Source organism: Phalacrocorax aristotelis, unplaced genomic scaffold (genome assembly GCF_949628215.1).
Source record: "Phalacrocorax aristotelis unplaced genomic scaffold, bGulAri2.1 scaffold_204, whole genome shotgun sequence".
NCBI lineage: Eukaryota > Metazoa > Chordata > Aves > Suliformes > Phalacrocoracidae > Phalacrocorax > Phalacrocorax aristotelis.
The window spans coordinates 5384-75478 of NW_027441137.1; the positions used below are offsets into that span (position 1 = coordinate 5384).

At 52.9% G+C, this 70095-nt stretch overlaps 2 protein-coding genes across 2 annotated transcripts; both read left to right on the top strand.

The window, feature by feature from the left end:
• Window positions 1-38335: 38335 nt before the first annotated feature.
• On the top strand, window positions 38336-49665 carry LOC142050934 (E3 ubiquitin-protein ligase RBBP6-like). The gene is made up of 12 exons (XM_075080146.1): window positions 38336-38501; window positions 39766-39865; window positions 40616-40652; window positions 42295-42339; window positions 44171-44259; window positions 44382-44478; window positions 44969-45108; window positions 46027-46199; window positions 46950-47053; window positions 47501-47677; window positions 47933-47940; window positions 48514-49665. The coding sequence occupies exons 1-12, from the start codon at window positions 38336-38338 to the stop codon at window positions 49634-49636; spliced, it is 2259 nt and encodes a 752-aa protein (XP_074936247.1). The 3' UTR covers window positions 49637-49665.
• An 11820-nt stretch (window positions 49666-61485) lies between these two features.
• On the top strand, window positions 61486-64184 carry LOC142050935 (olfactory receptor 14C36-like). Its single transcript, XM_075080147.1, has 3 exons — window positions 61486-61802; window positions 63023-63036; window positions 63544-64184. Exons 1-3 carry the CDS (start codon window positions 61486-61488, stop codon window positions 64182-64184), a joined length of 972 nt encoding a protein of 323 aa, XP_074936248.1.
• Window positions 64185-70095: the final 5911 nt, after the last annotated feature.

Genomic DNA, 70095 nt, shown 5'->3' on the forward strand with positions numbered 1-70095 from the left:
GGTGATTTACCCAGCCCCAGCAGCCAGCTAGCTGTCCCACTGTTCTACGGGGAGACCTTCGGGCAGCGCCCTGGGCAGCACATGGTTAACTCTATCATTGAACCCACTTGCGGTGAGGGGTACTCCCACCAAGCACATGCAAATGGATTCTGGGGAGTCGCTGTGCTGAGGCAAAGGGAACCTTATCCAGTCACATTTGCCAATGTCACCCGTGCGTTTTGCTCACGGGGCAAACGTGTTTGCACAAACCTGTCAAAACAAAAACAGACAAAACCAAGGTTAACATGCCCCAACCCGCCCATTTTTTCTTTTTTTTTTTTTCATTCTCTGGGTCGTATCTGTTGCAGAGCAGCACTGCCAGATCGGGGGCTATGGGGAGCGCAGGGACAGGGTGAAGGAATGGGTGGCACAGCCAGCACAGATGTGCTCGCCTGTGAAAAGGCATCTTGTGGGGAGATGGGATGCGCTGGGAGAAGAGCAGGGCACTGTGTGTCTCCCTGTTAGTCATGGAAAGAGAAATCTGTTGCTGTAGGTGCGAGGTTGGGGCAGGCTGCCCTGTCCCTGGGGTAGCAGGAGCTGCCTGAGGAGCCCCTGGGCCAATTTACTGCTGTCGTCCTGGGGAGCAAGTTTGGCACGAGAGGCTGTAGGCTGCCTGGGCTGGGGAATCTCCTCAGCGTGCCAGCTGGATGAAGATTTGTAGCCCCAATCTACTGGGCCACTTCTCCTGTGGTTTTGACCCAATGCTGGAACTCTCCTGCAGTGAAACCATGACACTCGTGCTCCCTGCTTTCATAACCTGGTTTTTAGATCCAGTCTTCCCCTTCCTGTTCACACTGGCGTCCCTTGTGTGCACCAGAGCTGCCACCCTGGCCCAGCTCTCCTGCCCAGCTGGGCACGCAGGAGGCCTCCTCCACCTGCTCCTCTCACCTCACTAGTGCCACTCTTTTCTACAGCCTCCCTCATCCTTGTCAGAGCGATGCCAGAACAACTCCCCTGAGACAGTTTGACGAATCCCTTTTCCAACACCATCCGTGCCCCTGCTCAATCCTCTCGTCTACAGCTTGTGGAGCAGAAAGGATGGGAGCAGGAAGGCACTGAGGAAAACACTCAGGGAAAAGCCGCGAGCTGCAGAGAGAGCCCACTCGTGTGGGGGGCCTGCAGGAAGAAATCACTTCTGGTTCCCTTCTGAACTTGCCCTGAGCACCTGGACAGGCATGTGCTGTGTCCTGGGCACTCCTCTGGAAGTGTGGAATATTGAGAAGGCTTTTGGTGTCAGGGGTATAGAGAAGCCTGGCCATTGTCATTGTGAGACCTCTCTGAAACACCTCAGAAAGGCCAGAGCTGAGCGAGAGGTTCCTGGGGACTTGGAAAAGGCAGATGTGAAACCAGTCTTCCAAAAGGGCAGGAAGGAGGACTGGGAGAATTAGGCACTGGTCAGCCTCACTAGGGAAGGTCGTATGGCAAGCCTGCCTGCAACCATCTCCAGGCATCTGAAGGACACGAAAGGGATTGCAGAACACATGTGGGAGCGAAAAGAAGGGGATGTTGTGTAGCTGGCCTTTAGCAAGGCCCTTGATGGGGTGTCCCATAGTCTCCTAATAGCCAGCTTGTTGACTGCTGCACTGAAGAAGTGGAATATGTGGTGGGTGGGAAGATGGCTGAACGATGAGGCTCAAATATATTCTGTGGTACAAAGTCCTCCTGGCAGCCACTTACCAGTGGCCTCCCTCGGTGACCAGCCCTTGACCACGTGGAACATTTTATATTATCGCTCTGTATGATGGGACAAGAAGCACTTTCAACTCCTTTGTGGATGATGATGCCAAGTTCCGGGGAGCCCTTGAGCAATCTCATGTGGTTAACTCTGCCTATAGCAGGAGAGTTGGGCCAGGTGACTCTGGTGAGTTCAACGTGGCTGGACATCAGGGTGGTGCCCACCAAGCCGCTCTCTCGCTGCCCCTCCTCAGCAGGGCAAAGGGAGAAAATAAGGTGAAAAACTCATGGCTCAATGTACAGGCAGCTTAAAGGGGGAGGGGAGGGGTGGGAAGGAAAAGCAAAAAGCAAAGACCACACGCAGAAGCAAAGCAAAACCAAGGGAGATTTCCCATCAGCAGAAAATGTCCAGCCACCTCCTGGCAAGCCAGGATTCAGCACACATAGCAGTTGCTTTGCAAGACAAAGGTCTTAATAATGAATATCATCCCCTCCCCCTCAACTCCTTCCTCTCAGCTTTTATCACTGCGCATGATGTCACGTGGTATGGATTATCCCTTTGGTCAGTTCCCGTAAGCTGTCCCATCTATGTCCCCTCCCAACCGCTTGCCCACCCCGAGCCTACCCACTTTGGGCGGGGTTAGAGAGGCAGCGTTCATGTGGTGCAGGCTCTGCTCAGTAACTGCCAAAACATGGGTGCGTGATCAACACCGCTCTAGCCATGAGTACGAAGCACAGCAGTAAATGGGCTGCTGTGGGGGAAGCGAACAGCACCCAGCCAGACCCAGCACAATGGTGTTCAGGGGTCTCTTCCAAGCCCAGTTATTCTATGACTCAATGACTCTTTTGTCGTTGGAGAGCTCTTTGAAGACAGAACAGACAGAGGAAGAAGAAAGAACGGAGAGGCAGAAGTAGAGCTATAAAAAGCACCACATAAATAGAGCAGTTCCTCTGCAGAATGTTTTCCCTCTCAAACTGTTGGTAGGACATCTCTCTGATAAATTGGATGAAACAAGCGTACTTTAACTGCTCAGGTACTGGGCCACAAGGATGGGGATGGTTGGGTATGGTACCACGTGGTCAGTTGTGCCTTGCAAACTCCTAACACAGTAGGAAGCTGATGGCAGTGAAGGGCGCTGCGAGGTCACTTCTGCCTCTGGAGGTGACATGCCAAGAGCAGGACCGTGGCTGGGAACGGGACGGTGAGGTCACATCTTTCTGAAAGAGCTGATGGGCCAGCCCTTGACTCATGGCTGGGATACGGGCTTTTAAGCCGACACCTGCCAGCGTCTCCGAGAGGCCGGCAGGAGGCACCTGGCTGGCACAGTGACTGTGAGATCCCCTCTGCCGAAGGAGCCGGGCTCACGCCAGGAAGGGGGGGGCTTCTATTGCGGTTGACATGACTCTGCTGCCCGGGGGCCTGATGGGGCAGCAGCAGGCACGCAGCTTGGCCGTGTCTATGCGAGAAGCTGAAAGGCTGCGGCCTTGGGGGATGACGGTGAGGTTGCTTCTGTGTGCTCAGGTGAAAGGCCACAGGAAGGCTGACGCGCTGGGACGCCTGCTTGAAGGGTTATTCCCCAGGTGGTGGAGCTTTCCTTGGAGGGAGGAAACAGCTGGAGAGAGAAGCACTGCCACGCAGTGCAGCTTGGGAGGTGGAGAGTTGCCACGAGGAGGAAGAAATGTCCCTCAGAGGCTTGCGCTGTGGTACATGAAGTCCTCCCGAAGGAGGATGAGATCAGCCCGTCTCTTTCTGTTTCAAGGGACGGAGCGTGAGGATGGGCAGACGTCAGTGACCGTATGGCAATGGCAGGTGAGAGCAAGGTGGGGAAGCGAGGTGGGTGTCTCCAGCTTGCAGGGAAAAAGAAGCAGCTGTGGGACAGCATAGGACAACCTACGGCAGAGTAGGCAAAGAGCTCTGGCAAGGCTGGAAGTCGCCAAGAGAACCCAAGCTTTATCCCCGTGGCTCTGGCAATCGTCTCTGCCTATGAGGAGACGTGTTGTCCTGAGGCACTGGGGCCTCCTGTCCCCTTGCACACCCCAGTAAGGCTGGGCACTGTCACTCACCATCACACACCCCACGGCCCCCTGCCCCAGGAAGGGCCCTGAGCGCTGTGTGAGGGACAGGATCTGCCTTCCCCGGGCTGGGGCTCAGGGCTTGGCCCTTCTGCTTCATGAATCAAACGCAGGCTTTTCTTAGCATCTGAGCTGCCGGCACATTACCTTGGCCTCCCTGCAATCACAGCTTCCAATTATTTGCCCTAACGAGTCCCTGGGGAGCCTTTCTCAGTAATGGCCCTCCTCAGTGGGACACACTAATGCTTCAAGGTACGTCAGTTTTCTTCTTCTGACTTTGATTTATGGAAAGGTTTGTTCAATCCCCTCTCAGTACGTGAGGTTCAAGGAACCGGTGCCAAATACACCATGGGTCTCATGAAAATAAAGCAAGCCCTAATGAGCTCTGTCTCCTCCTCTAATTTTCTTCTAGTCGTGTAGAGTTAATTAGAGAAGTTTCCTACTACACTTATGGAGAAAAGATTCAAAGAGCTCCTAATAAATATGAGGTTTTATTTTCAAGGGTGCATTTGATTGTTTTTCATTTTAAAGAAGAGGTGATGGCAGCATTCTCCAATAGGTATTGATCCAGGGTCTCTCCTAAGGTGATCTGGACTGGTCGGAGAAGGTGTCCCTTGAGGTCTGACACAGTATGGACAACCTCCCACCGCACCTCCCCAGAGCCATCACGTCTCTCATCCCTTGCATCCCTCTTCCTTACATCAGAGGAGACTTCTCCTCTGCAGTCTGCAGCTGGACGTTACAGCTCCTTTGTACCAGCTCCCACCTGCTTTCCCTTGAGAACTGGCTGCACACACACAAAGAGGGATTTTTCTTTTTTTTTTGAACAAACAAAATAAAACCGATAAGGTTCACCATTAAAATAAAACACTCTCCTCCACTGTATGCCAAGTACAAGCTGCCACCAATGAGGTTCACCTTCTACAAGGCATAATCATGCAGGAAATCTTTTAAACAGAAAGGAGCTGATAAAGTAAACAGAATTAAAGATTTGACTAAAGACAGATTTAGACAGACTACGGAGAGATAGTCAGGCTTTTATCTCCCTGGTACTGAAAGCAGCAACTGGACTGTTGAGAGGTGCTCTTGTGGTTTAGCCCTGTCAGCACTAAATACCACACAGCCACTCGCTCACTCCCCCCACCCCTGTGAGATGGGGGAGAGAATCAGAAGGGCCAAAGTAAGAAAACTTGTGGGTTGAGATAAGAACAGTTTAATAATTACAATAAAACAGTAATAACAATAATAATAATAGTAGCAATAGCATGAAAATGAAAATAACGACACAGAGAGAAAGAGAGAGAAAGAGAGAGATGAACCCTCGGGAGGAGGAAAAAACAAAAAGCCAAACAACAGGTGATGCAACCGCTCACCACCTGCCAACCAGCGCCATTGGTCTCCGAGCCGCGATTGCCCCTTCCCTCCCCCGGCCAGCTCCCCCAGTTAATATACTCGGCATGACGTCACATGATATGGAATATCCCTTTAGCCAGTTTGAATCCGCTCTCTTGGCTGTGCCCCCTCCCCTCCCGGCTTCTTGTGCACCCGGCAGAGCCTGGGAAGCTAGACAAGCCCTTGTACAGGCTGTGGTTCCCTGGGTTGCCCTTCCTCAAAGATGAGTGCAACACTTGTTCACAAGAGACCTCTGCCAATCCAATGACCTTTCAAAAAGGGACTAATGTTGATCTTCCCCTGTAATTTCATTACCTCTATTCTGCCTGTTGCACCATGGACTTAATTTCTCTAATTCTTCATATATTTTCCCCTGTCCAGGACACAATGACCACCTCTAATGCCACCTTTTCAGCAGGCTGTCTACACAAAGGCTCTTTCCATTATTCTCCAGTTTTCTCCTTCCCTTGCTCTTTGTTCATTCAGAGTCGCCTCACCTACGCTGCTGCTGTGAGGTTCAGGGAGCAAATATTACCTGTCTTCCAACAGTCTAGTTGTCTCCTTAGATGACTCTTTAATTATATTTATGTCTACCTTTTTGTACCTATCACTCTAAAACGTTCCTCGTAAGACTATCCCTCGTAGAAACGTAACCTCATTGGACGCAGCTTCTACTTAGCGTATGGTCGCAGAGTGTTTTTTCTTGTTTACGAAACTTTACGATGTTTTCCTGGATGCTGTGCCTGCATACAGCCAGTTCTCTAAGGAAGACGGGTTGGGAGTTGGTGCAAAGGAGCTGTGGCATACAGCTGCAAACTTCAGAGGAGAAGCGTGATGTACGGAAAAGCGACGCAAGTCACAGGTAGCTGATGAGAGAAATGCTGGCGCTGGGGAGGTGAGGAGCAAGGTTGTCCGTACAGTGTTGGACCTTAAGGGCCTGCTTTTCCTAACTGTCCAAGCCCCTTGAAGAAACACTCTGGATCAATATCAACGGAATATACATTTCTAAACTGAAAAGTCGTAAATATACCTTTTAAAATAATTTGTATTAGATGCTCTTTGTAATCTTCTGCCCCTACAAAACCTCTCCATTAGCTGCCTAAGTCTTGAGGATTTGAAAAAAATTATAGGATGAGACATGGCTCATCAGTATCTTAATGAGCCCCCCGGTGTATTGGGGCTGAGTCCATGAACCTCAGATACTGTCAGGACACTGAACAAACCTCTCAGGAAGTCAAAGTCAGAAGCAAAACCCAAAGTACCTTGAAGCATTCATTAATGGGCCCCACTAAGGGCTGTTACCGACAAAGCCTCCCTCCCCATGGACTCGTTAGAGAAAGTAATTGGAGGCTGTGGTTATGGTTTGAAAAATGCAAAATGCAGGCGTCCCTGATGGGGAGAAAACCCTTAGCTAGTTTCATGAAGCAGAAAGGCCAAGCCCTGACCAGAGCCCTTGGGAAAGTAGAGCCTGAAAACCTCACAGTGCAGATTCTCCTCCTGAGCCTTGGTGGCAGAGGCAACTGCCATAGCCAAGGGGACAAAGACTTTGGTTGATAGCCAAGGGGCGAAGACCTTGGTTTCGTTGGGCCTTTTAGCCTTGCAAGAGCCCTGAGCCTGCAGCCTGTCCTGCTGTCATGGTTCAGCCTCAGTCGGCAACTAAACACGCAGCCGCTCGCTCACTGCCCCCACCCTGTGGGACGCGGGAGAGAATCGGAAGAGCAAGAGCAAATAACAAAGCTTGTGGGTTGAGGTAAGAACAGTTTAACAATTACAATAAAATAATTAGAATAAGAAGAATGATTATGATAATAATAATAATAATAATAATAATAATAATATAACAGAGAGGATAAGGGAAAAAGGGAAAAAAACAGAAACACAAACGATACAACCGCTCACCACCCGCCAACCAACGCTGCCCGTCCCCGAGCCGCGATTCCTGCTTCCATCCCCTGGCCAGCCCCTCCCAGTTAACACACTGGGCATGACGTCACATGATACGGAATGTCCCTTTGGTCACCACTTTGAATCCGCTCTCTTGGCTGTGCCCCCTCCCCTCCCGGCCGCTTGTGCACCCGGCAGAGCATGGGAAGCTAGACAAGCCCTGGACTAGTACAAGCACTACCCAGCAACAACCAAAACATCGGTGTGTTATCAGCGTTATATTCATACTAAGTCCAAAGCACAGCACCATACAGAGCACTATACCAGCCCTGCCGCACCAGCCCAGGGCTCCTGTGCCCCGGCGATACCACACAGCCATCCCCTGGGGGCAGCTCAAGGTCCCGCGGAGGGGTCTGTGGTGCAAGGAAGGCCTCCCAGGGAGTCCCGAGTGGGCCAGTGCTGGAAGAGATTTTCAGAGTGGGGGAAAGGCTGTAAGTGTAAGAAGGTGTTCTCCATCACGGTCACAAAATAGACGAAGACGAAAACCAGGGAGACCGGAATCTTCATTTCTGGGAGCTTCCAAATCCTGACAGGGCAATCTGGGTGGAAGACGTTTCATTTCCTTTTTCCTCTTTTCTGCACGAGGTCTTCCTCTTTGCCGGGAGGTAGACAAGAGTTGAGGTGACTTTCTGTAAAGCTTGGGTGAATCTTATACATTTAATGTCATCGAGGGGCAGGGGCAGCGCTCTGCAGTGTGCCAAAAGGACAGGGAAGTCCTGGGGGCATGCCGGGGTGTCTGAACATGGGCACACACCGGAGGGTGACAGCGAGGTCCCACGCAGACATGAGGGCAAAGTGGGGCCTGGAGGCACCATGAGAGCACCCACGTGCCCAGGGATGAGCCGGTCCCGTGCCTCCCCAGGGGACGCCCTGCCCCGCCCCCCCGCCCAGGTGGCGGGTCACAGTGGGGCCCTTTGTGACACCCCACTACGCTGCATGTGATAAATGCGGCTGCGGCCCCCAGCCCGCAGTGTCCAGCAGGACAGCGACGGGACAGGGCAGGAGCACGGAGACGGCGAGGAGCCCCCGAGCGCAGCCCACATCTTTCCCTGCCACCCCCGGCAGCCCCGTGGCACCAAGGCATTTTGCCAAAGCCTCCCCCTTCCCCACTCCTACCCCTTTCCTCCGTCCCGCAGGATGGCAGAGAGACCCCCCAGCCACCCCAGGGTGTCCTGGCAGGACAGGGCTCCCCAGGAGAGGAGCTCTCCACCGGAACCCTACGAGGTGTGCACGGTGCAGCCACTGCAGATTGGTGAGTGAGGGGTCCTGTTGGTCTGGGCAGGGCTGGGGCCAGCCAGCGCACCCTGCTCGACACCAGGCTCACGTTTCCCTGGCACGCTGGCAGCGGGGTTCCCATGGGTGGTGGCCATGATGCTGCCTGAATGCAGGGCATGCTCAGGGCTGGGAGCTGGCCCCGGCACAGCCTCCCCCAAGGAGGGAGAGAGCAGAGGGGACCCAGCTCCTGCTCCGGGGCACGGGCAGCGAGGGGCAGCTGGGCTGGCAGGAGGCAGCGATGCTGTGGGACGGGGACCTTTCCCACCCATCTGCAAGCAAGTTCCTCAGCCCACGCACTGGGGGCTTTGTCCACTGTGCTGTGCTCCAGCATGGCAGCCCGTCTGCCGGGCACCCTCCAGCCCTGCCGTGCATGGGACGAACGCGCGAGGGGAGCAGGCACAGGGCTGGACAGAGGACAGAGCTCCTTCTTCTGCTCTCTCCTGCCACCGGACCCCCCCTACAGCCTTCCCTGCTCTCCTCCTCTATTAGATGCCTCATGGTTACCTGTGTACCAAGACAAAAAGGAAACCGTGGACTTCATCCAGGCGTTTGTCAGCAGCACAAAAACGGTACCTGTCACCATTTTGAACGCGGCTGTGCCGGCGTCTGCTGACAGGGGCTCTGCTGCCGGGCTGCCGGAGGCGTGCTGGCTGAGCAGAGGTGCTGCTCCCAGGTTGCCCGCATGGCACTGCACCCGCAGTGGTCCAGTCCCGCTGGCTTTGTGTCCCCCTCTCACGCTCCCCGTCTGTCTCTCTGTTCCCCCGGCTACCAGGAGAAGGGCCAGAAGTTGAAGTTTCTTGAGAGCATCTGCACCCTGTGCAGAACTGCCAGATGCCGTGGCTTGTCAGAGGGACTGGATGTCTTCTGCCACAGCTACGAGCTGGTAGAGAATATCAAGGTGAGGGGACACCTGGCAGCTCTGGGGAAGGGGGCAAGTCTGCCCGGCAATGGCTCCCTGGGCTCCCTGTGAGAAGAGGGTCTTGGGCAGGGCGAGGGTCTGGTGGCACTGGGGGCTGGCAGCTGCCAGGTCCCATCCTGCTTCTGCTCTGCAGGACCTGCTGCAAGAGGAGCCCAGGGACCAACTGCAAACAGAAGTGCAGATGCAAGCCATGCGTGCCATCGCTGAGTTGAGGTACCTGCCCATCCCTCCTGGGGACCTCTGCCCCAGAGGTCCATGTCCACCTGCATGAGGCCGCAAGGCACTGCTCCCAGCACCAGTCTCTGATGGGCCCTGCGCTCTCTCTCTGCAGCTCAGTACAGACTGTGCTGGAAGGCAAAGAGAAAAGCCTTCTAGAAGCCTGCTTTTCAAGTGTCTTCCTGCTTCCTCCAAAAGAGGAAAGGAGCACCCTCCACGACCTTTACTACTATCTTCTGGTAAGGGCTGGGTGAGCTACAGGAGCCCCCAGTCCCTCTGGGCTGCTCCCGGGCCACCCTGTGCTGCGCTATGTCCAGAGTTCCAAGGCAGTGAAGCATCTCAGCTTTGCTCTCCCACCTTTATCCCTTCGCGCCCTTCCCGTGGGCCTGGCCACATCCAGTGGCGCAGGCTGCTCTGCCCACAGCACATTGTCTGCCCCTGGGTCTCTCCTGGGAACCACGAGGCAGCACGGGAGTCCTCCCTTGACTCCAGGAGTTCAGACCAAGCTCCTGGGGGTGAGGGGGACAGCAGGAAACGCTGCCACAACTCTTTGTCCTCATTGCAGACCCTGAGAGCCATGGACCAGATGCTAGAGAGGGTGGTGCTCAGCTTTGCTGCCTCCCGAGTCAGTGAGGAGCTGCAGAACATCTTTCAGGTCTGGCATGTGCAAAGAGGGGGCTTCACAGGGGCTGTTCCTCCCGCTGGGGGGAAGGGACTGTCCACTCTTGAGTGCATGGCCCCCACCCCAGTGCCATGCAGAGACAGCACGCTGCAGGGAGGCTGCCCACCTCCCCAGGGTAACCAGGGGCCGCCCACCAGGCTCTTCCAGAGCACAGTGGCGGCAGAGGGTGGCATTTGCCCTCCTGCCTGGCCACAAGGTTGTCCAGCGGCGTTTGTCCCAAGCCTGCGAGACTCCTAGGGCAGGAACCCCACTGCAGGCTTTGCTCGACATCACAGGAAGCCTCAATGGACTGCACGAGGGCAGAGTCCTGCCCCGGAGGTCAGCAGTGCTGCTTCTGCTGGAGCAGGTGTCTGCTCCCAGGGCACACCAGCAGCTTCTGTCTTCCCAGGTGCTGCTCAACTACACCAAGTCTGAGAGAGCAGCTGCGCGGGAGAGAGCCCTGGGGAGGATTAAGGTGCTGAGCGGTGTGCTGGCCAAACATCGCACACTGAAGGTAAGGAGCCAGGCACCCTCCAGCCAGGCCATGTCCCCCTCCCTGTGCACCAGAGCAGCCTGCAGCTCTCCCCGCGCGGGGCTGCTGCCCACACAGCTGCTCTGGGAGCCACGGCCGGCACGGCCCTGCAAAGCCCTGACGCACCAGGGATCCAGCCCTGGACGCACTCTTGGGTTCAGGGCTTTGGCGCCTGCTGCCTGCCCTCTACCCTTCTGCTGGTCTGCCTCCCTCACCCAGGGCTGGAGCCACTTTGGAAGAGGCATGTACGCCCCTGACAACTATGGAGACATCCAGATCCCAATCCTGGGACAGCTGCTGGGACGTGTCTTGCTTTTCCAATATTCCAAGGAAGAGACAGCTTTCGGTGTTCTTTATTGCCTCCTTCAGTTCATCGAGAAGCAAGAAGGTAAGAGAAGTTGTGGTGGGCTTCATCGCTCCGCAAACACACATGTCCTGATAGGTCTAGTTCTCTCCCTGACCTCCTTTGCCCCTCACAGCTGCTTCCCATAGCACCCGTGCTGTCATTTTGCTGCAGAAGCTGAATGCTCTCCTGAAGTCCAGGATCTGTTCTCTGCTGCTCTCCTTCCACCCTCCTTTCAGAACCTTGAACCGTGCTCTTTTGTGGAGCCCACAGCCAAAGCTACCACTGCCATGTCTTCCCAGTTAGTGAAGAGCAGATCCATCTGTGCATCACCCTGGATGGTCCCTCCAGTGCTTGCAGCAAGAAGCTATTCCTGATGCCCTCCACAAACCTCCCTGACTGCTTGTGTCCTGCCATCTCACAAGCAGATCTCAGGGCCGTTTGGTTAAGCTTGCTGGCAAAGCTATTGTGTCTTATTGACCCTTTCGTGTTTCCCCCGCTGCTTAGGCAGGGCAATGCTCAAGGATGAAGCAGAACAGCTCCTCAGGGGAACTAAGATACCTTTCTCACCTCGATCGGCTGAAGAATTTACCATGGTAATGAGCTCCCCCCTTGCTGGGACCCTTGCCCGTGGCATCAGCAGGGGACTTGTGTAAGCAAAAGGCATCCAGAATCAGTGGGGCTGGTGCGGCCTCACCCTCCCTGGTGAGAGGGTTCCTGCTGTCCCCACGCAGGGACGATGCGAGGGCTGCTCTCCAGCGTCCCAGCAGCAGCTCCAGCCCTCCTGGCCACCAGCGAGCCCCGCTTCTCTGTAGGGACAGCACACTCTGCCCATGAGCCCAGCCCTCCTCCCTCACCCTGAGGACCCTCTCCTCTCATCCTCCCCCGCGCAGTGACTGCAACCCCTGCTGCCAGCTCTCCTGCAGGCACTGCCGCCAGCACTGCCGGGCATCTCTGGCCAGGGCTGCTCGCACTGCCCCGCGAAGCAGCACCCCCAGGGCACTCGGTGTGACACGGCTTCCCTCCCTTCCTTCCTCCCACAGACCTTTGCAAAATACCTCCTACCTTCTGAAAGGACAGATATTGTCCTTGTGGCCATTGAGGAGATGAGAGACGCCAGCATCTTTGACAAGGGGGAGGCAAGAAACATACTGAATGTCATCATGAGAAACCCTGACTTCTGGCTGGCAGATGTAGGTGGCCCATGGCTAGATTGCCCTTGCCCTTCAGCCCTGTCAGGCCTTGCTCCTCCCTCCATCCCTCCCTCCCAAACCCAGGTGTAGGTGTCTCCAGCACCTGAAGCCACCTTAAGCCAGCAGGGAGGGATGGGAAGGGCAGCTGAGGAACTGGCTGTGCTCCAGTGGCAGCACCATCCTCACCTGTGTCCCCTCCAGGTGCCAAAGATCATGAAGTGCCTCCAGGAAAACCTGGAAGGCATCAACAGGGAGTCAGAGCAGCAGAGCATGAAGTCACTGCTTCTCCTGCTGACCAACCGCTACCCTGCACAAGTGGCCATCAGCCTGGTGACATTCTCTCCACCAGGACACAGGTACCGGCCCCAACAGCCATGAGGGCTTGTTCCCTGAGGGGGGAGGGACACGGAGCCCCTCTGGCTGCCAGACCCAAGGAATGCTGCAGGGACACCCCCGAGGAGCAGGGCCCTCCACCCCAGCACGCTTTCCAGCCCTGCTGGCTCCGCCAGGCCTGCAGCAGCCAAAGCTGGCCCAGGCAGCCCCGAGCCCTGCCACCACGCTCCTCCCAGCCCCGCGGGGAGCAGCCCCTCAGCCCTCTCCTGCTGCCCCGGGGCATCCCAAGCAAGGGGCAGGCTCTGCCTCCTGCGGGCCGGGCCCCTCCCAGGCCACGCTGCTGAGGCTGCGGCAGCCCTGCTCACCGAGCGCTCTCGCTTGCAGCACGGGCATGGCCATGTGGGAGGTGATGCATTCCATCCCCCAGGCTTTGGAGACCATCTTAAAGGAGCTCCTCAGCAATCTCCAGGGCATGACATTACACAGCCTGTCCACCTCGGCCACAGAGGATGCCTACAGCTCCACCCTGCTTGTGAGTTACCAGAGAAGGCCTTGATCCCCTCCAGCGAGCCCTGCAGATTCTGCCAGTATCTCACTGCTGTGTTTCCTTCAGCCGAAGGCCTCCAGCGAGTTTCAGTCAGAGGATTTTGGTGACCAGTCCCATGACGATACCTATCAGAGGCACCCAAGCCTGGTGACGGTCTCCCTGTTTCTCGGAGGCCTCATCATGCTGTCACAAGGACCTGACATGGTGAGCAGGACGTCATCGAGGGGAGCCGTGCTGGCAGCCGGGGGCTGGGGCGCTAGGTAGAGTGGTGGCTTGGCCTTGCCTGGGAGTCAGGCGGTGGGGTGAGTGCTCCAAATGCCCTCCCTGCCACAGTGGGGCCTGGTGGCTGCCTGGGGAGCTTTCCAGGCACGCAGGGCTACTGAGCCATCTGCCCCTGCGGGCCTGTGCAAAAAAGGGGAGCTCAGCAGGGGAGAAGGAGTCTTTGCTTTCCTGCCCTACCCCTGCTCTCCCACGTCCCCGGGGGTCAGCGTGCCAGCATACCAGGAGGCTGCCGCAGAGATGCCTGTGCCACCACCTGCCTGCAAGCCAGACGGGAGGCTGCTGCTCAGTGACCAGAGCGTTTTTGCCAGGGTGCTCTTTGACCGTTTCACAAAAAGGGCACTCTGTCTTTCATACAGGCAAGAAAAATGCAGGCCCTCATGCCACACATCATGAAGATGCTCAGTGATGGCAACACGGAAATCAAGATGAAGGCCCTGCTGGTCTTCAGAAACATGATGCCTCACCTGAAGAGGAGGCAGGCCAGCACCTTCGCTCTGGAGTTGGCAGAGAAGCTCCCACCCCTCTTTGACAATGTAAGGCTGATGTGGGAGACTGAGCCCCGCAGAGGGGCACTGGGCAATGAGAGCTGCCCTTCAGCCCAGACCTGCGGGCAGCCCCGCGGGCAGAGCCTTCTGCCCTCCTCGCTCCCCTGGGCTCTCGTGGGATGGCTTCTGGGCATTGCAGGCCAGCACAGCTTCCCCTGAGAGCTTGGTGCCGCCGGGCGGCCCGAGCGCTCTGTGCTAGGGCCCAGCCCAGCCCCTGTGCAAAGCACCTGCAGGCCAAGAGCTGCTCTCAGAGCCCCGAGGGCTCCCCAGCTGCGCCGCCAGGCAGGACCAGAGATTCCTATAGCTCTTGTGTGCAGAGCCTGACCCCAGAGCATCTCCCATCACACCTGCCATGCTCATGCCCTTGGGCTAATGCTCACAGGAAGCTGGGAGTGGCTCTTTCTCAAGTCCCCCTCTCCTACTCCCTAACAGGAGTCCAGCCAGATGAGAGAGCTCTCCATCAGCCTCTTCAGAGACGTGGTGCAGACTGTGGTGGGGAATGACAAGCGGAGGATGAAGAAGGAAGTGCAAGGATGCCTGCTCCTGCTCTTCTTTCACATGCATGATGAGGCAGACACCGTGGCCAGGGTAGAGATTTCAAAGCTGGCCCATGACACAGGGAAGGGTGTGATGAGCCCTTGGGCGCAGGGGCAAGAGTTGCTGGCAGTTGGACTCTGGGGAGCGTGTGTCACCTTGGGATCCAGCTGCCTGAGGCACTGCAGGCAGGGCAGAGCTCCCATCTGTCCCTGCACTCGTCCCACCACTATCTTCCTCGTCCCCCAGTGCCTCTTGCTGCAGAGCTGGAAGGGGAGGTGGGATCCCCTCCCACCCACGCTCCCACCGCTCAGCCCTCCTCCAGCACAGCCCATAGGGAGGGTCCCTGCACACCCAGTGCAAGCAGGGGCAGAGAAGCTGGCACGGACATTTCCAAGGCATGGAGCCTTGCTTGCTCCAGCAGGGCTCAGCAGCAGCCCATGGCCCAAGGCATGAATACGTGCGTCCCTATGGTCTTCCCTGCTGCCCCTGCAGCTGTGGAAGGCCAGGGCTTTGAGCCTCAGTCCCTCTCCCACAGCACTGTGCCCAAGAGACCAAGAGACTGTGCCAAGAGTTTGGGACAGAGCATGTCCCAGCTTCCCAAGGCCAGGATCACCCCAGGAACAAAGCCACAAGGAGACGGATGCCAGCTCTCCTTCCCCAGGCCGTAGTGCCATCTCCCAGCTTCTGCTTTTCTGCAGGCCTCCAGGGAAGCCCTCCTTGCTGGAGCAGAACTCCTCAAGTGGAAACGGCTCAAACACCTGATGCAGACAGACCAGACATGGAGGATTGGAGAGTGTTTGGTGAGGACAAGCCCTGAGCCCCAGGGCCCAGGCCGGATGAGGGCTGCCCGCTGTGTCTGGGCTGTGGGCTCTGCACATGTGCCTCACCTGCCCTGCTGCAGCCCAGAGCCCACAGCCGTGAGCCGCAGCCTTCTTCCCTGTCCTCAAGAACAGAGCGCCCAAGGGCTCTTCTCCACGCCCCTCCCCCCTCCCCGTGCCCTGCAGGAGGGAAGGGTCTCAGCGCCGCTGGGACCCCTCTGCCTGTGGCTCTTGCTCAGCCTCCATCCCACAGGGCTCCTGGCTGGGAGACAGGAATTGCCGGGGTGGGGGGAGGGGGAGCAGGGAGGTGCTAGCAGGAGGGACAGCTCCAGCCCACTGGGGAGGGACTGTGGCATGCCCATACTCTTCTGCTCTCTCCAGCTGGAGCAGAACAGGAGCAAGGCCGAAGGATACTGTCATCAGAGCCTGCCATACCTGAAGAATGCTCAGGCCCCCTTGCGCGAGGCAGCCGTGAGATTCATCGGTGAGCCACAGCCCCCACAGTCCCTCTTTGGGCAGCCTGGCCCCAGTCCCCGCCGCTGCACTGGTGCCAAGGAACAGCCCTGCGGCTGCCCGAGCCCCAGCTGCCCCCACACAGGGCCTTGGCCTCCCTCTCTCACCCCTGCACACGCAGGTGGCCTTGGTGGCCACCTTGCTCAGTCCAACCCCACTGAGCTGCTGCTCTTCCCCGGGCTCAGCCCTGATGAGGGGGAGGAGGGCATGCGGCCCAGCCGGCAGGGCGGGGGGCTGTGCTGCTGGGAGTGTACTGGGGAGCAGGGGGGACTGACAAAGCTCTGTGTCTAGGGCTTGCCGCGCGGCACCTGAGGGACCGAAGCAATAAGCTGGCCGAGATGTGCAGTGGTGAGTAGGGGCAGTGCTGTGTTGGCCGGGGCTGGAGGGGCAGGGGACAGAGCCTGGGCAGGGTGCTGCCATGCCTTGACCCGCTCCAGGGAAACACTTCAGGGCCAGGGGAGCGTGACAGGGGCTTTTGGGCCATTCCTGTGCAGCAGCAGCAACTTTCTTCTGGCCAGGGAAAGCGGCGGGTGGGGCTGCCATGGTCTGGAGGGCATGCCTGAAAGTCTCTGCAGACACAGCCCTTCATCTCGGCTCTGTTTCTGTCACAGCGCTTCAGTCCTTGAAGGAAGACAGCAAACTCTCCGTCTGTTCCCTGGCAACTCAAACCATCTTCATCCTGAGCGCTCCAAGGGTGCAGCCGAGAGCAGGATGCAGCCTGCTAGCGCTCTGCTGCTGGTGCTGCTAAGCCAGGCAGAGACGCAACCTTCCTTAGGAAAATGGCTTTCTTTCAATAAAGCTGGAGCAACAAACCCCAAACCCCTGGTGCCCTTCACATGTGTAACTGACACGCAGCGAGGGTAGGGCACAGGAAGGGTGACGTGCGGAAAACAGACTCCACAGTCTATAAGATTGTAAAGTAGGGATGTTTATTCAGTGCTGGGCAGCACGGGGGATAGTCCCACCAAAGCTGTGCGCGCCCGCGTGATAGTTTGTCTTGGATTGATACAGTAAAGCATTACATATACATAAGATTTCCCAACACGCCTATAGATATGCATGACCTTTCCCCGCTTTGTATTAAAATTAGCCTGAAAGAGTTATTTCCATAAATCTTTCCCAACGGCGCTTGCGCAGTGCCTCCTAGTGGTGGTCGCTAGGGGTCTTGGGGATGAAGGCTGACGATTCCTCGTCACCGCTAGTAACCCCTTGTTTTGATGCAGACTCAGTTACTCTTGTCTCTTGTCCAAACTGCAAAGTCGGTTTTAGCTGGTTCTTGAGACAAGTTTCTGTCCTTATCAAGACCTTGTCCTTCACTGGGGGATTCCGGGCCTCCTTGCTAATCATTTTACACAGCAGCCAGATAAGCGTTCAACAACAGAACAGTTAACTTTTGTTTTTGCATCCTAAAAGCCCCTTCCCCCTTTCAAGGGTGGTCAGCTCCAGCCTCCCTGCAGGTCTCTAGCCACCCCAGCGAGGCCCCAGCATCTGCTGTTGCTGCATCGCCACTTCCCTGCACTCCGGAGGGTTTCCAAGCAGAGAACAGAGGTGCTAAGGGGGCGAGAGGGCAACTGCAGGGGTCTTAGAGGGGCTAGAGGAGAAAGAGCGGTCCTTGGTCACCATGAAGGCCTCAGAAAGAAAAGGGTCCTCAGGGGACCAGAGGGCTCCTAAGAAGGCTGGACGAGCAATAGGAGGCCCTGGCCATAACAAACACCTATGGAGGAGTGCTGAGGGGACTGAAGCGGTACCGTAGAGTCTCGGGGGCCAGGCCCCAGGCTCATGGGGTTTCTTAGGGTGCTAGAGGTCCTCAGAGGTGTCTGGGGTCTTAAGGAAGGCCTCAGGAGGGGTCCTGAGTGGGCTAGCGCAATCCTCACACAGCTGCCGGGCAAAGGGAGGAGTCCCGCGGTTGGACTGTGCCCAAGAGCCCTCCACCGGCCCCAGTGAAGGCCACCTCCCCCAGGCAGCCCCAGCCCTCACCTCAGCGGGGCCGCAGCTGGAGCAGAGACTGCGCCTCCTCACAGTCGCGTGGCTGTCAGGAAGCAGAGTGTGGGGAATGGCAGCTCCCGCCAACGTGCCCTGGGAGCCGACATGGCCGCCCGGCACCCCTGCCCCAGGACTACAGCTCCCAGCATGCCCCGGGCTGCGCCTTCCTGCTGCCTGACCCTGCGCGGGCAACGTACCCCCAGCCCCAGCCAGCCGCCCCCCGCAGGCCCCACGGCCGCCTCCCCGGGTCTGCCCAGCCCCGCTCCTGGAGTGGGGGAGAGAGCGGCAGAGACGACACTAACTTCAAAAAGAAACCTATTCTGTTAGAGTAAGCCTATGGTTAAGAATGAAAAGTGAAAGTAAAGAGCCAGGATATGAGTAGTAGTTAAAGATGTCCCTGCTCGTTGCAGGGGGGTGCACTAGATGCCCTCTCAAGGACCCTTCCAACCCAAACCATTCTGATCCCATGAGTCTATGCTGTGATTTTTTTCCCCTGTCCAAGCAACAAGAACTGTCCGTAATAGGAGTGACTTGGCTTCAAAGAGGGCTTTGCATTTCCATGTTGATATGGCAAGCGAGATGGGAAGGAATGCATTTTCACTGTTGCGTTTATTCCAGGGGCGCACAGTGGCTGATGTCAAAGGCAAACAGAAACCTGTTCGCAGGTGGCATCCCTGCATGGCTTGTGGTGGCACAGAGCTGGGGAGGCTGGTTAGGGAAAACAAAGTGCTCTTTCTGAAGGGAAGTATCACGGGAGTAAATCACAAGCAGCCTTTGGCCATCAGGGTGGTATTTTTGTAGACAGAAGGCACTCCTGCACGGGAGCGAAGCTTTCTGCTTACAGCAATGCTAGAATCCACGGGACTACAAGCGCAGAAGGATGCTGATGGAGTGGGAGCACCCAGCAGCTACAAAAGCTGTACTGCAAGGCTAAAAGCATCGCTCCCACGCTATAGGAGAGGTATGGCACTATAAAGCTCCTGTGCACTATAAAGGGGTACAGAAGAAAGCATTCATTTTCTTTACTGAGGTGCTGGAAAGACTTTCCCATGAATAAATACCCTGTGCCAGGGTGAAGTTAGGAAGCACAAGGGAGATTAAAGGTCAGCTCGCTTTATGGTAGGTAAAGGCACATGAGTGTTTGAAGAGTTGTTAAAAAACTAAAGGTTTACTAAAACCATACCTTTTTGGTTCTTGTGTGAGGGATCAATTAATTACACCTGTGACAAATTATCATTTGAGAGTTCCTCTGTAAATCTAGCTGTACTACCTCAACTTTTTATTCAACACTCTTTTATAGGATCCACTATGACTTGTGCAGTAAGTTGCTCGATAGACTCACAGGTTCTATTTTTGCTAATCAGAAATTAACTGAGTTGTCAAAGTACCCACCGGGAAGGATCTTGGAAATTAATGACACTCTGTGCTAATCCCACCTGGCACTGCTTGTTCTTCTCCCAGTTGCGGGAGGCTTTGAAGAGCTCTTGGCACAGCACGGGCACCGGGCCCCTCTTTGCATCATATCCGACCATCGCTCATGGGCTCTTCCCTGAGCCTGTCCGAGCGTACGCCAGCAGAGTGGCGTTAGAACCTTGCCAGGCGTTTTCCAGCACTCCCTGACCACGATCACGAAGGACCTCTCTCTAAAAACCGATCAAGTGCCTCCTCTTCATAGAGGAACAAGCAAATGCACACACAAGCACTGCCGTCCGGCAGGAGTGCCCTCACTAACAGGTTAAATTAGGAATCGAGATTTGCAAGCACACTTGAAAGGAACACTCAGTTCCAGGATGACAGAAATGTAGATAAAATCTAGCTAATGCTTCAGACCAGGAAAGCGATAAATGCCGGTCACTTGCATTACACGTACAGGAATGTTCATAATGGGAGATAAACGAACCGACCGGCCTACAACCGCATATTAGCGACAACTGCTTCCAGTTGGTCCTTTGACTAAAATCTGTCCTGGCCCACGTAACTGTTGGATCCTGTGGAGGTGAGCATGCCGTTCTCGTCCTTTAGGAAGCTCCTATGAGACCAGTAAGCTAGATCAAAAGTAAAGTTTTTCCTGTGCCCTGGATTCCTAGGGTCGTACGGGCTTGTGCTCTCGCTGTTCACAGAAATCACACACCTACTTCCTGCATCCTTCTCTCTCTGTATTGAATTCACAATTGTAGTATCGAACTACCAGCAATCAGGCATTCACTAATAATTCATTGTTTAGTCTGGATCTAAACCCAGTTCAACAGCAAGGCACACCACACCAACGGCTGCTGTGGGATAAGCCTGCTCTTGAACCATGCCGGGTGATGCACAGCCACAGAGCAAGTAACCTGAACAAACGGGCACATCAGGAACCGTCACTTGCATTTTTCCCCCTACCTCGCGTATTGGTCACCCACACAGCACAGTGCCTTGGAAAATGCTTTTTAGTTGAGGAACAGCTTTCATTCAAAAGGAACCGCAGTACGTTTCTCTCCGGGCATCTCAAAGAGACTTTGAAGCTGCACTTCACGACTGCTTGAGAACGATGGCTTCATCGCCTGTATGTATCTGAGGGCTCGCCTATGCTCTCCTTGGCACATGAGGGACTGAAGAAGTCTCACGTGTTGCCACGACATAGGTTTGATGGCAGCTGGATGAAAGAGCAGGGCCAGGGAATTCTGTAGAAGTTAGAGATCAGGTTTCTTAAGGTATATACGCACCACACACCCCAAAACTAGTCAGAAGCTTCTTCAGTAAGGGTGCATGTGTGTTAAATAAACTTAGATGATGACTAATGAAATACTTGATACAGGACAGGGAAATATAAATTCTTAAGTATTTGCAGAAAAATATTCAGTTAGCCATACAGAACAAAGGGGGTCTTTTAAAAGCAGTGATTCGCACTTTTCTAGGCTAACCGAATCTCTGTAGGCAAACATCCCTTTTTATAAATAAAAGTTATTCTCCCAGACAAACAGGTTATATTAACATCGTGACAGGCAAAGAACCACCTTCACCATCACAAGGAACGTGAATGAGATTGAAAAGTCATGTTTGCAGTCTTCTGCCTCCAACCTGGCTGCTAGGATGGTAGCTTTAATATTTAAAGTACCCAAACCACTGCTTTTGAGAAGCGCTCAACTGCTCTGCTCAAAACAACCGGAACGGATGGCGTTGACAATTCACGTATCAAGAGTTATTAAATTTGACTTCTTCATTGTCTTAATCAATTTCCTGTCAAAGTAATTAAAACAAAATCGCAAGTCATCACTGGTTGCTGAAGATGCTGCTGAAGCAGTATTACACAAAAAGCTTCCCATGATTTATCACCTGTTACCAGCTAAGCCCCTATTTTTAAAAATCATTTTATAGATCACAGCTTTGTACCGCAATGTATGTCTAACCAAACTGTAACATACTTACTTCATAATCGTTCTGGTCTAGAAGCCAAAAACCCTGAGTAAGCTTAACAAGACCCCAAAGGAGCTCCTTTCCAACGTATATAAACCAATGTAAGTTATGGGCTCCTTACAACACAGCTTAGCTCTGAATGATCAAAACCGGGTTTAAACCAGCACATGGATCACTCATTGGCAGTGTCATTTTCTCTTTCTGACAGCTGTTTTTAGGGACATATTCTAATAGGACAGCTCCGGGGTGCAACAGCTTTTAAACCCCTTGCTCTCCAAGCTCCTCTCTCGGGTCAGGCAACAAAGAACAAAAGCAACTCTGTGTATTTTAGCAGCTTAAAAATTAAGTTTCTGCCCAACGACTTTTCTCTTCTCTCTGTTTATTATTCTGTGTGCCTGCATGTCTAACAGAACAAAAGCAAGTCCTCTTAGCTGTGCTGGAAAATGGACGATTTCAGCAAAAAGCAGTACCGCTAAACCGCTGTTAGAAATCCTTTTGCTCTGAAGCAGCACATTTCAGTGCATTGTTCTCAGAAACAGCCATTTGCTACAGGCATGGGTGCTGTAAAAAACGAAAAACTGCGTTTACATTTTGAGAACAACTAAGGGAGCTTTCTACCTTTATCATTGCTTAGTAAACCTGTTTTCTCATATCAGAAAAGACTTTGCAACAAAACATTAAAAAAAATCCTAACAATTCCACAGACCCAAGAAAGAGCCCTGGGGACAGACGCAAAGGACAGTAGTCAGGCCACGTGGGGAGAGCGATGGGGGTCCTATCCTTCCTTCTGGACACAGGAGGATGCCCTGGGCCACGCCAGGACAGGGCGTCTCTCCCCGCCACGCTCAGGGGAAGGCGAGGCCTGAGGAAGGCCCTGGGCGCTGGGCTCAGCACGGGCACTGGGAGCCAGGGCAGGGCCCTGTCTCCTGCCAGGTGCCGGCCTGGCCGATGCCAGCAGCTCCCGTCGCGCGGCTCCTCCCGCCCAGGGCTGTGGCCGGAGCACAGACCGACCCGCATCTTGGGAAAGACTTGCTGATGCAGAGCACACCCAGGGCAGCTCCCCTCGCGGCAGGGCAGCTCCCCGACGCTCCTGCCCCCTGCCCTCCCTCCCTGGCAGGCCCAGCCCCCACGAGCGGCCCGAGGGATGCAGAGCTGCGCACACCGCGATACTGCTGAGAGAACAGCGCCCGGTGCCATGGCCCTTCCCGAAGGCCGTCTCTGCACAGCCCAGTGTCCCGGGGGGCTGAGGAGCGAGCTGCGGGGGCAGCGGGCGCAGGGCAGCTCTGTGAGGAGAGCCCCGGCTGCCTGTGCCCGCCCGGCAACAGCCACACCATTGGCCACGGCTGAGCCAATCAGCGGGGCCGGAGGCGGCCAGTCAGTCCCAGCCGGGCTGGGGCGGGGCCGGAGGGGGCAGAGGCCGAGAGGCCTGAGGAGAAATGGGTGAGGGGGTCCGGGGGCAGCCGGGCTGAGGGGGGTGCCGGGGGAGCTGCAGGAGCAGGGATCTGCGGGTGCGGGTGGGTCTGTGGGGAGGGACCTGGAGACCTCCTCGCCCACGGGCCCTGCCGTGGCCCAGGCCACCAGCCCTGGGCCTGAGTGCTCAGCCCCAGGGACGGCCCCACAGCCAGGGGCAGAGCGGTTCCTGCTGCTGCCCCGAGGGTCGCCAGCCCCAGCCCGCACAGCTGGAGGTCAGTGTTTCATGCCCGCAGGGCAGGGGAAGTTTGAGCAGCCTCCTTGCCAAAAGGTGGCCCCAGGCTTTGGAGCAGGCATGCTCTGGTGGGGACAGGCCAGGTGCCTTGGCTGTGCCCAGGCGTTCAGGTGGGTCTCATGCTCAGGGACAAGCTCCTCTCTGTTGACAGCCTTTCAGACATGGGGATTTCCAGACATGGAAGTTGTTTCTCCCTCCTGCTGAGAGCACGCACCGGGGCTTTGTTGTCAGAGAAGCAAGTGGGGAGCGCTCCTGGTTGGATGCAGCTCCCTCGGCAGATGCTTGAGCTCGTCTCTCGGCCCCAAGGTCTGATACGTGCCTTTCCCCCTGCCCAAGCTCTGCCGCCGGCTTTTGGGAAATGGGGGGACGGAGGGTGGATGGTTTTCGCACAGCTGGCAACTTCCAGTCAACCTGTCAGGGAGGTTTTGTTCCTGGTTCTGGAAATAACAAGTTGTTTGGGTTTTTCTTTTTAATATATTACTTCCAAGGAAACTTCTCCAAGGAAAGCGCAGTGTTTAGCTCCGATTGCTCCTTGTGTAGACTGCATCTGTCCTCAGCCAGGCACACAATAGCTTTCAGGTGAGGAATGGGATTATTCCAGGGTGAAGTGAACAATCGGGATCTCAAGCCTGTTTTGTTTAAGGCAACCAGGGGAGAATGTGTGGTTAGAGCTGTCTGTCTTCCTTCCCCTTTTGACTGCAGTGCTCCCCGCTAGTTCTGTGTAACAGTCACTTCTACCCCTCAGCTCCATCAGGTTTGAATGTCTGTAAATTGATGCTGCGCTTTGCAACTGTTTCTACTTGACTCTTCACAGAGTTGAAAATTCCCTCTTCAGATCTGTCTACTTTCTTCTCCCCCTGTCCTACCCGCAGAACTGTGTTTGGCTGCAGGGGCTGCAGAGTCTGTGTTTCCTTCCCGTGGTGAGGAAAATATGGACATGAAAAAGAAGTGGATAGTGATTCTGAAAAGACTCCTTTCTTTGTGTTTGTTCTCACGTGCAATTGCCTCTTGTGGGTTGTTAAGTGATGTGAGTTACTCTGAGTCTTGGCAATCCCTTGTTGGCAACCCTGTGCTCAGGAGGTGCATCAGAAACTCTGTTTGGGCATTGCTTATGTCAGACAAGTAACCGTAGCCCTTTCTGAAAAATAGCTCATGGGTGAGTCAGTTCCTCGGCCGTAACAGAAGGGTTTCTGTTTGCATCTGCAAGAAGTCAGGAGCAAACCCTGCTGACGGAAGCCCTGAGAAGACAGGGAAGAGGAGAGAGAAGAACAGTTTTGGAGCGTTAGGCTGCTTCATCCCCGATGGTGTCACACCTCCTGGCACATTGACTCTGGGTAAGGGCGCTCTCAGGGTTTTTCTGAGCTTTCCCGTGCATGCCGCCAGAGAGCCGCCGGCCCTGGGGGAAGGGTGGCACCCCCTTCTGTGTGCACCCCAGGATCTTTTCACACTGCATAACCTCCTGCGCAAACAGAAGCGGCCAATAGTCGCCTTCTCTGGGGAGGCTGCTGTGGGCACGAGGAAGATGCTGGGAGCAGGCTTCCTTCAGGTCGTCATGGGGGCAGGTAGGGAGCAGAATGGGAGTGAAGTGCTGCCGCTGCCATATGTGTGCAGGCCTAGGGTGGCTGCAGTGGAGGAAATGGTGTTGTTTCAGCAAGGGGCACTTTCTCTTGTCTTACCCTCAGAGGACGACTGCCACTGTCTGTGTCGTGGTTTAGCGGCAGCTCAGCCCCACACAGTCGCTCGCTCACTCCCCCACCGGTAGATGGGGGAGAGAATCAGAAGGGTAACGCTCGTGGGTTGGGATAAGAACAGTTTAATAATGAAAATTAAAAGAAACAACAGTAGAAATGCAATGTAAAGGAGAACAATGAGAGGCGCAAAGCCCCGGGGGAGGGGGAAAGGAAGGGAGGGGAGAGGGGGAACGAACCGCCGGAACAAACCGCACGCGCCGCAGCCGCTCGCCGCCCGCCGACCCGACGCCGTGCCGCCTGCGCGCTGCCACTGCCCCCCCCCCTCAATATACTGGTCATGGTGTCACATGGTATGGAATGAACCTGCCATTGGCCAGTCGGGGTCAGCCGCCCCCACCATGGCCCTGCCCCTCCCAGCCCCCCCTGCCACGCCACGCGGCAGAGCGCGGGAAGCTGGAAAGGTAGCTGACCCCCACAGTGAGGAGAATTAACCCCTTCTCAGCCAAAACCAGCACATTCTCCACCCCTTATTCCATACCACTTACACCATGCCCAGGTCCCATATGATGCAATACAACCGTACCAACCACCACCCCTCCCCTTCCCATCCTTTAACATAATACACAGACATCATTCCCTTAGTTCATGGATCTTCCCTGTAAAATGTCCATTAAAATGTCCATTGAGTTCACGCAGTCCATGACTCTGGGCTCCATCTGTTGTATCAGTCTTTCCAGGTGGGAGAGATGGTGTGTGGCGTTGGGTTGCTGCATACCGAGTCAGTCATCGTTCCATCACTGCTGCACGGCTTGTTTCATAGTTGATCTTCCATGGGTTGGGAGGCTCGTACTCTGATATCATTGATACAACACAGAGGTGACACACAATATTATATAGCAGTTCACATTGTGCCATTCAGTTCATTGACTGTTTTCACCCAAAATCAAATCCCCTTGAGGCACACATCGGATTTCTCCATCCTCCCGCATCACCCACCAAGTGCACCCAGGTCCTCGAGCAAAAACAATCCCACGAATGGGTTTGCCTTTGCCAGAGGCAGGAAGAACCCAGACTGTTTTGCCCAGCATACTTTTTGTGTGCACTACAGGGACTCTATCCCCTTCCACAGTATGTAGGATTTCTGACTGGGCAGGGCCAGCTCGGTTGGCAGATCCCCTCGTGTTGACTAACCACGTGGCTTTTGCTAAATGTGTATCCCAGTGCTTGAATGTCCCACCCCCCATTGCTCTCAGTGTGGTTTTTAACAGTCCATTGTACCTTTCAATTTTCCCAGAGGCTGGTGCGTGATAGGGGATGTGATACACCCACTCAATGCCGTGCTCTTTGGCCCAGGTGTCTATGAGGCTATTTCGGAAATGAGTCCCATTGTCTGACTCAATCCTCTCTGGGGTGCCATGTCGCCACAGGACTTGTTTCTCAAGACCCAGGATAGTGTTCCGGGCAGTGGCGTGGGGGACAGGATATGTTTCCAGCCAGCCAGTCGTTGTTTCTACCATTGTAAGCACATGGCGCTTGCCTTGGCGGGTCTGTGGGAGTGTGATATAGTCAATTTGCCAGGCCTCCCCATATTTATATTTCAGCCATCGTCCCCCATACCACAGAGGCTTTACCCGCTTCGCTTGCTTGATTGCAGCGCATGTGTCACATTCGTGGATAACCTGTGCAATAATATCCATGGTCAAGTCCACCCCTCGATCACGAGCCCACCTGTATGTTGCATCTCTCCCTTGATGGCCTGAGGTGTCATGGGCCCACCGAGCTAGAAATAGTTCACCCTTATGCTGCCAGTCCAGATCCACCTCAGCCACTTCAATCTTGGCAGCCCGATCTACCTGCTGGTTGTTTCGATGTTCTTCAGTGGCCCGACTCTTGGGGACGTGAGCATCCACATGCCGTACCTTTACAACCAGTTTCTCTACCCGGGCAGCAATATCTTGCCACAATGTGGCAGCCCAGATGGGTTTGCCTCTGCGCTGCCAGTTGCTTTGCTTCCATTGCTGCAGCCAGCCCCACAGGGCATTTGCCACCATCCAGGAGTCAGTATAGAGATAGAGCACTGGCCACTTTTCCCGTTCAGCGATGTCTAAGGCCAGCTGGATGGCCTTTACCTCTGCAAACTGGCTCGATTCACCTTCTCCTTCAGCAGTTTCTGCTGCTTGTCGTGTAGAACTCCATACAGCAGCCTTCCATCTCCGGTGCTTTCCCACAAGGCGACAGGACCCATCAGTGAACAGGGCATATTGCTTCTCATCTTCTGGCAGTTTGTTATACAGTGGGGCTTCTTCAGCACGTGTCACCTCCTCCTCTGGTGATAATCCAAAATCTTTGCCTTCTGGCCAGTCCATAATCACTTCCAAGATTCCTGGGCGACTGGGGTTTCCTACTCGAGCCCGCTGGGTGATCAGTGCAACCCATTTACTCCACGTAGCATCAGTTGCATGGTGTGTAGAGGGGATGTTTCCTTTGAACATCCAGCCCAGCACTGGCAGTCGGGGTGCCAGGAGCAACTGTGCTTCAGTACCAACCACTTCTGAAGCAGCTCGAACCCCTTCATATGCTGCCAATATCTCTTTTTCAGTTGGAGTATAGCGGGCTTCAGACCCTCTGTATCCCCGACTCCAAAACCCTAGGGGTCGACCCCGGGTCTCCCCAGGTGCTTTCTGCCAGAGACTCCAGGTAGGGCCATTCTCCCCGGCTGCAGTGTAGAGCACATTTTTTACATCTTGTCCTGCCCGGACTGGCCCAAGAGCTACTGCATGGACTATTTCTCGTTTAATCTGTTCAAAGGCTTGTCGTTGCTCAGGGCCCCATTTGAAATCATTCTTTTTCCGGGTCACTTGATAGAGAGGGCTCACGATCAGACTGTAATTTGGAATATGCATTCTCCAAAAACCCACAACGCCCAAGAAAGCTTGTGTTTCCTTTTTGCTAGTTGGTGGAGACATGGCTGCTATTTTGTTGATCACATCCATTGGAATCTGACGACGACCGTCTTGCCATTTAATTCCTAAGAACTGGATTTCTCGTGCAGGTCCCTTCACCTTACTTTGTTTTATGGCAAAACCAGCTTTCAGAAGGATTTGGACTATTTTCTCACCTTTCTCAAAAACTTCTTCTGCTGTGCTGCCCCACACAATGATGTCATCAATGTATTGAAGGTGTTCTGGAGCTTCTCCCTGTTCCAGTACAGTCTGAATCAGTCCATGGCAAATGGTAGGACTGTGTTTCCACCCCTGGGGCAGTCGATTCCAGGTGTACTGGACGCCCCTCCATGTGAAAGCAAACTGTGGCCTGCACTCTGCTGCCAGAGGGATTGAGAAGAATGCATTAGCAATATCAATTGTGGCATACCACTTGGCCGCCTTTGACTCCAGTTCGTATTGAAGTTCTAGCATGTCTGGCACAGCAGCACTCAACGGTGGAGTGACTTCATTCAGGCCACGATAGTCTACTGTTAGTCTCCACTCTCCATTAGACTTCCGGACTGGCCATATGGGACTGTTAAAGGGTGAGTGGGTCTTACTGATGACTCCTTGGCTCCTCAGTTGGTGAATGAGTTTATGGATGGGGATCAGAGAGTCTCTGTTGGTGCGATATTGCCGCCGGTGCACTGTTGTGGTGGCGATTGGCACCTGTTGTTCTTTGACCTTCAGCAACCCCACCACAGAAGGGTCCTTTGAGAGACCGGGCAAGGTAGACAGCTGTTCAGTTTCCTCCGTCTCCAAGGCAGCTACACCAAAAGCCCACTTGTAACCTTTTGGGTCCTTGAAATACCCTCTCCTGAGGTAGTCTATACCAAGGATGCACGGAGCCTCTGGGCCAGTCACAATGGGGTGCTTCTGCCACTCATTGCCAGTTAGGCTCACTTCGGCCTCCAATACAGTTAGCTCTTGAGATCCCCCTGTCACTCCAGCAATGCTGATGGGTTCTGCCCCTATATAGTTTGATGGCATTAAGGTGCACTGTGCGCCGGTGTCCACTAAAGCTTTATACTCCTGTGGGTCGGACGTGCCAGGCCATCGGATCCACACAGTCCAGTAAGCCCGGTTATCCCTTTCCTCCACCCGGCTGGAGGCAGGGCCCCTCTAGTCCTGATCATGGCAGTCACAACTCACTTCCTGTAAATGTGAATCAGGAGTCCCTCTATTACACTTAGAAATAAAATCTGCGCTTCTACTCCTCTGTCTGGGGACTTGCTCGCTGGAAACTGGAGCAGCAGCTTTCCTGGAAGAGCCTCCCTGAGTGACTGTTCTTCCTTGCAGTTCATGTACTCGTGCCTGTAGGGTCGAAGTAGGCTTGCCATCCCACCTCATCATGTCCTCTCCGTGGTCACGCAGGTAGAACCATAGGGTGGCCCGTGGTGTGTATCCCCTTCTTTGAGCCAAAGGACGCTTATTCCTAACAGCTGAGACACTGCTCTGTCGAGGTGGGGAGTAGGACAGATCTTCTTTGAGTTGCTGGACCTCTTGGGATAGTTTCTCCACAGCAGAGACAAGCGAGGAAGAGATATTTGTGTCATAATCCCGGAGTCTATCTATCACCTCTGCCACCGTTGGTGTCTCGTCATCTTTCCAGGACATCACTGCCAATGAGTTTGCATGCGAAGATGGTGCGCTCCGTACAAACTTCCGCCACATGGGTCGTGTGCACTCGGCTTCATCTGGATCTTTGGATGACCGTTGATCATCCAGGTCACCATAAATCACCTCAAACACAGCTAATTCCCTGAGATACTGGATGCCTTTCTCCATAGTTGTCCATTTTCCTGGGCGATATGTAACATCTTCTTTAAAGGGATACCTTTCCTTCACTCCAGACAGGAGTCGCCTCCAGAGGCTGAGGGCTTGTGGTTTTTTTCCAATTGCTTTGTCAACGCCCCCTTCCCCAGAAAGGGATCCCAATTGTTTGGCTTCTTTTCCCTCTAGTTCCAGGCTACTGGCCCCATTATCCCAGCATCGGAGCAGCCAGGTGGCAATGTGCTCACCTGAACGACGGCTATAATCTTTTCGCATATCTCGCAACTCGCTTAAGGACAGGGATCGGGTGGTCTCTATTTCATTTATTACTTCTCCCTCCTCTCCCCGCGATGGCCCTGGTTCTTCATCATCCCGTTCTAAACGAGTTGATGTCCGCTTCCAATATTTCGTCTTATGTATGGGGGCAACTGATACTGGTACGGGTTTATTTTCTGAGCTAGCTCCGGTACTTGTTGTGGGGGTTTGAGTGGCTGCAGTGCCTGTTGTCAGGGCTGGATTGTCTACAGTGCCAGTCACTTTGCATTTCAATCCAGAGACATTCTCTTCCCCCTGGGGGCACTGAATACTGTTGAGCAGGGCTCGGTATGCATGGGCCAGACCCCAGCACGTTGCAGTTATCTGTGTCTCTCTGGAGTTCCCAGCGTAACAACATACTTTCTCCAAATATTCTACTAGTTTTTTAGGATTCTGCACTTGCTCGGGGGTGAAACTCCAAAACACTGGGGGTGCCCACTGCCCTAGGTATTTGCCCATGCTATCCCACATGCCCTGCCACTCGTAACTATCAAGCCTCGGGGCAGATTTCTGGGTGATATTCTTAAGTTGCTTAGTCAAAGCCAAAACAACATGCCCAAAAACTAACAATGACTGCACCTTAACCACCCAAGGATGTTCAAGATACAAAAACGTTGTTGTAACAAAGGCACAGACATCATAGAACAAAGTTGCAAAGGTATTATTCTGTATTTCCTCCATATAAAATCTCTCAGAGGAGGAGGTATAATTGCTAATTGCCTCAACAAGGTGGTATCCGAAGTACAGTAACGGTTTCAGCAAAAACCCCAAATACCAGATAAAGCTGAAAACGAGTGTTTGTATAACAAATCTCGTAGGCAAAACATTACTAATCACAGCAGAACACAGCAGACTCAAACAACCAACACCGATTTTTAACACCCACTGCAAAAAGGACAACATGGTGCTGGGACCAGCAGCTGTTGTTATCTCCAACCCTCGAGCCCCACGTTGGGCGCCAAAAAGACTGTCGTGGTTTAGCGGCAGCTCAGCCCCACACAGTCACTCGCTCACTCCCCCACCGGTAGATGGGGGAGAGAATCAGAAGGGTAACGCTCGTGGGTTGGGATAAGAACAGTTTAATAATGAAAATTAAAAGAAACAACAGTAGAAATGCAATGTAAAGGAGAACAACGAGAGGCGCAAAGCCCCGGGGGAGGGGGGAAGGGAGGGGAGAGGGAACGAACCGCCGGAACAAACCGCACGCGCCGCAGCCGCTCGCCGCCCGCCGACCCGACGCCGCGCCGCCTCCGCGCTGCCACTGCCCCCCCTCAATATACTGGTCATGGTGTCACATGGTATGGAATGAACCTGCCATTGGCCAGTCGGGGTCAGCCGCCCCCACCATGGCCCTGCCCCTCCCAGCCCCCCCTGCCACGCCACGCGGCAGAGCGCGGGAAGCTGGAAAGGTAGCTGACCCCCACAGTGAGGAGAATTAACCCCTTCTCAGCCAAAACCAGCACATTCTGGAAAGCTGGAGGGGAAGGAGAGGGCAGGGGTGCGAGAAATGAGATGTCAGCTAGAGCAGGTTGCGGGAGCGAGGGTACCCATTGCCTCATGGTCTCCAAAGAGAGTCGCTGCTCAGTACTGAGGCGTCCTGGATCCTGCTGCAGAGACTGAACTGGCGTCAATCACATTTCCCAGTGTCGATACTCAACATTTCCTCCACCAGCCTCATATATATATATTCCTGTTGTGCTGCCTTCCAGCATATATCTGTGCAGCACTGCTCACCCTGAGCCTCACGTCCCACAGGGTACAGCGGGATGGAGCTGTGAGGAGCACACTCAGGTGTACAAGGGTTTGGCAGTGCAGGTGTTAGCGGATAGTCTAGGCCAAGCCAAAATAAGCCTTCTGGAAACCCAGGGGGCTGGGAAGTTTGCCATGTTAACAGCAAGAGGCCTGCAGAAGGCAGTGGAAGCCCAGTGAGGTTGTTAATGCTTAAACCTCACAAGGTTTTCTTTGTGCTGTGCTTCCCTGCAGAAGAGCAGCAAACCTCATCCCACCTACCTCTGGGGCAAGCCTTGATGCTTTTGTGATCGCTCTGCTGTTTTCTGCATTGGTTGCCAGAGCAAAGTTGCCTTGAGAGACAAGGATCAGGAGGAGGTGGTCATCTTGTTGATTTCCTTGAAACAGGGGAATTTTACAAGCAGTGGAGATCTGGCTGAAGGTCAAAACTGGTGTCTGGAGACGAGGAGAGGGCAATGCAGAGAGAGCAGAACAGGTGAGAGGAGCACAGTGTGCTGGGAGAGCATGTCTGTATTCTCGTTACTGGGAGATGCCAGAGTGGATCGAGAATCTGGTTCCCTGAGACCATATAGCAGCGTGTAGCAGAGTGGCCAGGAGGAGACTGCTGGGGAGGAGCTTGAGAAGGCAGGGGATGTGCAATGCTGCAGTCAGCGCAATGGCAGGAGAGGGGGTCAGAAGACCTTGCGTTTTAAAACCTAAGCCAGACCAGAAGGCTTGTCATGGTACCTGTGTTGTCTTTAACTGCAGTTTCCACACCTGTGAGAGCGCAGCCATTTGGCTGCCAGTTTGTAGTACTGACTGGTTTGCAGCTTAAACCTACCTTGTAAGCACGGAAGAGAAGTGGGCATGGACAGGCAGAGGCTTCAGGCACCGGCAAAGGAGGGATGGGGGCAGTCTGTAATATTTCTTTCAGGATCAAAAGCTGAAGGACGTTTCCATTCAAAGAGCCGAGCCTGTTGGGAGCTCCAGTCTCCAGAGTTCCAAAACCTGTGTATCGAACAGTGACCAGCCCTGATGTTTCTTTCTGCTACTCTCTGGCAGTTTCTGTGGGCTTTCTCTTTGGCTGGTGTTTAATCTCTGCTAGGTGTACAAGCGCAGTTCCATCAAACCACTCGCAAACCTGCCACTTGCCCACCTGCTGCTGGGGGGCCAAGCCAAAGGGATGAGGCCTCGTGCCCATACCAAGCCTGAAGCAAAGTGAAAGCACTGAGAAGGTCACGCAGTCAGCCCTGAGCCAGAGTGCAGATATCCAAGCTGCGCTGAGAGGGAAGAGCCTGGAAAGCAATTCATGGGCGGGGGGCGATGGAAGCAGGTACAGTGTATGTGGCAGCTGGGATTAAGTGACACCCTTGTTACCCCACGTGGGTGCCAGAGGGCTGTTCCTGCTCTCTCCTCCCCAGTGCCTTAACTTAGTCTTTTGTCTGTATGCAGGGCCTTGATAACGCTACTCTGTGGGCACCCTGTATGTGATTGGCAGGTTTTCTGCATATTTGTGACCGATCTTTCTTGTTTCTTTTAAACAGGAGAATCTTGATATGTGCTGCCCAGGAACTAAAGAAATGCAAAGAACTGACGAAGAGAGAGGTGCCAGTCAAGGAGGGAGTGGAGGGTAGTTCTGGTTTTAAGCATTCTTGACTGCGTTCTAGCCAAAAGCCTTGGCTTAAACAACTGAAATGAGCTGAACTACTGGGTATTTTTCATCCCGGCGCAATTCTGTATCGCTACGGACTTTACCAGCCATAGCCATGGACTCCGGGCCTGTCCTGTAGTGAGCTCAAAGCAGGTATTACAAAAACAAAAGTGTGCTTTTCCAAAATGCTTACAGGATTGAAAACGACAGATGGCTGTGGGCAGGTGGGAGTACACAGGAGTGGGCAGTGTCACTCGGGATGAGGAACAGTGGTGTGCGTACAGCCGTAGCGTGACAGTTTTCATGGCCTTAGGCAGCACAGCAAGGGTTTTCAGGCAGCAAGGCCAGCTGCCAGGCGTGTGTGAACACCTCCTCGCGAGCACGGAGGTGGGCAGGGGAGAAGCCAGTGCTGTTCCTGTTGGTGCGTAGCAGGTGACCGTCAGTGGAAGCTGCTCTCAGGGCCTGTAATCAGGTAATCTGTGGCAGAGCCAGAACTCGGAGTGAAGGAGCTGGGGTTATTTACTCTGGAGAAGAGGAGGCTGAGGGGAGACCTTATTGCTCTCTACAACTACCTGAAAGGAGCTTGTAGTGAGGTGGGGGTTGGACTCTTCTACCTAGTAACAAGCAATAGGACAAGAGGAAATGGCCTCAAGCTGCGCCAGGGGAAGTTTAGGTTGGACATTAGAAAAAACTTCTTCACCAAAAGGGTTGTCAAACATTGGAACAGGCTGCCCAGGGAAGTGGCTGAGTCTCCATCCCTGGAGGTATTCAAAACAAAGGTAGACGTGGTGCTTGATGACATGGTTTAGTGGTGGACTTGGCAGTGATAGGTTAGCGGTTGGCCTCGGTCCAAAGGGTCTTTTCCAACCTTAACAATTCTATGGTTCTATGATTCTCCCCTACCACCAGTGCTGTCAATCAGTTCAGGGAAGGATGCTTTGGAGGGGGTTCAGATCGGTGGTAATTACAGAATATTTACATGACTATTATTGTGGTAGTCTGAGGGTACGAGAAGAAGCAAGACTTGGGGAGGAGAGGGTAATTTTAATTAGCTGTAAGATTTTTGACAATGCAGCTTTTGTGGGTCAGTGATGACCATCACGGTGGCTGAGACTCTCTTATGGAAATTCTTCTGTTGTGGAGCTGAATCCCCAATCACCCTCTAACAGCCTTAGCTGGACTGCTGGATCTGGCAGCATGTGGTTTCTTTTCTTAAAACTGAAGATAGTTTAGTTACAGGGAGAGCCTGCTTGGAGGTTTTAGTAGTTGGGGCAGGGGCCAGTTGGGGACCATGGCCTTCATGGGAGCGGGCTGTTTCTGCCCTGTGCCCTTGGCCTGGCGCTCACAGCTGGGAACGGGCTTTCCAAAATCCTGCTAGAAAAGAGCCAGATGTGGGAGCTGTGGCTGAGCTGGGGACAGGGAGAACTCCTGGAGCAGCCTCAGGACCTGCGGCAAACCTGCCTTCATATCGGGTCTTCCCAGCTGGACGTTGCCCAGGAATAAGTTTGAGTCTTGCTGTTCTCCTTCAGGAAGCATGGTACGCACCATGCACACCCAGAGCTGCGCCTGTGCCAGGAGAAGACTTCAAGCTCAGCCGGGGCTGAGGGTGGCAGTTCCCACCAGCTGTCCAGCTCGGGAAGATGCAGGTAAGATGCCACAGAGGGGACACCGACTGGTTGTCACTTCTCTTGCAGGAACAGGATTTAACAGCAGAAGGGAGGCAGGATTGTGGAGTAGGTGATAGGGCAGGACAAGGCAAGTGCTTTGTGCAGCTGCTTGGGTCATCACTGAAAGCAGTTTTTGCATCTTTTCAGAGAAGAGGCAGTTAGCTGCTAGATTATAGGACTGACTGCAGAGTTTTGCTTCTTTTCTCTGTGTCCTGCTCTCGGGCCCTGCCTCTCCCTTTCCCTCTCTCCTTCCTTTTTCCTCTCACCTTTTACCCTCTGTCCCGCTCCTTCGCCCTGCCTGTGTTGGTCCCTTCCTCCTGCCCTTCCTCCTGCCCTCCTCTGATCTCTCTGTCCCTCGTCCCACTGCTCACCACCATGGTCCTGGCTGCCCCCTGCCCCTTCCCCTCCAGCCCCTTCTCCCTGTCCCTGTGCCTGCTCCTTTCCAGGGGTTTCCTTTCTCCACTCCCTGCCCAGCTCCTCCCTCGTTCTCCTTGTCCCTCTGTCCATCTGCGGTCCCCCTCCGGCCCCCCCACTGCCCTGTCCCACCCCTCTCCGCTGCTCTGTCCCTCTCTCCTCCTCCTCCTCCTCCTCCTCCCCCCTGCTCCACAGGGGCTCCAGGATCTGGGCAGCCCCGCAGAGGTGGCCATGGGGCCTGGCGGTGGGGCAGAGCGGGGCTGGGGGACGGTGACCCCGCAGGTTCAGACAGCAGGGCAGGAGCACCGCAGAGCATGCCAGGGGCTGTAGTCCTGGGGCTGGGGGCTGCCAGGTGGCCGTGTCAGTCTCAGGAATGGCAGGGATCAAATGAAATGAAATGCCACGGACGGTTGTGTCAGGGATGCTGACATGCCCTGAGTGCTGCAGGGGATTTCTGATTTGCAGCAGCAAATCTCACCACTAAAGGAGACCAGTCCTCCCCCAATGGCATCCCTGCAGGCTCTCCATCAGCCTGTCACTGGCTTGATGGGGCCCTGGCTGGTGGGACCCATAGGGCACGTTATGAAAAATCCCTTCCCTAACTAGTGAATCAACCAGTCTTTATTGTAGGAAAGTGTATTAGCTTTGTAGATGTCAACATGATGAGTTCACATGATACGCTGTACTGTGATGAGGGAGTGGAGTTTCCCTGGACGCTTTGCTATTCTTGACGCTGAAGTAAATCAAGGGAGCCCAGTATTAAAAAAAACCAAACCAACAAACAAACCAAAAACAACCAACTAAACAGCCTGGCCCTGGGAAGAAGGGCTTTGCATCTGGGCAGCTTAGAGCTGTCCATGAAGGATAAGGATACCCCAGTCACCTAAGGTAATGCCAGCGTCCTAGCCCCTCTGACACATCTTTGAAACCCTCCCAGCATTGTCTGGCAGCACAGATCAGTAACTTGAGGAAGACTGACTGCAGGGACATCGGGGTTGCTCTGCAAAGTTTGACTATGATTAGTAATCGGTAGCGTGGGTGCTAGTGACTGGTCATGTCGCCTTGCACCTGACCAGCTGAAGGGTGTAAGAACCCTGTGTAAAGGCCCATTTGGGGTGCCCCTGCATTGGGTTAAAGGTAAGAGTCTGAGGAGTGGCTAGGGGGAGATCCTACCATTGGGTCACGTGGTTCAGACAGGACCCCCTTGCTTTCTAAACTCCTTCTCCGAGAGGAATCTAGGTGTGGCTAAATCCAGTCTTAGTCTCCAACTTGGTCAATGGTTTATTTTCCAAGGGTTGTAGAAGTAACCGCTCATCAGAGTATTTGTTGTTAGTAACTGATTTGGCAGATGCCCAATGTCATGTTCTAGGGCCGGTCACATTCAATGAGAACGATCACGGCTAGATTAATGAATAGTGCAGTTTACTAAAGCAACAGATACACAGGTTCTAGGCCCATAGTGGCAACCAAACTTTTAACATTAGCTTTAGTCTGATTATGCCTTCCTGCAGCCTATCAAGTTAATCTATCTGTGAATGGTCTCAGAGTCTGCTGATCCCAATAGACTCCATCCAGGAAGACATCTACAGCGTGATGGCTTATTGGAGTAGGTCCTATGTAAGGTCTTCTGGAAAATCTCCCTTCCACATTCAGCAGATGTGGTATATAGCAAGGCTTTGGAAGAATCTGTGGAGGAATACCCACTGCCTTTAGGCCTAGGAAAAGATCTATGGAACGTTCCAGGCATAAGGCTCCCCTTTTTGTCTGTATGGTCCTAAGGGCTGAATGGTCCACGTCCATCCATCCTATTAATTTGAAGGCTCTATTGGCATTTCCAGTTCCCAGCCCCTGCAGAGTGAGTAAGCTTGTCAACAGCTTTGCTCTCCAAGCACAGGCAGGGCTCTCCCTTCAGACTAGCGACAAACCCTTCTTGGTGCAAGGGCGGCATCCTTCCTTTCTTCAGTGAAAACTCATCACGTAGATGCCTGTCCTTGTACCACTGAGAATTCAACATGACAGACACCCGGGAGAGCTGGTTTCAGGTAGCGGGTGGGCTTTGAGTGCATAGCCAACAGTGGGGCTTGTTTGCCTCTGCTGCTGTAGTTTGCCCTGTGGCGATGGCCAAATTATGGGCTGAATATGTATAATCCCTATTCCACCACAGGCTTATAAGCAAGGCTACCGTATTAAAACCTACGCTTCCCAAGCACCATTAACAGGAGAAGGAAAGAGACACCGAGAGCAACAATAACTAACCCTTGGGTATAGAGGACAGCCCTGAACTCAGAAGGTTTTCCTGGCTCTGGAAACCCAGAAGGCACTGAAAGATCTAGAGCAAAAAGTCGTGGAAGCTCCTGCGTTAGACCTGCCAGGCTACAACAATCAGTTTCTATCAGATTTCCATGAACAGTTGGCCCCAAAAGGTCAGCAAGGCGCAGCATGTTCCTCAGAAGAACTAGACCTCGTAACTCAGGGCCTGATTTCATGGACTGAGGCTGTTGCAGCAGCAGCTGTGGTGGTGGAGAAAGCAAGAAATAGTGTCCTGGGGCACCTCCTAAGGCTAAGGGTTCATTCCTTACTTCCTTGTCCTCCCCTACAGAGTTCAAGCAAGTGCGGATGTGCCACTGTGGGGAATTACGTTGGGTTATGGCAATAACCGTAAATGGTCATTGCCTTCTTTGGCGGAACTTTCCATAAATGCAACAAGATACACTCAAACCGCTGCCTCTCCCCTAGGCTGTCTTGCCCTGTCTCTCTGCTGACAGGAGGGAGCAGTGGGTGGTGTCAGCCTGGGGGGGTGACAGGAGGGAGAGCGGGCGGTGAGAGGCGTGGGGGTGAGAGGACATGGGGCGGTGATGGACCCAGGGCTGTTGGGAGAGCCAGTGCGGGCCCCGGGGCTGATGGGAGGTGACGCTGGGTGGCGAAGGCCCAGGGGGTGGCGGGAGGGACAGCGCAGACCTCGGGGTGTGACAGGACACCGGGCAGTGACAGACCTGGGGGGTGACAGGACACCGGGGCTGCTGGAACCCCCCCCTCCCCTAAGGGCCACTTGGCATTAGGGCAAAGAGGGCGGGGCTGCCACACCCGCATGATGCAGGTCTTTCTTCATAATGTGCTGAGCATATGAGGAGACCATGACACCGCGTGCTGCAGTAGATGCCATCCCAGAGCAGGCACCGCCTGGCCCCGACCATGTCCTGTGTCCACTACAAGTTCTTCTCCAGGCTGAACTATGATACGGTCACCTTCAGCGGCCTCCACATCACCCTGCGCGACCTCAAGCGCCAGATCATGGGCCGCGAGAAGCTGAAGGCGACCAGGAGCGACCTGCAGATCTCCAACGCCCAGACCAAAGAAGGTGCGTGGGGGCGGCGGGCGCGGGGCCTCGGGGACCAGTGCGGAGCTGCACCCCGGCGGGGAGCTGCATTGCAGGGGGGAGCAGCACCCCAGTAGGGACTTGCACCCCAGCGGGGACCTGCACCACTGTGGAAAGCGACAACCTGCAGGGGACCTGCACCACCTGCCCCGGCGCCCCCAGGGGCCCTGGCACCACCTGCCAGACGGTGGGCTGGCCCAGCTGGTAGGTGACGGTCTGGAGCCGGGCAGGCTCACCGGACACCGGCAGCCCTGGGGCAGAGGGCAGCACACGGGCACTGACCGGTGGCGGCAGGGCCGTGGTGGTGAAGCTCATGTCGGACACCTCCGATGCCGTCAGCAGCTGCAGAGGGAACCTCTCTGTTGGGGGAAGCAAAGAGGGGTGGTGGGGTGAGCTACTGGTGGGCAGAGGCCGTTGCGGGGTTACCCGGAGGGCAGGAGCACCACGAGGAGCAGGAGCTGCTGCTGTACCTGCCATGGTGGCGGGTCAGTGTGGGGTTTGTCTGGGGCAAAGAGTGTTCTGGGGTTCTGTCCCCATGGCAATCATTCCACCAGCACCTGCCTCAGCCAGCCTTGCCAGGGTTTCATTTTTCATGCCTGAATGACTGCCCATCTCAATGATCTCCCATCCTGCTGATGGTTTCCTGTCCTCAATGCTCATTTCTCATCCCGGTGAGGGTTTCCCATCCCCACGGTGATTTCTCAGGTCCGTGATGGTTTCCTATCCCAATGGTTTCCCATGCCCACATTTCCCTTCCCAAGCACGATTTTTGCAGGGAGCTGAATTTCCTGCCCAAGGGGAAGGGATGCAGCCAGTACGGGTGGCCCTGCGATGCCAGCGTGTGAGCTGCCCCATCCTGCCCCAGTAGGGGGGGAGGGGGCACTTTTGGGGGGTGTTTTTGTGCTTCCCGTCCCTGGAATCCTTACACGTGCACACAGAGTACTGTTCTTTTGTAACCTTGCCCGTGCAGGAGTCCTGACTAAATGTTGACCTGATCTTGGAAAGAACAAAGTGGAGCTTGAGTGAAGATGGCCGACTTGCTCAGATTTTTCTGAGCACTCTAACCTTTTACAGTTCCGGGACTGTAACTTTTCATAATGGAGATCTAGTAACAGAAGCAATGCTAACCAAAGCAAAAAGAAAACAGGATTTTAAATATCAGTGGAATATCTACCTATAGAGTCATGTTCTGTATACGTTCTTACAAACTGACTACTGCTTTTTTCTGTACTGATGTTGTTTTCAGAATACACAGATGATGACGCCCTGATTCCGAGGAACTCCTCGGTAATTGTCAGAAGGATCCCTGCTGGAGGAGTTAAAGCTACCAGCAGACCCTCTGTTACGTGAGTATCCGTAAAGCGGTGTAGTCTTTGCTCGGGGGTTCAGTGAGGTCACTGGTTTAATGGATATTAGTTTACCAGTGGCGTTCCAATTGCATCTCCCTTGTTAAAGCGGCTGTTAGTTTTTGTTGTCCTGGGGTAGGTTTCAATGGACCTGTCCCAAAGCAGACTGACCTTTTTAGGCCTGCTGGGACATGGGCTTCAGACTCCAACAACGGTAACTTCTAGGATGAATATGTAGGGTTTGTTCTTGGGCTTGATTGTTCTGAGACCCGAGTTGTAGATGCTGTTTCCTCCAGGTGGAGAGATGCCTTATGCTATGGGCTTGCTTGTATTGCTTTCAGAGTAAAGACAGATACGCACCGTAGTGTACACTTAGAATTTGTTCCCATCCCAGAGGAGCCCGATTGTCAGTGTTTGTCTATTTCCTGCAGTTGCGGGAGGAGGCAGGATATGGCAGGTACTTTGAGGCCCCAGATCTGGGGTGTATTGGTTGAGATTACAGCTACTCAAATGTGGTCCTGCCTACAGGATTGTTGCGGTCATTTTGGGATTTTGGGGTTTTTTTTAGTTACACTGAATGTGAGAATTTGAGAATGAGAACAGTTTATGTGTATGAATAGATGTCCACATTCACTAGATTATCAGAACAATGTCCTGATGGGCAGGTTTCATAACCTGTTTCACTGCTTGATGTTGGGCACAAGTGCTCTATTTTAAGTTCTGATCACCTTCCTTTCTTTCTCCTTCCAGAAGTCGAACGGAGCCAGTGAGCGGAACACCAAAAGCAGTATGTAAAAGCACAGGGTCACACATTTTTCTGCACACTGCACTGAATTCTGAACAACGTAGCCTTGTATGAAATCTTCCAAACACTAGCTTCATATAATTTCTTCCAGTAAAACATAGCCTATGCTGCAAAGACAATGGATTTGATTCAGCATAGTAAGAACTGCGTAATGCCATCATTTGCACAGTTCTAATGGGACTATTGGTATTTGTGCCCAGTCACGCATTGTATTTCATCCTGAATAGGCGAGGCTATTTCCTGAATGGCTTTGTGTTGTACAGATAAGGTACGCTTGTTCTTAGGCGATGTAGGTTCAAGGTTTGCACAACTGGACGTGGTGCCGTGCTCTCCATCTGTCTGTCTACAGCTAGTAACGTGTCTGTTGGCGTAGCTGCTTGTGCGCTTTGTGTTTCTTGCAATAAAAATGCTCCGGAGTGTATTTTTGCCATTTTCACCTTGTATCACTTAGCTTCTGTTTTTGCTTGCTTTGCCCAACGGTTTTTGAAAACGTTCATAAAAAACACCGAGAAACCATTGTTGTTAAACTTGGTACTGTTTCTGACTTTGACGTGGGGGTTCAAACAAAAACTAAAACTGACATACGCCCTACGTTCTGAGGACAGTTCTGGGCAGCTAAACGAGTCCTTTCCGTGCCTTTGAATACCTGGGTATTTGTTCCTGGAACTGTTTATTTGCAGTGATGTTGTTTGGGCTCCTCCAAGTACATGAATGTCTTTAATAGATTGCCGTGAATGTAAATATCGTTGCTACACAAAGTGGTATTCTAAAGTTCTGCATTTGCTCTTTCCGCTTTCTCTGATGCAGCAGCTTCATCTAATAGCTTGTCTGCAAATGAAAATACCTGAAACCCAGTGCACAAATTTTGGCGCAAGGTTAGAGCCTGGGGCCTTTGTGGGGCATTTTTCACCAGGTTGGAAAACACTGTCATTCTGCTGCTGAAATATAAATAAGTAACAGAAGGAAATGCTTGACTGGTAACAGCCTGGATTTTGATTTAGTCTTCTGTTCAGTTTCTTTAGTTCTCTTTAGTTTCTGCTTAGTCTTCCGTTTGAAATGGCAGTTCATACATTGACTGTCGATTCTGGATTTTGGATTATTTGGGGTTTGGGGGTTGTTGGTTGTCGAGTCGTGTCCCCGCCCCTCCCCAGTTCTTCTGCAGTATTGCCTTAGGGTGGCAAACAAGTTTCATGGAGCTGTTGGTGCTAACTGACTGGTTGGAGGGACTGGCAGGAAATACTTCAGTAGAAATCTAAAGGAAACAAAAAAAGACCCAGGGCTGGAGGGCCGTGGAAGATGGCCGTTGGGCAAACGTGCTGAACAGTACATCAGTTACCCTTCCTGACCCATTTGACAAGGTTCCCTCTCTGAGATACTCTGGAGCAACAAGCTGATCTCAAGCGGGTCTGGTTAGTCTAGTTTCTTCTCATTAACCGCATGGGCACTCTTAAGCTGGCGTAGCTTTGGACTTTGCCTTGAGCTAATGCAAATGACACGAGGTCGGAAATGCCTCTTGCAGTCACACTCGGAGCGCATCGTGCAGACTTTCAGACTACGGTAGAGGTTAACTATTGCTATGTTTGGACTGTACAACTTGAATATGTGTTTAATTTTTTGTGAACAGATGGATGACTCCTCTGCATCTGCTTCTCTGTCCCAGCTTATTCAGGTATATGTATATTCTTCCCAAATACTTCAAAAAAAAAGTGTTTGCTTCATATTTTTAAATCTTGCACTGTGATCCAGAGCTGTATAACTGTTGTAATGCCAACAATGCTTTACTTTAATTCTTAATAATGTCAAGTATTTATGTTAACTTTAAAATGTGTGTATGCTTTGATCCTCTCCTGTAAAGAGCAGTTGCCACTTTGGGGAGATAGAAGGGGAGAACCTTACCAGCACCAACGTCACGTTGCACTAGTGCTCATCTTCAAGACACAAAGGAGAAGCACTTCAAAGGCCGTTGGCCATTTTTCATACATTTCGTTAGTTCTGCTTTGGGGAGGAGCGCTATTTTTACAGAAGCATGTCACTGGCTGTAAGGGCGGACATTCCAGGGGGTGTGGAGCAGCCAAATTAGAGGCGTGCCTGGAACACGGACAATTGCAGGGCTATTTCTGAATTTCTAGTCCTCAGAGCTGCAGATCCATTCTTTGAACGCTGCACAATTTCATCAGCTGTCGTATAGATACAGTGGGCAACACAATCTGATTTCCTTGAACGCAGACTTTTTGACGCTGTGATTATGTCCCTAGCCGTGTCTAGGAACATACCCATGCGTGTGTGTGGCATGCTGGCGGAGGTGACCTTCTGGAACTCCTGCCACGCCGCGGTTTGCTGTGGAGCTGCTGGCGGTTTTTGCCCGGGAATGTGTAACTTTGGCTGGGAAAGCACTAGTCATTGCGCCTTGTGAGAAGGCGTAGTGCTAGCCGATTCAGTGCCTGGGCTTTAAAGTTACAAAGATCAGAGAAGGCAGGGCCTAATGCAGAGGAGCTCGTTCTTTCCTCTGAAAAGAAAGGCTGGAGTTCATTCCCAAGACAGAGAAACCTCTCCCCACTAGCCACTTCTTCCCTCTCTCACCACAGACATGAAATTGTGGACACGTGGCAAAAATATCGGAAAAAATAATTCATTTGGAAGGTAGCCACCAGAAGAAACTGGTCTGCATTAGTGCTGTCCCTAAACGTGTCCTTGGTTCTGTAAATTTAGGTGAAGTTTTACTCTAAAATGTGAGAAGCTGTCCAAGAGGAGCACACATTTAAGCTTTTGAGAACATTGAAGTTATTTCAGAACAATACAGGAACAACACCTCAGAGCAGCTCAAAACTGTGACTTACTCTACCCTCTTTAGCGCAGACTGGCTCAGCATGGAGTCAATGTGTTGTAAAAAGTCCTCTGGTTTATTACTGCTATGTACGAAATGCCATATTTGAACTTTCGCCTATCCCTAGAAATGTTTTGTGGGTTTTGGATGTGTCCTGTACATCTCTTGGGTTCAAGCAAATCAGTCAAGTGTCTGTGAAGTGTTCTGTCACGGTTAATGGAAATGATTTCATAGATGTCGATCTGCATTATGTTACAGTTGAGGAAAAACTGTGTATAGGAAACAACCATTTAATAAAATGCTGAAAGTAGTTGGTTGCTCTTGCGAAGGAATGCACCTAAAAGCAAAGACACGAGTGGCTGATCTGAAGGCTTGGTGCTGGACGGTCCAAAGAATGTACAGTCCCTCCCTTAGACCCTGCTGGTATCTGGACTAGTGTGTAATTAAAACGTTTGAGCAAATAGTACTTTAAAAACCAAGAAATCAGCTGGTTTCCTCCATATGAAGATCTAGTTCTGCGTAAGGCTTATATTACAATTTGCATGGTAAAAGGACACGGCCAGCTGGAGAAACCTGCAGGTTTTGCTTACCGTAGTTAACTCACTTAACACAAAGAAGTTAGCAGGGGCTCTAAAGTGTTTCTAACGTGTGTGTCGACTAACGGCCTGTTACACAGACTGCCAGTCTGGCTGAAGCCAGCGCTTCCGAAGAAGATAAAATAAAAGCGATGATGATACAGTCTTGCCGTGCATATGAGCCAATCAAGTAAGTGTTGATAACGCCAGATCTGTTCCCCAAAGATTACGGAGGAATGCTAGAGACGGTTGCTTTAACAAGAGAGACACATGCACCCCTTTTTCTTTTTTTTCTCCCCAAAAACCTTTTAGTTACATGAAGAACAGCCTGGGTCTGCCTCCGCCATCATATACTTGCTTTCGTTGTGGAAAACCTGGCCACTATATAAAGAACTGCCCAACAAACGGGGTAAGGTTGGGGGGGACTTCTGGTGTTACTTTGTTTTTGTTTTTTACCTTGGCAGTGAGGTAACAGATACATGAACACGCATATTAAGACATGTTTCTCTTGGGGTGAAATAGAGAGGTTACATGGCAAAGTTGCAAAGCCCTTCAAAATTCAAGGGACACCTGCAATTATCAAGGCAAAATTTTCTTTCTTCCAGGCCATCACAACAAACATATCCAGAGATCTTTCTCTGTCAACTTTCATGCATATTTTTCTGTATTTCAATATGACTGGAAATTTATTGTGGGTTTTAACCCTTTCTAAAGACACTTCACAGTTTTTAGTATTTTGTACAAAACCAGGATGTTTCTGTTGGCCCCATCTATTGGATAGCTGCCTGGTGTAATGACACAAGCCTCTGGCTGAGCGTCCCTGCCATTTAACAACAATCACGGAGATGTCGTTTTAAGTGTGGGTCTTGAGGATACGCCTGCATTTCTTTTCCTACCAGGACAAGACTTTTGAGCCTGTTCCCAGAATTAGGAGGAGCACAGGCATTCCAAGGAGTTTCATGGTGGAGGTGAAAGATCCCAACACAAAGGGTGCTATGCTGACCAGCACGGGAAAATACGCCATACCAATTATTAATGCGTAAGTATGGGACTAACGGGACTGACCCAGGAGCGAAGGAGAGGAACCGTGCGTCAATGTCTGGGCGGCAGTGCAGCCGAGTGGGCCAGCACCTCTAGTTACGGGGGAGGAAGCACTGGCATTGCATCTTAACCTTAACACCTGTGATACTTTCTAATCCCAAGGCCCTAAAATAGGACGCTCCTCCTGCTCATGCCCCTGGAAGCTGGTTAAACTTGTGGCGTGCTAAGAATCAGTATTTCTGCAAAAGGTTTCCGAGGTGTTTGCAGTGGAGTCGTTCTCTTTGAAAGCGCATTTTGCTTCTGTCTGATGCTGCAAAGGCTCCTTGCAAAAGTTAACAAATGGCTGTGGGAGTGAGGTTTCCTCCCCCTCTGACTTTTATCACCTCCCCTGTGTGAAAGAGGCTGCAGTTCTCCTGTTGCTGTAAACTAAGAAAATACTACTGTGTGCTGCCAAGAGCGGCTGCTCTGAAATGCACTCGGTGGCACTTCTGGTGTTCTGCCACAGACCTCCTTTTGTAGAAGCTCTAACATAGACTTCTTCCATTTCCAAAACTTAATTACTCGGAGACTGACTTGATCCTCAGCCTGCCATTTACTTTTACCCTCTGGCAACGGAGAGGTGGGATTCATTTCACACGATTTCTAGCTGTCAAAAAATTATTTGCCTAGTCTGAGCTGATTTCTCCATTGACCCAAGGAATGGGAGAGGTCTGCAGCAGGAAAATTGTTCCCCCTCCCTCTTCTCATCCTGTGGCTGTAGAAAAGGAGTTTCAACTAGCGGCCTACGTTTTAGAAGGCTAATGTGGCGTGAGAAGAATTCCATCTGTTCTCTTCCCCTGAGAAAAGCCAAAGCTTGGAAAAGTTCTCCTTGACCCACCTTTAACTTTTTGCTCTCTCCTTCCCCACCCCCCTCCAGGGAAGCTTATGCCAGAGGAAAGAAGGAAAAGCCTCCCTTTTTACCGGAAGAGCCGGCCTCCTCCTCCCCCTCCGATGAGCCTATTCCAGATGAGCTCTTGTGTCCCCTTTGTAAAGATATAATGACCGACGCAGCTGTTATTCCCTGCTGTGGAAACAGTTATTGTGACGAATGTAAGTGTGACCCCATGGCTGTTAATTCAAAACATCACCTCTGATCCTCTGAAAGCAGAAACAGGAGATCAGGAAATTACTTTGTCACCGGCTCTGTGTAGTACTTAAGTCCAGCCTGAATAGGAAAGGACTCTTCTCCTATAAAGGGCAAAAGAAAGGCCGAAAGCTTTTTCCTCCTTTTTATGTATCTCGTTAAATCCTCTTCGCACGTGGAAGGACGAGTATGAGAAGAGGGCGTAACTGCGCAGGTGATGACACTATTAGATAGCGAATGCATTTCGTTTGTCCACAGCCCTTTCCCTCATACAAAATCACAGAGCCAACGCTGGTGACTTCCTGTGGTCTGCAGCAATCGGGTAGTTGGGCATTTAATGCACATTCTCCTCCACGGGATTGTTGGCTGAAACCTTCAGAACTCAAACCTGCTAACGGGTTTTTGAGGTCTCTTTTATTCACTAGCCCCAAGGTTGGTGACTTCTCACTGTACTAGAGAGTGGAAAAAAGGTGAGTCAAGACATCAAGACACCGCCTACTCCACACCTCCAGATGTTACAGGAGTGAAACATCAGAGCTGTACCGTTATTGGCTGCATACCAGAAGATTATTAGGCTACTGAACTTGAGCTTCATGTTCCCAATTCAAGATCATCTTCACCCATTAATCATATACATGGCTTTATAACTGATGAGAACCCCCAAAAATGTCCTTAGTTTGGCTAAAATCTATTTTGATGACTCTAATTGCACACAGGTATTAGAACAGCGTTACTGGATTCTGAGGATCATACCTGCCCAACGTGTCATCAGACCGATGTTTCTCCTGATGCTTTAGCTGCCAACAAGATCCTACGCCAGGTAACGTGATGGCTTTTCCGTGAACTGCTTGTGAGAGAAGTCTATTCCTGAAAGGCTGAAAGGGAAGAAAACATGAATCGGCAGCTCCTGAAGCAGGGCTAAATTGAACAAGGCTAAATTTATTTACTCCTCCAATGCATGATCCCTTGTTACAGAAGCTTACAACTCCTTAGAGACAGTCTGGCAAATTCAGGTCACAGTTTTAACATGATTGCCTCCCTTTCAAATTCGGTGTTGACACTGAAGTGCTTTAAATACAGACACCCTGAGTTACCAGTCATTAATGCCAGCACTTAATGTGATGTGTTCCTACCCCTGCCTGCTGATTTATTTTAGGATTGATAGCATTTACAGGAATAGGCGAGTGATGTTCCTCTGTGGAGCCTTTTGTTTGTGTGCCTCCTGAAGTTTCCTATCCCCTTTTTGTCCATGTTTTTCTGCCTCTAGGCTGTGAACAACTTCGAAAATGGAACTGGCTACCCTCGGCAGCAGCAGCCGCAGCAGCCGCCACCGCCACCACCTCCACCACCACTCCTGACTGTCGTGCCTCCCGCCGCGCTGGTGACGGCCGCTAACCTTTCTAAACCTTCCTCTCAGCCAATCAGCGGGTTGTTGGAGGAGAAGGTTAGTTTGATTTCAGCATAGGCACTGATCCTTGTCTTTTAGTAGAGCTTCGTTTCCAACTGTTTCCAACCATTTTTTGCCAAGGGCCGTCAGGTTCCTCTGCTAAGACAAGCAGCACTGCCGAGTCGTCTGGGCCCCCAAGGACAATCAATACCCACAACGGGTAAGTAACGCTAACTTTAGAATGCCTTTAAAAGTCTTACCTTCAGATAAACCGAATGGGATTTTTTTCTTTTTCCCTCCCTACTGCAACAGGTCATCCAGTGAGAGCCACTACAATTCGCTCAGCAGGTGGCGGATCGGGCTGGGAACTGTAAGTGTCCCACAGAAATTCAATGCATTACTACCGGTAACTGTACTACTACTACTGGTTAAAGGAGGCCGTAACACGTAACTCCTGCAACAGCTGATTTGCAATGAATAAGTACGCACAGGTAGTTGTGGAGAACACAAGCGGTAATTAATTTTGAAATGGCTTACTTTGAATTGCCTTTAACAAAGGGATCTGTGCTTGCACTAAGATTATTTAAAATAAAACATCAGCAAAGGACTGACAAGGGGACTGCCAAAAACCAACACTTTCTGGGGAAACCGTAATGACATACGAAAATTAAATATAATTATAGGATCAAGTGGAAAGCCAGGCTAGAAACTTGGAAGCAGAAACTTTACATGCTAACAAGTTCTTCAATTTGCAATAGCATCATTACATAAACACATGGAGAGAGGATAAAAAAAAACCAAACCAAACCAAACAAAGCAAACCAAATTTGAGAGGAAAAAAGTTGGGGAGTGTGACTCTTTTTTCTTTCTTTTTCTGTGTGGTTTTTTTTCAGGTCCAAGTCTCCCTGCAGCGCTTCATCTTACTGTAGAAGTTCGTATACCTACACCAAGTCAAGATCCAGTTCTTCCCCCACTCACTCCTACTCTCGATCATTTAGTCGTTCCCAGTCTCGTTCCTCCCCGCGATCGCCGCCACATCCAAGAAGAGGCAAAGGGAAGAGTCGTAACTATCGCTCCAGGTCAAGGTCACGCGGCTCTCACCATTCAAGGCTAAGGTCACCCCCGCACAGAAGATACCACTCACGGTCAAGGTCTCCGGTATTTAGGGGCCAGTCTCCAACTAAACGGACTCTACCTCAAGGGGAAGGAGAAAGGGAGTGTTTTAACAGGTCCAGAGAGGTTCCACCATATGATAGGAAAGCTTACGAGGGCAGATCCCGTGACTTTAGGGATCCATTTGAAAAGGAAAGATACAGAGAACGGCGAGGGAACTCTAGACACCGGAGTGAGAAGTTTTACAAAGGCTATGCTGTTGGCTGTCAACCTCCACCTCCACAAAACAGAGAGGACTTTTCTCCAGGTAGGTTTGGTCCACCTGGCACCAGACGAGAGAATTTGCCATGTGCTCAGGGACGTAGGCAGGATTATCCTGGTGGGCAGAGGCACAGAAACCATAATACAGCTGGAAATTGCCCTGAAAAACCATGTGGAAGAGAGAGCCGTGGCATCAAAGATCCTGAAACATCAGAAAAGAAAGAGGCGGAAAAACCACTGGGAGACAAGAAAGGCAATAAAGATAAAAAGCTCCGGAATGAAGGATTTCCAAATGCTGAGTTGTTGGAAGGTGCGAGAAAACCAAGAGAGGCAGCTGCAGCAGAAGGTGTTACAGCGGAGTCTGTCTTCATGCTCCCAAGCAGAGACGATGCCACCCCTGTGAGAAATGAGCCTATGGAAACAGAGTCTAGTGCTTTCAGACTGGGGTCTGAAAAGGAGGAAGAAGAGAAGGATAAGCCAAAAGCAAAGACTGACAAGGCCAAGCGGAAAGTAGAAGTGGCTCTTCCTCCTAAGACGGACAATACAGTAAAACCAGCTGAAGGTTCCAACGAGAAGGTGGACACGGGTCGTGACAAATCTCCTCGACTGGAACCTCCTGCGAAAAAGGCAAAGGAGGACTAGCCAAAGTCAGGCAGCATTAAAACACCTTCCTCTTGAAAGGATGAGGGTGTTTTGATGCTGTCCTGCAGCGAGTAGTTGCTACTTGGGGAGGATAGAAGGGGAGTGCCTTATCAGCCAAGTTAGAGCCGTTTCTGGAATACGGGCAATTGCGTGGCTGTTGTTCTCTTTGTTTACTCGCACCTGTATAAACACAAATCGCATGTTCATCAATAAAGTTAACACTCTTTTAGCCTCGTGTGTTCCCTGGCATGTCTGTGTTACATTTCTAACTAGCGCCTTACCATGAGCTAACAGAGGTGTCTCAAAAATGATTAGGAAAAAAGAAAAATAATACTCCTGGAGTAGGAGGGGAGACTCAGTGTTAGTTAGAACTAATTAAAGTCAATGAAAGGCAAAGCACAGCCATTCCCTTCTTGTTTGCTCTGACTGTACCTGCTTTGGGTTGTGGGTAGGCATAGGCAGGGTGGAAGCCTTGCATCTCTCTTGACGAGTCCTCTCTCTCTCCTTCTGCCCATCATGAAAGCAGAATGCACATTAACTATGCACACTAACAGGCGTATAAAGAAAAGCTAGGGCCCTGGGGCCATTGCCACTGCCTAATTCTCTTACTATCCCGTTATTTACCGATTTATGTTCTGGAATTCCTAAATTTGGTACTAGAGCAAACCTTACACAACTCATACTCTTTGGGGGGGAAAAGATACACTCACCTTCCCGTTGTGACACTAATGGGTATAGCTTTCCCTCTGCCAGCTGGAAGCGTGCTGACTTCCCACAGTGCTTTACTGGCTCAGGACTCGACAGCTGCAAAGTGTTAGATGAGACCTAGTTTTACATGAACAGAGGAGAAAACAGTTCAGTGGCACACAGGAAAGACAGAAAGGAAGGGAGAAAAAGAAGGGAAAAACGGAGGAGTTAGTTAAATCCGTTACCTTTAGATCTCTCTGGCAGAAGGCCCTACTCCAGAGAGGCAATCCCATCCAAGAAACACTTTGCAGGCATTTAGAAGTCAGCAGGATACAAGCAAATACAGAATTTCTTTCTCAGATTAGGCTCATGGGTTCTCTTCTATGTTTGCACTGTGCACAGCTGATGTTCTGTCGCGCCGCGTGTTTTATGTGTGCTTCGTGTGACTAAGTGAACAAGACACAGCTGTTGCTCACAGACAGGAACTGTGGTGGTCAAGGTTAAACAAAATTCTCCCAGAGAGCCAGGGCAATATTGCCCATTTGGTTAGAGATGGAAGAGGGCCATTCGTCCTCACAGGCGCTGCTTGTTTCACTTGCTTGAGGGAGAAAAATGAAGTAAGACCTTACACCTGGAGATCAAATCTCACCTTCTAAATAGATGTTGGTGTGCCAGCACCAGCACTGAGTGAGGAACTACCACCGCACTTTAGGGAATTGCTTTTGCAGCCAGACTTTTCTGAGCTGCTTCCAAGTGCAGCCTTCAGAGTTCACCAATGCAAGAATTAATCGTTATTTCTCACAGCTGATATTTTTTGCTATGGCATGACATGGTAGCATTTGACACGGAAGCCTTGAAAAGCCCTAAGATTAGGTACAAGACCACCAGTGTTTCCGTGGCATCTGCCTCATCACAAAAGTCATACTTATGACCATGACCTTTCAGAGGCAAAAATTACCAGCTCAGCCTTTCTCTTTCTACTTAATCACTTTCTTTTCAACTAGGTCACCTGAACAGCTTACTTTTCAATTGTCAAGAAGATTCATTACAAAAAATCCCCAAATCCAGAACATCCATTTTACTGCAAGCTACTTAAAACATGGTGAGTGATACTTGAATATAGAATCACGGAACTGTTAAGGTTGGAAAAATCCTCTAGGATCATCAAGTCCAACTGCCAACCCAACACTACCAAGTCTCCTAAACCACGCCCTGAAGTGCCACGCCTACACGTCTTTTAAATACCTCCAGGGATGGTGACTCCCCCACCTCTCTGGGCAACCTGTGCCAATGCCTGAGCACTCTTGCAGTAAAGTTATTTTCCCTCACACCCAACCTAAACCTCCCCTGACAAAGCTTGAAGCCATTTGCTTTCATCCCATCGCTTCTTCCCTGGAGCAGAGACCAACCCCCCCCCCCACTCCAGCCCCTCTCAGGGGGCTGCAGAGAGCGAGAAGGGCTCCCCTCAGCCCCCTCTTCTCCAGGCTAAACCCACCAGCTCCCTCAGACATTCCCCAGCACACTTGTTCTCCAGACCCTGCCCCAGCTCCGTGGCCCTTCTCTGGACACGCTCCAGCACCTCAAGGTCCTGCTTGTCCCGAGGGGCCCAAAACTGAACATAACATTCAGTGCCCCACCAGTGCCGAGCACAGGGGCCCCATCCCTGCCCGGCTCCTGCTGGCCACACCATCGCTGACACAAGCCCGGCGGCTGGTGGCCTCCTTGGCCACCTGGGCACTGCTGGCTCATGCCCAGCCGGCTCTCAGCCAGCACCCCCAGGGCCTTCTCCGCCGGGCACTTCCCAGCCCCTCTGCCCCAGGCCTGGAGCGCTGCCTGGGGTTGGGGTGACCCAAGGGCAGGACCCGGCCCTTGGCCTTGTTAAACCTCACACAATTGGCCTCAGCCCATCGATCCAGCCTGGCCAGGTCCCTCTGCAGAGCCTTCCTGCCCTTGAGCAGACCTACACCCCCACCCAACTTGCTGTCGCCTGCAAACTTACTGAGGGTGCACTCGAGCCCCTCAGCCGCATCACCGACAAAGCCACTAAACAGGAGGGGCCCCAAAACTGAGCCCTGGGAACCCTGATCGTGACCGGCCGCCAACTGGGTTTAGCTCCGTTCACCACCACTCTCCGGGCTCGGCCGACAGCCAGTTTTTTACCCAGGAAAATGTTGCTCCCTTCCAAGCACAGCCACGGTTATTACGCTGTGAGCCCGCATGTGCGCACCCAGAGCTCTCGCAACTCCACTTCTGCGCCCAAGATGCGGCTAGAAACGACTCCCCTCACTTCTCCCACCCGCACCCGCAGCCGCCCCGTTTCTGATGCAGCCCACGACGCGCGCCACGCACGGGCGGAGCCGTCTCTCCTTCCCCGCCGCAGGCACGGGCGGAATCCCGGCTGCTGCACGCGCTGCCCCGGCTGGGAGAGGGCTCCCGGGGGACAGCGATCGCCTCGGGAGCAGCTCTTCCCCGCTGCCGAGGGCAGGGTCACCCGCGGCGCGGTGCCGCGTTCCCAGCCCCGCTCCGCAGGCGGCTCCGGCGGTCTCCGCCCGCCCCGCTGCCGCTCTCCGAGAGGGGGGGGCTCGCGGCCCCGAGCCCTCACCCCATCCCCCGCCGCTGCCGCCCCCCGTCCCGCCGCCCCAGCGCGGAGCACATGTGCGCGGCCGCGCAGCCCTACCTGCCGGCTGCCCGCCGCTCCTCTCCGCCGCCGCCCCGCCGCCCCCCGCCGCCAGCCCCGGGCCCCAGGCGGAGCCCCAGGCCGCCCGCACGCCTCCGGCACGGCAGGAGCGGCAGCAGCAGCGGGAGCGGCCCCGATGGCCCCGCCGGGCCGGGCCGGGCCGGGCCGGGCCCCTCCGCGGCGCTCCTGCGGCTGCTCGGCGCGGGGCGGCCCCGATGGCCCCGCCGGGCCCGGCCGCCCGCCCCGGCCCGCCCCGCCGCCGCCGCCGCCGCCGCCGCCCGCTCCGCTCCGCGCCCGGCCCCGGGGCTGCGCGGGGGGCTGGGGCAGGGGGGAAGGGCTCCGCCGGGAGGGGGAAGGGGGCGGCTGGTGCCGCTCAGGGGGGGCCGCGGCCCCCGCCAAGTGCCGGGGTGAAGCAGGCGCCCTCTCCCATCCCCAGGAGAGCACAGCTGCCTCAGAACCCCCCGGCCGCGCTCCCACGGCGGCTCCGGGGGGCATCGAGCGTCGCGAAAGACACCCGGGCGGTTCCTTTTCCTGGCCCTGGAAGCGCGTGTTCTGCAAAGAGGCGGCGGGAGCGGGCTGAAGGGCTCCGTGGGGCGGGGGCAGCACAGGAGCTGCAGGCAAAGCTGTGGCTCAGCCTGAGGACTCACAGGGCTCATGGGCAGCACCCCCTGCCCCGGCAGGGCTGCCACAGCGTACCCCGAGGCAAAGCCGCCAGCCTGCAGCCTGCTTCGAGTACCCAGCTGTCCTGGGTAGAGACTGGGGGTCCTCACAGCCCCTGGGGGTGTTGGCATGGCCAAAACCACTCTCTCCCGTCACTGCCTCTCCAAAGCCCTGCCTGGCAGGGAGGCTGCTAACCTCTCTCTCTCTGAAAGTGCAGCCTGGTGATAGTCGTAAAATAAGATAAATGCAGGCTGCTGCCAGCAAAGTTGGCCGCAGGCGTGAATGCTTTGAGCAGACCCTTCTGCCTCTCTATCGGGAGATGGGGACAGGACAGGCTGTGAAATGCCTGTCCGAAGGCCCTTGGGGCCGAGGCCCCTCGCGACTCCCACTGGGGGACATTGCTGGAGGAGAGCATGCCAGGAGACGGGCTGTGGTGGCACGAGCCGCTTCCCTTCCCCCCTGCAGTCTCTCCTGCGTGCTGGTACAAGCCACTCGCCTGCACATCTGAGCTGTCGTATTTAGCAAAGCAGGCAGCCAAGCACAGGAGCGACTCTTAGCTGATGCGGTGCTGGGCTGAGTGAGGGTCTTGCAAAAATGATAGTGGGGACTGGAACCCCCATACCTCCCCCTCAGTGCATCCGCACAGAACTTGCTCCCTTAGCAGGCAGAAAGCGATTCCTGACTCAATACTGAGCCGGAGCAAAGCGATGAAGCAGGAAAAGCTTCACTGGGAGTTTTCATACTCTGGGCAAGTTTGATCAGAGATGTGGTCACGTGAGCCTCTGAGTAGGATCCGTTTAGGAGCACACAATAACTATTGCCAACTGTTTCCTGCAGCACCAGGGCTTGTTAGCTGACTTGTGAGCCAGGCTGAGCGTTGCAGCGCCGCAGTGCTGTAACGAGCTGCTCCTCCTGCCCAAGGGACCGTTACGAGCTCGCCTGAGGCTGAAGTGAAACATGGGTTCAGAGATCAGTGCCAGGGTGCCTGGGCAGCAGCCCAAGCTGCCACCCCTTTGCACCCAAGGGTTAAGTAGCATCGGTGGGTGCAGACGCTGGGGTACATTTTCCAGAGCTCATGTCGCTATCCATTTATACCAACAAGGTGCACAAAGGTCTGTGAATCCAGGCAGGTTTATTGCATTTCAAGCCGGGAATAAAACTCCTCAACTCCGGGAGTATTAAAGAGCTGGCACTGCTTTATTCGGCACCGGGTGCGCGGGGGAGAAGTCCTCCTGGCGTGCACACCTACCATAACTCCTTTTTGACATTTATACATGAAAGTTAACGCACCACGCCTACCTAATACATAACCACTGACCTGGCTGGGCATCCCCTTCTTCCATTGGTCAATATAGTCTCTGCTTAAGTTTAAAGGTACAATGTGATTTTAATTCACTGCGCGTGCTCAGGAGGAGTGGCGGGGTACTCCTTTCATCCCCCAGTTGAGTTGGTGGTCGCAGTCTCCCCCTGCCAGGATTACCTTTCCCCCAGTGACAGTGCTTCAGCAATTGTCCAGTTTTTCAGGGCGGCTGGGTCCTGAGACCATGGAAGCAGGCCAGAAGACCTTGCCAAATTCTTTGCTGAAGCTTCTGGGAGCTGCTTCTTCCTTTACTATCCTTATGGGCAAATGAGGTAGAGCAGGATAAGACTGTCTTGATCACGATAGTTCAAAAGACCTCGCAGGGCAGCCAGACGGAAGGTGTTGAATGAGGCTGTCGCTGCGGGCGACGGTGAATGAGGCCGTCGCTGCTGTTGTGCCCGTCATGCCACAGCAACTGCCCGTCTCAATGATTTCCCATCTTGCTGCTGATTTCCTGTCCTCAATGCTGATTTCTCATGCAGGTGAGGGTTTCCCATCCCCACGATGGATTCCCATCCCCACGGTGATTTCTCATCCCGATGATGGCTTTCCATGACAGCAATGATTCCTCAGCCCCGTGATGGTTTCCCAGTGTCATGGTTTTAGCTGGGATAGAGGTAACTTTCTTCACTGCAGCTGGCCCAGTGCTGTGCTTTGGACTTGGTATGAAAACAATGTTGGTAACACACCAATGTTTTGGTTGTTACTGGGTAGTGCTTGTACTAGTCAAGGGCTTGTCTAGCTTCCCATGCTCTGCCGGGTGCACAAGCGGCCGGGAGGGGAGGGGGCACAGCCAAGAGAGCGGATTCAAAGTGGTGACCAAAGGGACATTCCATATCATGTGACGTCATGCCCAGTATGTTAACTGGGAGGGGCTGGCCAGGGGATGGAAGCAGGAATCGCGGCTCGGGGACGGGCAGCGTTGGTTGGCGGGTGGTGAGCGGTTGTATCGTTTGTGTTTCTGTTTTTTTCCCTTTTTCCCTTATCCTCTCTGTTATATTATCATTATTATTATTATTATTATCATAATCATTCTTCTTATTCTAATTATTTTATTGTAATTGTTAAACTGTTCTTACCTCAACCCACAAGCTTTGTTATTTGCTCTTGCTCTTCCGATTCTCTCCCGCGTCCCACAGGGTGGGGGCAGTGAGCAAGCGGCTGCGTGTTTAGTTGCCGACTGAGGCTGAACCATGACAGCAGGACAGGCTGCAGGCTCAGGGCTCTTGCAAGGCTAAAAGGCCCAACGAAACCAAGGTCTTCGCCCCTTGGCTATCAACCAAAGTCTTTGTCCCCTTGGCTATGGCAGTTGCCTCTGCCACCAAGGCTCAGGAGGAGAATCTGCACTGTGAGGTTTTCAGGCTCTACTTTCCCAAGGGCTCTGGTCAGGGCTTGGCCTTTCTGCTTCATGAAACTAGCTAAGGGTTTTCTCCCCATCAGGGACGCCTGCATTTTGCATTTTTCAAACCATAACCACAGCCTCCAATTACTTTCTCTAACGAGTCCATGGGGAGGGAGGCTTTGTCGGTAACAGCCCTTAGTGGGGCCCATTAATGAATGCTTCAAGGTACTTTGGGTTTTGCTTCTGACTTTGACTTCCTGAGAGGTTTGTTCAGTGTCCTGACAGTATCTGAGGTTCATGGACTCAGCCCCAATACACCGGGGGGCTCATTAAGATACTGATGAGCCATGTCTCATCCTATAATTTTTTTCAAATCCTCAAGACTTAGGCAGCTAATGGAGAGGTTTTGTAGGGGCAGAAGATTACAAAGAGCATCTAATACAAATTATTTTAAAAGGTATATTTACGACTTTTCAGTTTAGAAATGTATATTCCGTTGATATTGATCCAGAGTGTTTCTTCAAGGGGCTTGGACAGTTAGGAAAAGCAGGCCCTTAAGGTCCAACACTGTACGGACAACCTTGCTCCTCACCTCCCCAGCGCCAGCATTTCTCTCATCAGCTACCTGTGACTTGCGTCGCTTTTCCGTACATCACGCTTCTCCTCTGAAGTTTGCAGCTGTATGCCACAGCTCCTTTGCACCAACTCCCAACCCGTCTTCCTTAGAGAACTGGCTGTATGCAGGCACAGCATCCAGTAAAACATCGTAAAGTTTCATAAACAAGAAAAAACACTCTGCGACCATACGCTAAGTAGAAGCTGCGTCCAATGAGGTTACGTTTCTACGAGGGATAGTCTTACGAGGAACGTTTTAGAGTGATAGGTACAAAAAGGTAGACATAAATATAATTAAAGAGTCATCTAAGGAGACAACTAGACTGTTGGAAGACAGGTAATATTTGCTCCCTGAACCTCACAGCAGCAGCGTAGGTGAGGCGACTCTGAATGAACAAAGAGCAAGGGAAGGAGAAAACTGGAGAATAATGGAAAGAGCCTTTGTGTAGACAGCCTGCTGAAAAGGTGGCATTAGAGGTGGTCATTGTGTCCTGGACAGGGGAAAATATATGAAGAATTAGAGAAATTAAGTCCATGGTGCAACAGGCAGAATAGAGGTAATGAAATTACAGGGGAAGATCAACATTAGTCCCTTTTTGAAAGGTCATTGGATTGGCAGAGGTCTCTTGTGAACAAGTGTTGCACTCATCTTTGAGGAAGGGCAACCCAGGGAACCACAGCCTGTACAAGGGCTTGTCTAGCTTCCCAGGCTCTGCCGGGTGCACAAGAAGCCGGGAGGGGAGGGGGCACAGCCAAGAGAGCGGATTCAAACTGGCTAAAGGGATATTCCATATCATGTGACGTCATGCCGAGTATATTAACTGGGGGAGCTGGCCGGGGGAGGGAAGGGGCAATCGCGGCTCGGAGACCAATGGCGCTGGTTGGCAGGTGGTGAGCGGTTGCATCACCTGTTGTTTGGCTTTTTGTTTTTTCCTCCTCCCGAGGGTTCATCTCTCTCTTTCTCTCTCTTTCTCTCTGTGTCGTTATTTTCATTTTCATGCTATTGCTACTATTATTATTATTGTTATTACTGTTTTATTGTAATTATTAAACTGTTCTTATCTCAACCCACAAGTTTTCTTACTTTGGCCCTTCTGATTCTCTCCCCCATCTCACAGGGGTGGGGGGAGTGAGCGAGTGGCTGTGTGGTATTTAGTGCTGACAGGGCTAAACCACAAGAGCACCTCTCAACAGTCCAGTTGCTGCTTTCAGTACCAGGGAGATAAAAGCCTGACTATCTCTCCGTAGTCTGTCTAAATCTGTCTTTAGTCAAATCTTTAATTCTGTTTACTTTATCAGCTCCTTTCTGTTTAAAAGATTTCCTGCATGATTATGCCTTGTAGAAGGTGAACCTCATTGGTGGCAGCTTGTACTTGGCATACAGTGGAGGAGAGTGTTTTATTTTAATGGTGAACCTTATCGGTTTTATTTTGTTTGTTCAAAAAAAAAAGAAAAATCCCTCTTTGTGTGTGTGCAGCCAGTTCTCAAGGGAAAGCAGGTGGGAGCTGGTACAAAGGAGCTGTAACGTCCAGCTGCAGACTGCAGAGGAGAAGTCTCCTCTGATGTAAGGAAGAGGGATGCAAGGGATGAGAGACGTGATGGCTCTGGGGAGGTGCGGTGGGAGGTTGTCCATACTGTGTCAGACCTCAAGGGACACCTTCTCCGACCAGTCCAGATCACCTTAGGAGAGACCCTGGATCAATACCTATTGGAGAATGCTGCCATCACCTCTTCTTTAAAATGAAAAACAATCAAATGCACCCTTGAAAATAAAACCTCATATTTATTAGGAGCTCTTTGAATCTTTTCTCCATAAGTGTAGTAGGAAACTTCTCTAATTAACTCTACACGACTAGAAGAAAATTAGAGGAGGAGACAGAGCTCATTAGGGCTTGCTTTATTTTCATGAGACCCATGGTGTATTTGGCACCGGTTCCTTGAACCTCACGTACTGAGAGGGGATTGAACAAACCTTTCCATAAATCAAAGTCAGAAGAAGAAAACTGACGTACCTTGAAGCATTAGTGTGTCCCACTGAGGAGGGCCATTACTGAGAAAGGCTCCCCAGGGACTCGTTAGGGCAAATAATTGGAAGCTGTGATTGCAGGGAGGCCAAGGTAATGTGCCGGCAGCTCAGATGCTAAGAAAAGCCTGCGTTTGATTCATGAAGCAGAAGGGCCAAGCCCTGAGCCCCAGCCCGGGGAAGGCAGATCCTGTCCCTCACACAGCGCTCAGGGCCCTTCCTGGGGCAGGGGGCCGTGGGGTGTGTGATGGTGAGTGACAGTGCCCAGCCTTACTGGGGTGTGCAAGGGGACAGGAGGCCCCAGTGCCTCAGGACAACACGTCTCCTCATAGGCAGAGACGATTGCCAGAGCCACGGGGATAAAGCTTGGGTTCTCTTGGCGACTTCCAGCCTTGCCAGAGCTCTTTGCCTACTCTGCCGTAGGTTGTCCTATGCTGTCCCACAGCTGCTTCTTTTTCCCTGCAAGCTGGAGACACCCACCTCGCTTCCCCACCTTGCTCTCACCTGCCATTGCCATACGGTCACTGACGTCTGCCCATCCTCACGCTCCGTCCCTTGAAACAGAAAGAGACGGGCTGATCTCATCCTCCTTCGGGAGGACTTCATGTACCACAGCGCAAGCCTCTGAGGGACATTTCTTCCTCCTCGTGGCAACTCTCCACCTCCCAAGCTGCACTGCGTGGCAGTGCTTCTCTCTCCAGCTGTTTCCTCCCTCCAAGGAAAGCTCCACCACCTGGGGAATAACCCTTCAAGCAGGCGTCCCAGCGCGTCAGCCTTCCTGTGGCCTTTCACCTGAGCACACAGAAGCAACCTCACCGTCATCCCCCAAGGCCGCAGCCTTTCAGCTTCTCGCATAGACACGGCCAAGCTGCGTGCCTGCTGCTGCCCCATCAGGCCCCCGGGCAGCAGAGTCATGTCAACCGCAATAGAAGCCCCCCCCTTCCTGGCGTGAGCCCGGCTCCTTCGGCAGAGGGGATCTCACAGTCACTGTGCCAGCCAGGTGCCTCCTGCCGGCCTCTCGGAGACGCTGGCAGGTGTCGGCTTAAAAGCCCGTATCCCAGCCATGAGTCAAGGGCTGGCCCATCAGCTCTTTCAGAAAGATGTGACCTCACCGTCCCGTTCCCAGCCACGGTCCTGCTCTTGGCATGTCACCTCCAGAGGCAGAAGTGACCTCACAGGTGAGTGCAGAGGCAGTGGGATGGGCTCTGTGAGCGCTGACAAGGAAAAGACATGGGACAAACACCTCTGAGGAAGAAAAGGTCCAGGCAGCAAGGGGTGGTCAGGGAATGAGAGGAAATTAAAACCAGAAAAGCTGTGGTAAAGAGGGCAATGCTGATGTCTGGGAGCTGGCGTGCACAGCTGGGGAAGGCTAACACTTTCGTGGGTACTCGGTTGTCTCTGCCATTGCCTCTCTCAGCCAGACCCTCTCTGCATTTGTCCTTGTTTCTCCACTAGCCTGTGATATTGTTCTTGTTCTCTTGTTCTTGCTGTCAGGCTCTCTGGGGATGGGAGTTGCAGCAGCCAAGTCAGGCACTGATCTTGTGATTCCTCCCACGCAAGTGTCTCCATGGGAATGAAGTGTCCGAGCTCTCCCCTAACTGTGGGGCTGTGGGCAAAGCAGTCTGTGTGGCTGGGGAATGAGCTCTGTGTACCTTACCAAGCTGCCCTCCAGCATGCAAAGCTTTCCTATAGCATCCTGGTGTTATCTGAATCCCCCACGGAGAAGCAGAGAGCTGCTCCAGCTGAAGAAATGCTTTTGGGTTTGTGAAATGAACCATGTGTGTCCTTGGTGAGAAGAGGGGTGCTGAGACCTTGCTCAGATAGGTTAAGAAAGGGTGAGACATTTAGTGATCCCTCTGCTCTCAGCAGTGTCTGGTTTATTTTCAGGCTAACATGGGAGCGTGATTCTCCTCTGATACCCAAAGATGTTAGTGCAGGACACTTGGGAACAAGCTCGTCCAGCGACCCTCACTTTACCCTAAGCCACAGTGAATCCCTTTGCCTCTCGGCAGGTCTCGCAGTCACTAACTCCAAGTGCAGCAGAAATGCAGGGGAGTTCTGACGTCAGAGAAACAGGCAGGGTCTGTGGGAAGGAAAAAATTCTCTAAAACTCCTTCCTGCCACTCTCATTCCTTAGCACTGGGAGTGTAGATGCAAACAATTCTTCTGCAATAGGAGTGCTGACGCCTCACAAATTCTGCATATCTAGCCTACTCCCCCTGCCACATTCCCACGTCCCCTCTGCAGCAGGGCAGGGATGACTCCTTGAGAGGCCACACACACAGCCTGGCAGTGCACAGAACACTCAGCCAGCACACAATGAAGATCAAGTCCAGGATCTGAATGAAGTGTTCCCCCAGAGAGGAAAAAGGGTGGATTTGTCACAGTGGGAAAGCCTACATGAAATGGTGTAGGTTTGGATCAGAGAAGCCTGTCCTAACTTGTCACTGTCTTTTCCGCTCAGACCCACGCCCAGAGGCAGCAGATGCCCAATGGCAGCTCCATCACCCACTTCCTCCTCCTGGCATTTGCAGACACGCGGGAGCTGCAGCTCCTGCACTTCTGGCTCTCCCTGGCCACCTACCTGGCTGCCCTCCTGGGCAACGGGCTCATCATCACCTCCATCGCCTGCAACCACTGCCTCCACACCCCCATGTACTTCTTCCTCCTCAACCTCTCCCTCCTCGACCTGGGCTCCATCTCCACCACTCTCCCCAAATCCATGGCCAATTCCCTCTGGGACACCAGGGGCATCTCCTACGTGGGATGTGCTGCACAAGCCTTTCTGCTTGCCTTTCTTGTGTTAGCAGATTTTTACCTCCTTCACCATCATGGCCTACGACCGCTATGTGGCCATCTGCAAACCCCTGCACTACGGGACCCTCCTGGGCAGGGTCCTTGCCAGGCAAACCCAACACTCAGGAAAAAGACACAGGACAGGGAAACACATCCCAGGGTGAAAATCTCCAGGCAGTAGGGGCATGAGAGGAAAACAAACCCCGAAATGTGGTGGGAGGGAGAATTCAGAAAACTCCATGTTGTCCCCCGCCAAGGCAGACACTTTCCTCTGAGAAAGCCCACTTGCCTCCTCTGCCACCCAGCAAAGCCTCTGCCCTCAGGGCTGTGGGGTCCAAGGCACGAACGACCTCATCTGCATCCAGAGCTCCAGCAAAGCATTGGTGCAGCTCTCCAGTCACATGCCCATTGCACTCTGGAGAGCACAGGGGCTGACAGCAACTGCTTGGCTATGTGATGCCTGGGCACTGGCGTGCACAGCTGGGTGAGGCTGTCCCGAGCGCTCGGCTGTCTCTCCGCTTGCCTCTTTCACCTACACCACCACTGCATTTCTCCTTGTTTGTCCACTAGCCTTCGATATTGTTCTTGATATCTTGTTTTTGCTGTCGGGCTCTCTGCAGATGGGAGTTGCAGCTGCAGAGTCAAATGCTGATCTTGTGGGCCCTTTCATGCAGGTGCGTCCATAGGAACAAGGTAACCAGTGTCCCAGCTTCCCTCTAAGCTGTGGAGCTGTGGGCAACGTGGTCTGTGTCATTCCCTGGCAAAGGAGCTGACTCTCCCTTACTGAGAGACCATCATTAGGACACTTGGGGATCTCCTTGCTAAGTCCTTCCAAGCTCTGAGCTGCCCCCCATGTTGCAAATCTGTCCCATGGCATCCTGGTGGTACCTGAATGCCCTGTGGAGAAGCGCAGAGATGCTCCAGCCGAGGAAATGCTGTTGGGTGTGTGACATGAACCATGTGTGTCCTTGGTGAGAAGTGGGGTGCTGAGACCTCGGCAGTGGGTCCCTCTGCTCTCAGCAGTGCCCGGTGTCTTTTCAGGGTAACATGTGAGTGTGATTATTCTCTGTGTCAGAAAGGCACGAGCTCAGGACAATCAGGAAAAAGGCAGAGGGACAGAAAATGTCCCCTCTCTCTGCGCTAAGCCACAAGCAATCCTCTTGCCTTGCAGGACTCGCTCTGTAAAACACCCCCTCTCTCTCACTTTTGTGAGCGTGGTTTCTTAGCACAGGGAGTGCAGGTACTGACAAGCCCGTTTCCATTAGGAGCGCTTTTATCTGACGTATTTGAACACCAGGACTGAACTCTGCCCCCACAGTTCCCATGAACCCACTGCTGCAGTGCAGGGCTGACTCCTTGGGAGCCAGCGGGCTGAGATCCTGCTCCTCACGGCACACTGAGCCAGCACCAACCAGAGCTCCAGCCGCAGAGCTGGACAGAGGTCGCATAGAAATAGAGAAGGGGTGGGGAGTGTGTAGTATGAGAAATCACTTGGATTTCACTCGGAGAATTCTGCCCTAACTTGTCCTGTCCTCCTCGTTCAGTGCTCCACACCCAGAGGCAGCAGATGCCCAATGGCAGCTCCATCACTGAATTCCTCCTCCTGGCATTTGCAGACACGTGGGAGCTGCAGCTCCTGCACTTCTGGCTCTTCCTGGCCATCTACCTGGCTGCCCTCCTGGGCAACGGGCTCATTGTCACCGCCATAGCCTGTGACCATGGCCTTTTGTCATTTTGATATCAGCAGGATTTTACCTCCTCACCGTCATGTCATACAACTGCTACATGGCCATCTGCAAACCTCTGCACTACGGGACCCTGCTGGGCGGCAGAGCTTGTGTCCACATGGCAGCAGCTGCCTGGGCCGGTGGGTTTCTCACTGCTCTGCTGCACACAGTCAACATATTTTCCCTACCCCTCTGCCAAGGCAATGCCCTGCACCAGTTCTTCTGTGAAATCTCCCGGATCCTCAAGCCCTCCTGCTCAGACACCTACCTCAGGGTAGTCGGACTTACTGCGTTTAGTGTCTTTGTGGATTTTGGGTGTTTTGTTTTCATTCTTTTCTCCCACGTGCAGGTCTTCAGGGCTGTGCTGAGGATCCCCTCTGAGCAGGGACGGCACAAAGCCTTTTCCACGTGCCTCCCTCACCTGGCCGTGGTCTCCCTCTTTGTCTGCACCGTCACATTAGCCTACCTGAAACCCCCTTCAATCTCTTCCCCTGCCCAGGATCTGGTATTGGCAGTGCTGTACTCGGTGGTGCCTCCAGCAGTGAACCCCCTCCTCTACAGCCTGAGGAACGAGGAGCTCAAGCGTGCAGTGTGGAAACTGATGACCGGATGCTTTTCAGAAACAATAAACTGTACATCGTCTTCTGCATATCCCTCATAATGTAGCTCTTTACAGACCCAGCCTCTCTCCTGGAGCTTTTGCTGGTGGTGTTTTGGGGACATTATTTGCTTTTGTTTTACTGGTAATAACTTCCATAAAGAAATGTCATTGTACCCCCCACTTCTGCGTCAGTATCTACATTTCCTGTGTGTCCCAGAGATTGTACAAATGAGAAACCAGACTCTCTGTGCAATTAAACCAATCAAAGGACCCTGCAGCAGCTTGTTTGTCTGAAATCCTTCCTCAGAGACCTTCTCTGGAGCGGCAGGGCAGTGCCTGTGTGCAGAAGCGGAGGGGAAAAGAGTCCCGGCACAGCAGCACTGCCAGGGAGCAGCAGCGCTTGGTCTTTCCAGTGCTGCTCTCTTTTCACGTCTGCCCTCTCCTTCTGAGCCGCTGTGTTGGTGTAAGGCCCGAGTGCTCCTGGAGCTGGGTCACGGTCACGCTGCATTTTAGCGCTGTGACTGCAGGAAGGGACAGGCAAGGAACAGTTCTCTGATAGAGCTGACCTCCCTAACACCACTTCCATCATGAAAGGGCGTCTCCTGAGTGCCGTGCCTGAAGGCTTATGTCTCCTTTCAAAGTTGCCCTCAAGAACATGCCCAAGGAATAGACTCTAAAGAGGCTTCTCGTTTTGCTTGTTCCCCATGGGCTCGGTGTGATGAGGTCACAGTCCCAGTATGGCCTTCAAGGGTCTGAAGGCTGGTTTAGGTGTTGCTTGTTGGTGTCCAGCACCCATGCACATGACAAACGGTCTCTGATTAACCTTCCTGGGGCTCTAGAGCATGTGGCAGTGGTGATGGCAGGTGAATGTTTTTCTGCGGGCACTTGGGAGCTGCCCGGAGAGCACAGGGGATGTGCAGGGAGGGACAGCCTGTGCCAGGGAGTTAGCAGTGAATGGACCCCACTGAGCATGGTGTCACCCAGAGATAATACTCTAAATCTGGGTTTGTACCAGCAAACCAGAGCTCAGCAAGCCCAGGGGACACAGCAGGCACAGGGAAAGGAGTCTGGTGAATGGTTTGTCCTACCCTCAGTGAACTTGCACAGGGTGGATCTAGTGCAGTGCCTGAACACATCTCGCAGCACTGGAATAAGGCAGGTACCTCTGAGCACCCTCCATGGCCACGTAAGGGCTTGCGTAGGAGGCTGTCAGCGGCAGTGACTGCCATCAGCGGGGTCTGCCTCCCAGCCTGACTAGCACAGTCCAAGAGAGTCACCCTGTGGTACTGCGCTCCTGTAACACGTTTGCAGGATTCCTATGCACAAAATTCACCCAACACACGATAGTTAATAAGCACAACAATATTTATTACTCTGTTATAGCCTTGCATACGCGGTTACTAGCATATTGTTTTCCCTTTATGAGAGTCTAACCAACCCAGCTATGCCCGAGACACCGCTGAGCAGGAGGGTGACCGTTAGCGGGGTCATCATGGAGAAGGGAGGTAGACGCGGCACCTTCAGGGCGTCCCCTGTGGTTCGTAGAGTGTGCTCCGTGTCCTCTCCCTCTCTCCGCTTTGAGCCGCCCCTTTTTATACCCTCAATGCAGATTCAACGGAAAGGTACTGACTAGGTGTCGCCGCACGCATGGCCAGCGCATGCAACAAGGCCTGCCAAGCACGTGCTCTGCTGGCTAACAGCGGTTCCCAGATTGCAACAGCATGTTATTCAGTAACAAACCTCCCAGTTCCCTTCATCAAGGTCCTGTCACACAGGTCCTGTCTCACAGCTGCGTTCAGCTTGTAATTTTTCCGTAGTGGCTCTACATGGACCGTCATCTAAAATCCCTCACGCATTCCACCACGTGGTCCGTAGTTGGGACACGACGGTATTCCGCAGCCCGTACCATTGTGCGGTGTAAAGCTCTGTCAACAATAGTCCGAATGATCCTGACTAGCCATGGTATACAGCAAACCAGGCATAGCAAACAAATGCCACCTACACACAAGATCAAAAATAACTGTTTTAACCAACCTCACCCCCACGTCCATCCAGCGAACGGCTTCCATCCAGTTGATTCCACTAACTGCTGGTTCAATCGGTGTATCTCTCACAATTGTGCATGGATGGCCTTTGAGTGGTCACTTAAGTTCGGGCAACATAAACCGTCAAAGTCCTCACATCCATGCCCACGAGCTAAGAGTAAAAAATCAATAGCGGCATGATTTTGAAGCATAGCATGGTATATACTGTCTACATCAAGTAACAAACCAGAAAGAACTCTACTGGTAGCATTACTAAATTTTGCTAGCCAGCATCCAAGGTGGTTTAGTGTCATCAGGGCTTACGCACTGGCAACACCCGGAGTTAAAAGCTGCAGCAACGGTGTTTGCCAGGCCCCAGATTTCTACTGTCTCCTCACAGCTGGGAGGAAATGCATGGATGTTACGGGTGGTTTGGTGATGAGACCGGTTTTGTCGCAACTGTATGGCTAACATAATGTTGGCTGTGACTAACGTCAGTTGTCCCAAGGTGCAAGGTCCACCCTTTAGGGCTTTGGGCAGTCCTGGCCATACACAGTCCCCATATATCCAACAGAGTCCATGTGGTAGAGTCGTGTGTGTATTATAGCTGGTGGTTACGTTCGTTCCTGTAGAATTGCACCATCGGGTATGGTTGCGATACCAAGGCACTGTAGCATTTACCCACCAGGAAACCGTGTCATTGCTTCGACTAGCATAATTGAAATAGGTACAATAGCCTGCGCTCAGTGCTCCCAGGATTCAGAGTTCCTGTGGGGGTAATGCAGGTGATTTACCCAGCCCCAGCAGCCAGCTAGCTGTCCCACTGTTCTACGGGGAGACCTTCGGGCAGCGCCCCGGGCAGCACATGGTTAACTCTATCATTGAACCCACTTGCGGTGAGGGGTACTCCCACCAAGCACATGCAAATGGATTCTGGGGAGTCGCTGTGCTGAGGCAAAGGGAACCTTATCCAGTCACATTTGCCAATGTCACCCGTGCGTTTTGCTCACGGGGCAAACGTGTTTGCACAAACCTGTCAAAACAAAAACAGACAAAACCAAGGTTAACATGCCCCAACCCGCCCATTTTTTCTTTTTTTTTTTTTCATTCTCTGGGTCGTATCTGTTGCAGAGCAGCACTGCCAGATCGGGGGCTATGGGGAGCGCAGGGACAGGGTGAAGGAATGGGTGGCACAGCCAGCACAGATGTGCTCGCCTGTGAAAAGGCATCTTGTGGGGAGATGGGATGCGCTGGGAGAAGAGCAGGGCACTGTGTGTCTCCCTGTTAGTCATGGAAAGAGAAATCTGTTGCTGTAGGTGCGAGGTTGGGGCAGGCTGCCCTGTCCCTGGGGTAGCAGGAGCTGCCTGAGGAGCCCCTGGGCCAATTTACTGCTGTCGTCCTGGGGAGCAAGTTTGGCACGAGAGGCTGTAGGCTGCCTGGGCTGGGGAATCTCCTCAGCGTGCCAGCTGGATGAAGATTTGTAGCCCCAATCTACTGGGCCACTTCTCCTGTGGTTTTGACCCAATGCTGGAACTCTCCTGCAGTGAAACCATGACACTCGTGCTCCCTGCTTTCATAACCTGGTTTTTAGATCCAGTCTTCCCCTTCCTGTTCACACTGGCGTCCCTTGTGTGCACCAGAGCTGCCACCCTGGCCCAGCTCTCCTGCCCAGCTGGGCACGCAGGAGGCCTCCTCCACCTGCTCCTCTCACCTCACTAGTGCCACTCTTTTCTACAGCCTCCCTCATCCTTGTCAGAGCGATGCCAGAACAACTCCCCTGAGACAGTTTGACGAATCCCTTTTCCAACACCATCCGTGCCCCTGCTCAATCCTCTCGTCTACAGCTTGTGGAGCAGAAAGGATGGGAGCAGGAAGGCACTGAGGAAAACACTCAGGGAAAAGCCGCGAGCTGCAGAGAGAGCCCACTCGTGTGGGGGGCCTGCAGGAAGAAATCACTTCTGGTTCCCTTCTGAACTTGCCCTGAGCACCTGGACAGGCATGTGCTGTGTCCTGGGCACTCCTCTGGAAGTGTGGAATATTGAGAAGGCTTTTGGTGTCAGGGGTATAGAGAAGCCTGGCCATTGTCATTGTGAGACCTCTCTGAAACACCTCAGAAAGGCCAGAGCTGAGCGAGAGGTTCCTGGGGACTTGGAAAAGGCAGATGTGAAACCAGTCTTCCAAAAGGGCAGGAAGGAGGACTGGGAGAATTAGGCACTGGTCAGCCTCACTAGGGAAGGTCGTATGGCAAGCCTGCCTGCAACCATCTCCAGGCATCTGAAGGACACGAAAGGGATTGCAGAACACATGTGGGAGCGAAAAGAAGGGGATGTTGTGTAGCTGGCCTTTAGCAAGGCCCTTGATGGGGTGTCCCATAGTCTCCTAATAGCCAGCTTGTTGACTGCTGCACTGAAGAAGTGGAATATGTGGTGGGTGGGAAGATGGCTGAACGATGAGGCTCAAATATATTCTGTGGTACAAAGTCCTCCTGGCAGCCACTTACCAGTGGCCTCCCTCGGTGACCAGCCCTTGACCACGTGGAACATTTTATATTATCGCTCTGTATGATGGGACAAGAAGCACTTTCAACTCCTTTGTGGATGATGATGCCAAGTTCCGGGGAGCCCTTGAGCAATCTCATGTGGTTAACTCTGCCTATAGCAGGAGAGTTGGGCCAGGTGACTCTGGTGAGTTCAACGTGGCTGGACATCAGGGTGGTGCCCACCAAGCCGCTCTCTCGCTGCCCCTCCTCAGCAGGGCAAAGGGAGAAAATAAGGTGAAAAACTCATGGCTCAATGTACAGGCAGCTTAAAGGGGGAGGGGAGGGGTGGGAAGGAAAAGCAAAAAGCAAAGACCACACGCAGAAGCAAAGCAAAACCAAGGGAGATTTCCCATCAGCAGAAAATGTCCAGCCACCTCCTGGCAAGCCAGGATTCAGCACACATAGCAGTTGCTTTGCAAGACAAAGGTCTTAATAATGAATATCATCCCCTCCCCCTCAACTCCTTCCTCTCAGCTTTTATCACTGCGCATGATGTCACGTGGTATGGATTATCCCTTTGGTCAGTTCCCGTAAGCTGTCCCATCTATGTCCCCTCCCAACCGCTTGCCCACCCCGAGCCTACCCACTTTGGGCGGGGTTAGAGAGGCAGCGTTCATGTGGTGCAGGCTCTGCTCAGTAACTGCCAAAACATGGGTGCGTGATCAACACCGCTCTAGCCATGAGTACGAAGCACAGCAGTAAATGGGCTGCTGTGGGGGAAGCGAACAGCACCCAGCCAGACCCAGCACAATGGTGTTCAGGGGTCTCTTCCAAGCCCAGTTATTCTATGACTCAATGACTCTTTTGTCGTTGGAGAGCTCTTTGAAGACAGAACAGACAGAGGAAGAAGAAAGAACGGAGAGGCAGAAGTAGAGCTATAAAAAGCACCACATAAATAGAGCAGTTCCTCTGCAGAATGTTTTCCCTCTCAAACTGTTGGTAGGACATCTCTCTGATAAATTGGATGAAACAAGCGTACTTTAACTGCTCAGGTACTGGGCCACAAGGATGGGGATGGTTGGGTATGGTACCACGTGGTCAGTTGTGCCTTGCAAACTCCTAACACAGTAGGAAGCTGATGGCAGTGAAGGGCGCTGCGAGGTCACTTCTGCCTCTGGAGGTGACATGCCAAGAGCAGGACCGTGGCTGGGAACGGGACGGTGAGGTCACATCTTTCTGAAAGAGCTGATGGGCCAGCCCTTGACTCATGGCTGGGATACGGGCTTTTAAGCCGACACCTGCCAGCGTCTCCGAGAGGCCGGCAGGAGGCACCTGGCTGGCACAGTGACTGTGAGATCCCCTCTGCCGAAGGAGCCGGGCTCACGCCAGGAAGGGGGGGGCTTCTATTGCGGTTGACATGACTCTGCTGCCCGGGGGCCTGATGGGGCAGCAGCAGGCACGCAGCTTG

Coding starts and splice junctions, on each gene's coding strand:
- LOC142050935 (XM_075080147.1), top strand. CDS start 61,486: ATGCCCAATGGCAGCTCCATCACCCACTTCCTCCTCCTGGCATTTGCA.
- LOC142050934 (XM_075080146.1), top strand. CDS start 38,336: ATGTCCTGTGTCCACTACAAGTTCTTCTCCAGGCTGAACTATGATACG. Junction 42,340..44,170: donor CTCTGTCCCAGCTTATTCAG/GTATATGTATAT, acceptor CCTGTTACACAG/ACTGCCAGTCTGGCTGAAGC. Junction 45,109..46,026: donor GCCATACCAATTATTAATGC/GTAAGTATGGGA, acceptor ACCCCCCTCCAG/GGAAGCTTATGCCAGAGGAA.